The sequence below is a fragment of the Chelonia mydas genome, chromosome 23 (assembly GCF_015237465.2).
Source record: "Chelonia mydas isolate rCheMyd1 chromosome 23, rCheMyd1.pri.v2, whole genome shotgun sequence".
NCBI lineage: Eukaryota > Metazoa > Chordata > Testudines > Cheloniidae > Chelonia > Chelonia mydas.
In genome coordinates, this window is record NC_051263.2 from 2614882 (window position 1) to 2681951 (window position 67070).

Consider the following 67070-nt stretch of genomic DNA (forward strand, 5'->3'; position numbering starts at 1 on the left):
CCCCGTGTCCTTCGAGCACCGCCCCCTCACAGCCCCCCCTCGAGCCCCCTTCGAACCCCTCCGTCCTTCGAACCCCGTGCCCCCATAGCCCCCGCCCCCTCACAGCCCCCCCCGTGAGCCCTGACCCCTGCGAGCCCCCAGAGCCCCCTCCCGCTCACAGCCCCCCCACGAGCCCCTTTCGAACCCCCCGCCCCCTCACAGACCCCCCGCAAGCCCTCTTCGAACCCCTGCCCCCTCACAGCCCCGCCGCGAGCCCCTTTGAACCCCCGCGTCCTTCGAGCCCCGCCCCCTCACAGCCCCCCCGCGAGCCCCCTTCGAACCCCTCCGTCCTTCGAGCCCCATGCCCCCATAACCCCCGCCCCCTCACAGCCCCCCCCGTGAGCCCTGACCCCTGCGAGCCCCCAGAGCCCCCTCCCCCTCACAGCCCCCCCAGGAGCCCCACACGTCCTTCGAGCCCTGCCCACTCAGAATCTCTGTGAGCCCTGCAGTCCCCCCATGAACCCCCTTTGCCCCTCTGAACCCCTCCATCCTTTGAGCCCCGTCCCCTCACGGTCCCCGCAAGGCTCCCATAGAACCTCCCCTGTCCTGCAAGCTCCGCCCCCTCAGACCCCCATGTCCTTCCAGCCCCACCCCCTCTGAATCCCCGCAAGCCCCCTCCCCAGAGCCCTCCCACGACCACCCCCATCAGAACCCCTCTGCCCCCACAACCCCCCACCTCTATAGCCTCCCCACAAGCCCCCCACCAACCCTGCCGCTCACAGCCTCCCTGCCCCCTCAGAATCCCCTGTGCACCCCACAGGCTAGTGTCCCCCGTACATTCCCAGAGCCCCCCCTTCATGTGACCCACCTGAGCCAGAGCCCCTCCTATGGTCCTCCTGCTCCAGAGCCCCCCTCCATGCCACCCCCTCCCAGGCTAGAGTGTCCCCTTCCATGTAGCCCTCAGGGCACAGCCAGCCCCCCCTCCCCCACTGTGTATCCTCCCCACCCCTTGGGGGGCAGAGTTGCCCCTCATGTGACTCCTGCTCAGTTCCAATGTTCCCCACCCACAGCATCCTCTGGTGCACCCTCTCCCTGGGGGACAGGGCAATCCTACCCCCAGTATCTTCCTTCCTCGGGGCCAGTTACCATCTCCCAAGTATTTCCTCTCCCCAAAGCCAGAAGTTGCCCCCCTCCCCACCAGCACAGCGCATCTGTCTGTCCTTCCTGGAAGATGACTCCTGCCTTCCAGGTAGGTGCACTCCCTCTCGTTCCGCCACAGTACAGACCCCCCCATCCCAGGACCAGGTGCATTCCCCTATACAATGAGACTGACCCCCCCCTAAAGTCAAGTGCAGTCCCCCTGCACCTGCCCTTCCTTGGGCACCAGGGACAGGAGATCCCTCTCCCAGTGTAGAACCCCTTCCAGCCAACTACACCCTGCCTCCCCTCCCTTCCCCAGAACCATCCCCTCCCACTCCTCCGCATTACAGAGCCCCCAGGGGGCTGTGCATCCCCCATACAACGAGCCTGCTGCCGCTGCCCGCCCCCCCATCCCATGCAGCCCCCAAAGCACCATGGACAGAAGCTTTCCACCCCAGCCAAGAACAGAGCTTGCTCCTAAATCTGAGCAGGCACAGCTGCTAACTGAGGTGGAGGCGTTCGCTGTGTACTGGCTGGGCTGGGGTGTCACACCTGGGGCAGGAGGTCCACGACTTGGGAGGCTGGCCTTGGATTCCCTGCTCTGCTGTAGACCACCTGAACGACCTTGACCAGGTCCTTCTGGCCCAGATTTTTAAAGGTATTTGGGTGTTGCAAGGCCTAGAGGATTGGATGTAGGCTTCTAAGTGCCGACATGATAATGGGGCTCATGAATCTGCAAGGCGTTACGACACTGGGTGCCTAAACACCTTTTAAAATCTGGGCTGTAACTTTGTTGTGCCTCGGTTTCCTCATCTGTACAGTGGGGATAATAGTTCTGTCCTGCCTACCAGGGGCATTGTGGAGCTAACAAGATTAAAGATTGTGAGGTGTGCAGGTACTGTTGGGGGGAGGAGGAGGAACATGCAATAATCCCTAACCCTTATCAGTAGATGTTGATACCGATCTCCTTAGTGAAGTGCATTATTATTCCTATTTTACAGATGGGGAAACTGAGGCACAGAACGAGGAAGTGACTTGCCCAAGGTCACCCAGCAGGCCAGTGCTAGGAATAGAACCCCGGTCTCCTGCCTCCTCATATAACACTGCCTCCTCATATAAGCACTTTGGGTAGATAGCCAGATTGTCCTTGGCAGTGTTAAATGCCAGGCTAAATCCTTTGCCCCCTCTAAGCACACACCCATGAATCCATGTGGTTCCCCAGTAGGAACATCAAGTCCCACTCATTTATCCCTCTCCTGGGGCTTCAACCCTTGTCATGGCAATAACCAAACCTCCTGTTCTTGTGCATTTAAAAGGAAAGAGGGTTTGGGGGTTGGTTTTTTTAGAATTAAAATTGCCCTTAGGGGCTGAGAATCTGGGTTAATTTTTTTCAATTGATCAATTTGGTATTAACAGGAACTGGAGACCCAGGGTCCTAGGCACAAAGCTTGGATCTAGAACCAAACTTTCCCACCGCTGGGAAAACCAGTTTGGCTCATGAGTTGCAAAATTAGGATCAAGGTAGGTTCTTCTCTGGCATCACCATAGTAACCAAGCCTCAGAAACGCTGATGGGTTTATCCTCACACTCCCTCTCTGAAGGGACTTAGCTTCACTCTCCCGGTTTTATAGCTAGGGAACTGACGCACACAGAGAAGCCCAGACTCAGGAAGCTACTTAAGCACATGCCCGCTGTCCTTCAGCAAGTCTGTAGCAACACCTGGGCATTGAACCCAGAGCGCTGGTGTCCCAGTCAGTTCTTTACCCACAGGACTGTCCTTCCTCTTGCATGAGAAATTTAATTCCGATCTAACCCCCGATTCAGGCATGTTCTGGGCCCTGGTTCTGGCCTGCTAGAGCTGGAGATGACATACAAAATTTGGATCGGGACTTTGGTTTGCATTCCAATCCACTTCATCGTTTGGATCTAGTGCTTCGGTACCAGCCAGTTAGAGATAACGAGACGAGCTGTGAAATTCAGACTGGATCTGGGTGTGCAAGCTGATCCCTCCCATTGTTCAGACCTGGGATTCTGCTTTGGCATGTTGAGACGGGATATAGAATCATAGAAATGTGAGGCTGGAAGGGACCTTGAGAAGTCATCAAGTCCAGCCTCCTGCGCTGAGGCAGGACCTTGTAAACCCTAGACCATCCCTGACAGGTGTTTGTCCAACATGATCTTCGACATTAGAATTCGGATTGGCTCTGGGTTTGCGTGCGGATCCTCCCCAGAGTTCTGATCTCGGATTCTGCTTGGGCTCAGTGGGACGAGAGATGAGACTGGGATCGGATCTTGGTTTGCGTGCTGGTCCTCCCTCGATTTCAAACCTGGGATTCTGGTTCTGGCCCATTATAGAGACAAGGTGAGAAATTCAGCACTGGATCTGGGTTTGCTTGCCAATCTGCCCGAGGCTCTTCCGAGCCCGGTTCCGACCCACGTCCTCTTCCCTCCGTAACCATCGGCGGATGATTAATGTTCAGACGCTTTGATTTCCCCTCCCCTAATCCTATAGGGGCATTAGGACCAAGTGGAATCCACTTTTCTCTGTTCCTTTTCCCTTTTCCCAGCTCAGCTTTGGATTCTCTCTTCTCTCCCCAGCTCCTGGTTCTCCACTCCCGGTGTAAGAAATCAGTCCAGGCCCCCAGCTGTGGTCAGTATTAACCAAGGCAGGTGCAGTGGCGGGGAGGGAGGGTGGGTTGGGAATGGGGGGGATAGGAAAAAAGGGGGAGGAGGGATTAGAAATGTTACTTGCTGAAAAATGGCTGCTGGATCTTCATTCTCCTTATAATGATGAACAACTAAAAAGAAAAGAAATTTTTAAAAAATTGAAAATCCTACCAACATATAAAACACACACAAGCCACACACACAGAGCAGCTGCACCAGCCATGGAAGTAGAGTGAGTCGGTCTTCATTTTCCATCTGCCCCCCCATTAAAAAAATCCCCATAAAAGCAAGAAAAGGGGGGGATATTTTAACCCAATTTATGCCCCCCCTTTTTTGGCAAAACAATCGAGATTTTAAAATTTTGTTTTGCTGCCTAAAAAATAATAATTTTCATTTGAGAAGGAGGCAAAATAAAATGACATCTTTAAAAACATCTTGCATGCTTTCATTTCTCCATTCTCCTTCTTCCCAGCTGCTGCTGCTGCTGTTTTTAATTTAATTTCTTCTCTCCGTCCTCTTTTATTTTTAATGATGTTTTTAATGCCAAAACCATTTTATTATGAATTTTTTTTTATGAATGAAATTAGATGCCCCCCCTCCCTAAAAGGGTGGGGGGACGTGAAGGGTATTTGTTTGTGAATCAATCCTATTTGCATCTGGATTCATTCATAAAAAAAAAAAAGAAGACAGGGTTCACCTAGAGGATCCATCATGGTGGGTTTAATTTCCTTCCCTTCTTGGCATGTCAGTTTTTTGGTTGGGGAGGGGGATGTAGGGAGTGGGAGGGGGTCCTTTATATCTGGCACTGTCACACAGTGGGAATTGGTGACTGTTTAAAACTGAGATGTGGAGTGAAGCTGACACATCCTGTGACTATATTTCCCCTCCTATATATCTTGGATTCTTTTTTTTTTTCTTGTTCACCTGTTGTTTATTGAAGGGAGAGGGACAAAGAGCCTAGCTTGGGTCATGTGACCCTCCATTCACAAAAATCCCATGGTTTCCATTGAGATGGGCTGAAAGGATCAAGCAGTTGGGCCATAGATAAGCATTTTCAACATACCTTTTTGCATGCATGTTGTCCAATACCTACAGCATTGGCAGAGGGGAAGCCAGTGGTGCTTGGGGGTGGGGGGTGGGGGGGTTACAGATCACATCTGGGGTGTTTCTTTCTACAAAATAAATTCTACTGTTTTGATTCCATAAATATATGCACCAGCAGACAGCTTCTGCAAGAAGGTTCGCAACTGGACAGTATGTATCTGGGCATGATCTATAGCCATTGTATGTTTGTTTGGGTTGGATTTTAATTTGTGTGTGTTTGTTGCAGGAAAAGAGTGCTTAGAAGATGCTTTGATGGTGAATTTTAAAATATTGTGCTCTAGGAATATTTCATTTATTTGTTCGGAAGGATGTGGGATTTTTTTTTTTAAAATGTAGCTCCTGCAAATAGGGAGGCCAGGGTGTGAGTAAGAGAATCGAATTTCCAATGTGTATTATATAGATCTATAATTTTAAGCTTTGGTTGTGTTTGGGGGCAGTGGGGGTGGGGAATGAGACATGCATTTTAAGCCCTGGCAAAAGGTCTGTTTGATTTTTAGTCATAGTGGGTAATTATATATATATATAATATTTAAATTTAATTCATGGTTGTGTGAGCAGAAGGGTTTGGGTTTATTTATTTATTATTTTAAAATTTTCCTCCCCGTGTTAAATAAATAAAAACCCTGCAGTGAAAAACCCCAGATCTGATATTTTTTAATGATTATTTTTTTAAAGTGTTACGATGGTGGGGCTTGGAGAAAAATGCTTGGTTGTGTGGACTGGAAAATGGGGAATGGCTGACTTGGGGTGTTTGTAGGGATGTCTTATGTCTTTGAACAGTGTTGTCCTTTTCGCGTCTGTAGCCGCCCCATTTCTCCCTTATTTTCCTCCCCCCACCCTCCTAAAAACCAGGGATCTGTAGATCCACTTTGCTTCAGTATCTTTGATCTTGTAATACATAATGTCGTTTCCCATGGCAACGCGTTGTGATGTCATGTATATGCTTAAAACACTCTTAATTATTGTATTCTTATATTTTAGTGGGGGGCAATCTGGTGTTTGCTTCTGATTTTTGACTTTATTAAGGGGATTGTCTTAAAAGGGTCTTCATTCATATTCTGAATTATCGGAAATGCATTGCACTGTCTTCTGATTGGTGGAGAGAGCTTCTTTCATTACATACTGGTGGTCGGTTGATTTTATTTAAGCAGGAAAGTTTTCATTCTTGTTTTTTGTTGCAAAAGTTGACCATTTATTTCAGAGCAAAATTGAGAAGTAAATGTGTGTGCGTATGTGTGTAATGAGGCAAAATATCAGTAGCTGCAAAATATAACTTTTTCACAGAGGAGCGGGCTCTGGTGGGTAGAACAGGGTGAGGCTGTGAATCAGGACTCCTGAGTTCCATTCCCAGCTCTGCCACAACTATGCTGCATATCGTTCAGCGAGCCAGTTCCCCTGCTCCGTGCCTCAGTTCCTCCATCTGTAAAATGGAAATAATGAATCTGATCCATTTCTCAGAGGAACCAGGAGCCTAGATCCATCCATGCTTGAAAAGTGCTCTCAGCAACTCCGACGGGAGGCACGTTCACCACGCTTAGTGCATTCATGGCTGGCAAAGGGCACGCCTGCTTGGCTACAACTTGCAGCGCCTCCTGCTGGCTCTTCTGTCATCAAGGGCTCATGCTGTGCGAGGGCTGGGTCAGCCTTGCTATTTCCATTTTACAGATGGGGAAATGGGGACAGAGCTGGGGAGGTGACTTTCTCAACAATGCATAACAGTGGCAGACCTGGGAATAGAACCGAGGAGCCCTGACTCCGAGATTCCCTTGCTCAAAGCATTAGACCCCAGTGCTGGGACAGAACCCAGGAGGCCTGGCTCCCAGCCCCCCTGTTCTAACCACTAGACCCCACTCCCTGTCTCCCCACTTGTCTTGACTCCCTGTCTCCCCACTTGTTAACAGTAAACCCAGAAAAAGCATGCAGCATTTATCCTAGTAGTAGGCACCACACTTTTCCATTCTGGGAGCCCCCTCCTATACAGCAGAGCCCTCCCCTTCCCAAGTAACCATAAGAGACCCCCGAAAGCCTGCTTGCAATCTTATCTGGGTAACACCCATTGTAACATTTGCCCGACTGCAGGTGTTTTTATTTGATTGTTTTTGTAGGGCCTTTTGGTTTAGCATGAAATGATACAAAGCCATCCCAAACGTCATTCTAAACTTGACGCAGCAATCTCTTTTCTTTTAATATACACCCATGTTTTAATATGATTTTATTTTAAGTAAAACAGTCGTAGCTGGTGAATAAAGCAAAATGAGTAATCGCTCTTGGGTTTCAGCAGGGGGACTTGTGTCAGATGGATCATGTGAAATATTATTATTTATGCCTCCAGCTCCATTAATGTGTTCAAGGCAGAGTGGGCAATGGTTAGAATTCTGGATGGGAAGTCAGCAGGCCTGGGTTCTGTGCCTGGAAATGTCGGCTAGTGGTTAGAGCAGGGGGGCCTGGGAGTCAGGACTCCTGGATTCTGTTCCTGCCTCTGGGAAGGGAGTAGGGGGTCTGAGTTCCAGATCTGGCTCTGGGATGGGGGTGGGGAGTGGGGACTGGTGGGTTCTGTCCTGCTCTGGGAGGGGAGTGGATGTGTGGGGCTCTGGGTTCTGTTTCCAGTCCTGCCACTCACGTACTGTTTGGCTTCTGGGGAATCACTTCCCCTCAGCGTACCTTGGTTTCCCTGTCTTTAAAATGGGGATAATTACATGATCCTCCTTCATAAAAGCTTTGAGAGCCTCCGATGAAATTGGGCTGTGGAAGCCACGTGTAATTGTTGTTACCATCGTATTTATAGAGAAAAACGACGTGGCCCCTGGCCAGAGGAGTTTACCACCCAAGTTAAATAAGGGTCAGTGTGACAACAGAGGACTTACACAGCATGAGAACATGAGGTAGTGGATTTCTTACTCGGATGGCAGCAGGATCGAGTGGTTAGAGCAAGGCCCGGCGATGCTATTCTCTGTCCTGGGTGCTGTCCCTGGCTTTGCCCCTGATTCACTGTATGGCTTTGGGTAAATCACTCCCATTATGTGTGCCTTGGGAAGAGAGACTTTGTGATGTGCTTTGAGATCCTCGGCTGACAACCTCTGCGTAGATGTAGAGAATTATTATTGTTGCACTGTGTGAATTGTGAGAGAGCTCAGTAACAGCCTGACGTCTGCCTTAGTATTTATCCTTTGTTTTACAGTAGTGCGTGGGCACCCCCCAGCCATAGATAAGGACCGGGTTGCACTAGGTGCGGACCAAATGCAGAACAAAAAGATAGTCTCTGCCCCCAATGAGCTTCCCGTCTAAGTAACCCTTATTACTTCTGTCTAATCCGTGTAATATGGTCTCAAGGAGGAGTAATGGTCTCAAGTTGCAATGGGGGAGGTTTAGATTGGATATTAGGAAAAACTTTTTCACTAAGAGGGTGGTGAAACACTGGAATGCGTTACCTAGGGAGGTGGTAGAATCTCCTTCCTTACAGGTTTTTAAGGTCAGGCTTGACAAAGCCCTGGCTGGGATGATTTAACTGGGACTTGGTCCTGCTTTGAGCAGGGGGTTGGACTAGATGACCTTCTGGGGTCCCTTCCAACCCTGATATTCTATGATTCTATGATTCTATGATTCTAATATAACCTTTATCTATATAAACGTCTAACACTTTTTTTTTTTGCAATCCCACTAGGCACTTTGGCCTTTAGGATAATCTTGTGGCAAGGAGTTTCACAGGTGAACAGTCCATTGTATACAACAATGCCTTTCCCAAGTATCCGCTTTACATTTGTCGCCGTTTGGTGTCCCCTTGTTCTACTGTGCCAGGCAAAAAATCAGCAGGGTGAATGGGGGGGTTGATTTCCAGAGGAAGACACAAAGAGCTGCGTCTGCCTGGTTTTGGTAGGTGGCAGGTGGAGCAACAAAGAACCATCTTCCTGTATATGAAGATTTAAACCCCTGGGATGGGTGGGCGAAGGGGTTAGAACTAGGTGTCTGTGGATGAAATTGTGGAAGACCTGGAGAGTGCGCAGAGCAGGGGCACAGGAGGGCTGGGGAGTAAATGCCTTAGCAATGCCCGGAGCTTGTCTGGGTAGTTACCAAAAAGATGGTCGAGAGCAGGCTTGGTCAAGATGTCTGTATCCCTTCGTGGGGAGAAAACACTGGCTACCAAAGGGCTCTTTAATCTAACGGAGAAGAGCAGAACAAGAAGTTAAAGCCAGACAAATTCCAGCTAGAAACCAGGTGCTGGTTTTTAACAGTGCGGGTGACTGGTGAGTGAAGCAAGCTCCCAAGGGAAGTGGTGGATTCACTGACTGCCTTGCTGGAAGAGACGCTCAATGTACAGGGCCAAATGCAAAGGTAACTGGGTGCAGTTCTGTGTCCTGGCCAGTCTAGGTGATCCGATTGTCCCTTCTGGCCTTGAACGCCGTGAAATTAAAGAAAGGGTAAATCTTGACTGAACACAAGGACAGGCGTTCGATGGGGAGATCTTCTGTAGAATTGTCTTCTGGAGGGGAGGGACATTTTAAAACGAGGCTGGAGAAACCACTGGACGATGAGGAACAATATTGTGCTGACAGGCAGCTGGGCGAGGTACCTGAATGGTTGGATGGAGCTGTGCTAGCTACAGGCTTTGTTGAGAACCTATGGGCATAGTATCTGAGGATTTAAAGTTATGGCGAACAGCATACCTCATCCTCTAGCCTCTGTGTGGGGGAGTTGAGGTTACCAGGAGAGCCTTGACTTTTGGGTCTTGAAAACTCTGATTGTAGCTTCTTTTTTAATACCTTCCTGGTCCTGACTATCTTTTACACTGGAGTAAACTGGGAGTCCACAGAAAATCAGATTAGCTCTAAAGCAACCCCATCTAACCTACTCGCTTGGTAATGGATAGATCTTACAATTCTAGGTGCCATGTATGTTGTTGTTTTTGCAGTAGTCCCAAGAAGCCCTAGTTGAGGACTAGCACCCCATTGTGCTTGGAGCTGTACAAACATAGACCAAAAAGATGGTCCCTGCTACAGCTGGGTAATTGGAGAGGGCATATAGTAAATATGGGTGAAATTCAGCGGATAGTTTCATCCGGGGGGGAGGGGGAGCAAGGGCTCCATCAAAAAAGTTGAAATGGTTTGTTTGGCCGTTTCCGAACACAATGGTTTGAGTTCTCATTTCGAAACGGCGTTTTGTTTTGCAATGTAACTGGTTTTTTAAAGGTGAAAAACACCCAAAATGACCCCCCAAATGACCTTTTTTTCTTTTTTACTAGGAAAAAACAAACAAACAAAATCCCTTTGGGCTCAAACCAAACCAATCTCTTCATTTTTCAGTTCAGCTTATGAACTGAAAAATCAGTTCTTCATTTAGTTCTAGTCCTTGCCCAAAAGGCCTTCCGCTCTGTGCACAGCAGAAAGTACAGCACTTGAGGCCTGGTGTCGGCATAAAACTGATCCCAGCATAGCTATGTCAGCTCGGAATATGAAAAAAAAAAAAATCACATCTCAGCTGACGCAGCTCTGCCAGAAAATCCCCAGTGTAGACCCCGCTATGCTAACAGAAAAGGGCTTCTGCCCACGTGGCTAACGGTGGTGTTACAGTGCTGACCGAAAAATCCCTTCTATTGGCATAAGCTACACTAGGGGGCTATCCCAACACAGGCTCCGTCGCACAGACACAGCCTGAGTTTCATTCATAGATCCATAGAAATTAAGGCTAGAGGGAATCATTCAGTCATCTAGTCTGACCTCTTGTATAGCACAGGCCGGAGAATGTCACATAGTTATCCCTGTGTTGAGCCCGGATGCATGTGTGTGGCTGCAGCATCTCCTCCAGAAAGGCAGCCAGTCTGGAGCTGAAGACTTCAAGAGATGGAAAATCCACCTGGGATGGATTTGGTGGAAATTTTCCAGGAACGTTCCCCTGTCGGCTGGGGGTGAGCTTGGAAAACGCCAGGTGAAGAGCAGAGGAGTGCTGGAAATGCGGAGTGTGGGACCGTGGGCGGAGGTTACAGTAGAGAGCTTATTGGAACCCAGATTTTCATGGCTGCATCTGGCAATGGTCACCTTTCCCAGTCTGGTAGCGCCGAGAGCCCTGCCTGGGACTGAAGGGGTACCTGCTGCTTGGATCCTTGCTGATGTCAGGGGGTCTCCCGTTGAGCCAGGTGCAGCACAGCCCTGCCGACCCTGGAGGGCTCTCCGTCGTGCCAAGCACTGCACGGGCCCTGGCTGACGACGGGTGGTCAGAAGATGCCACTGCCCCAGGCGCTGCGTGCACCCGAGCAGAAATTGGGGGCAGGTGGGGGAGGCGGTGGCTGGTCTGTTAGCCACGGTCCAGTTGTGCTGGGCGTGGCACGGACACCTAGTGAGAACTGGTCCCTACCCAGGGTTTGGACCTACTCCCCCCCCTTCCATTGGGGGGGTGATGTTTGGTTTTTTAATTGAAATAGTTAAAGTGGACAGTTACACCAGGGCCTTTTATGTAGCTTGTACTGGGAAAAGCTCCTCTGTCCCGGGAAAACGGCCTCCGCGGGAGGGTGCATTTGTACCGCTTGCACTACAGGGTGATAGGCACAACTTCTGAGTGTGGCCACTGCGTGGGGGGCAGCCCCTGCCCCTGCCCAGCCGGTCTGAGATGAGAGGGAGGGTCATTCTCTCCAGGTCATAGAGGAGAGGCAAAGTGGGTCACCCAGGAGAGCCTGGGGCAGAGACGGGACTCAAACCCAGAGCCCCATCCCAGCGCCCTCACCCCTAACCAGTTTCCCTCCTTCAGCCTGGCCTTTAGGTTCTGCGCCCTGCTGCAAATTTTGCCCTCCTGGGTGCAGCTGGGCGTGCAACGGGCCCTGCCTGAACCAACACCGCCCGCCCAGCTGTAAACTGTCAATGATTAACGTCTGTAGATGGAAGCCAAATGCAGCCGCTTTTAAAGTCAGATTAGCACCATGTTTGCGTAACAGCTGGGCAGCTGAGGCTGCTGCTGGCTGCGGGGGGAGGCGTGGGAGGGAACGGTTAATCAGTTGCCAGTCCAGTTGGTTGGCATCATGGTGGGAGTGGGAGGACGGGGAGTGAGCAAAGAAAGGGGAGGCCTGGGACAGCAGGGGGCTGCGGTGGGATTGAGGGACACGAGAAGAGCGGTGGGGGAGGGAAGAGCCCGGGGGCTGGGACAGCAGGGTGCTGCAGGTCAGGATTGAGGGGCATGGGCAGAGCAGGTAGGAGTCATGGGGAAATGAAATAGGCACTGGGAGTCTTTGGCAGCATTCGAGGAAGAGAACTGGTGATTCCTCCAGGGCTGATGCTGGGGGTGGCCATCATCTGGTCGGTGCCAGCAGTTTTCAGAGTGAACGTGAGCTTTTCCGAGGCCGGGGCCCTCGGCTGTGGCAGGGATGGGCGTAAAATCCTTCCAGCCACTGGGTTCAGGCTTTGCTTTCCTTCCCCTTTGTGAGAATCGGATGCTGGAATGGCAGCCCGTGGGGCCACCCTGTCTTGGAGCATTTCTGTGACCCACACCACCCTGGGCTTCGACTCGGCAAAGCAGCCAGGTGGCTGGGTTGAATCCCTATCCAGACCGGGAAGCCACCACAATCGGCAGCATCCCACGGGCGTTCAGGGTCTCCCCGGACAGGCTGGGCCATGCAGACTGAAATCCCCTGGGAAAGAGGGTGTCCTCAAGGACAAGGGGGAGCAGTGTGTATGGGGAGGAGGGTCAGTTTCTTCCGTTTCAAAGTGACTTTTCTTTTTGAAATTTCAGCTCATTAGACCAAAACCAGTAAAAGGACAAAAAAGGTCAAAATCAAAACACGACATTTCAATGGACCCAAACTGACAGTTTTTCAGTTTGCAAAAAAAGTGAGATTTTGACTTTTTGTCCTGATTCAAGATGGGGGGGTGGGGGGGGAGGGAGGGGAGAATGTTGAACTCTTGAAAGTTTTCTTCTGCTAGAAAACTGTTTCCTACCCAACTCTCTTCTGTTGCCACTGGGGGCCCTGATCTTTGTCATGAGCTGTGCAGCACACTGATTTTGGGCCCGGTTGTGCGGGGCGCTGCACAGACCCCAGCCGAGATCCGGCCCCCATTGTGCTGGGTGCTTGACAGACGCAGAATGAGAGACAGTCCCTCCCACGAGGAGCTGACCGTCTAAAAAAGGTATCAGGGGAAACTGAGGCATGAGGAGGGGGTGCGACTTTCCCAAGGTAACGTGCAGGCCAGTGGCAGAGCTGGCAGTAGACCCCAGGTTTCCTGAGCCCCAGCCCAGTGCCGCCCCTGCTGGGCCATGCAGTCTCCCCCACACACGCAGTTGTTATTTCTCCATTTACCTCTTTCCTCTCTATGTTGCCGCATTTGCTTTTCGCTTCCTTGCCCCAATTCCACCATCCCTCCCCCGCTATCGCGCACATCCCCCCCCCATTCCATTTCCTCTCCATTCTCAGTAACTGGTGCTGCTCAGGCCCCCTCCCCGCACCCAGTGCCCTTCAGGACCAACCTCTGAACCCTGTGGCCTCAGAACGGAGCTGCCCATTCACACTGGGCATCGAGGAACATTGAGCAAAGGGGGCCAGCTGTAGGGGATTGGGGGATCAGATGGGAGATGGGTGGGGAAGGGGGTCAGAATTCAGCTGGGGTGGATTGGGATCAGCTGGGGGAGGGCAGGCAGGGTGGGAGGTCGAGGACTGGCTGGGGGGTGCAGACTGGGGAGGGGGGCGGAGATCAGCTGGGGGTGCAGATGGGAGAGAGGGGCTGGGGATCAGTTGTGGGGCACGTGGGAGAGTGGGGGATGGGGATCGGCTCGGGGGGGGGTAGGGGCAGGGAAAGGAGAACGGTCTCAGGCTGTGTGAGTGGGCTGCTTGAGGTGGGATGATGTCATGACATGCCCCAAAGCTACAAAACCATCAGCCTCCTCCCTCCGCTCAGAGCGGCATGGCGGGGGGCACAGTGGGATGATGGAGGCAGTCGTCCCTTGTGCACCCCGGAGGGGGGCGGGGGGGCGTGTGCAAGACGGGGCAAATGGCCTCAGGGGCAAGGTGTGCGTAGGACAGGCTGAAGGTGTGTGGCATGGGCAGCGAGTGGCACCTGAGGCAGGGACCCTGGGGTTCCATGCAGTGTGCGAGCGATGGGGAAGTGCAGGGCAGCGCAGAGGGCTGCACAGTGCCCTCTCAACAGGAGCCCAGGAGACAGGCTGTACTTCGGTGGGGTCTGCGGGGCCCCTGCAATTGGTACGTGCTAGACGGGAATGTCAGCAGAGCGTGCCGTGCCCATGCAGGCTGTAGATCGGTAGGGTCTGCAGCGCCCATGCAGTTGGTACACATCCGATATGAATGTCCGCAGAGCGTGCCGTGTGCGTGCAAGGGGCGAATGGGAGATGAGAAGCATTTGTAAGTGTTTGCAACATGCGTGCAACAGGTGCATGCAGTGTGCCTGTGAGGGGTGCACCTGAGATGTGCAGTGCCCATGCAGAGGGGATGTGCAGTGTGTGCGCAATGGGGGCATGTGACAACCGAGGCACTTCGGCACTGTGTGCCATGTGCCCGCAATGCGGGTGGTGGATGGATGTGAGCCAGGAGGAATGTGTGCAGTGCCCATGCTATGGGGGTGTGCACTGTGTGTGCAATGTGGGAGGCCTTTGCAGTGGTTGTGCAATGGATGGACAGCTGCAAAAGAGAAAGCTCCTTTTCCAGGGTGTGCAGTGCCCGTGCGATGGGTGCACATGAGACAGGCTGTACTTTAACGGGGCATGCAGGACACGTGCACGGGGGGCATGCAAGGCACATGCGGTGGATGGCTCCTGTGAAACAGAAGGATCTTTTAGCAGGGCACGCAGTGCGCGAGACAGGCTGTACATTGGAAGGGCATGCAGTGTCCGTGCGGCAGGGTGTACAGTGATCGTGCTATGAGGCATGCAGTACCTGTGCAATAGGTGCACAAGGGAGACACATTGTACTTGGCCAGGTCTGCCTTGCCCATGTGACGGGGCTGCGCAGTGACCATGTGATGGGCGTGTGCAGTGCCCAGGCGATGCATGGCGTGCAGTGCCTGTGCAATGGGTGCACATGAGACAGGCTGGGCATTGGTAGGGCCTGCAGTGCCTGTGCAATGGTTGGCGTGCGGCGCCCGTGCAATGGAGGCTTATGAGACAGACTGTACATTGGTCGGGGGTGCAGTGCCCCTGCTATGAGACATGCAGTGCCTCGTGAGCCAGGCGGTGCGACAGAAGGCATGCAGTGCCCCTGTGACGGATGGGGTGCAGCGCCCATGCCATGGGTGCTCGTGAGCCAGGCAGTGTGACGGATGGCATGCAGTGCCCGTGTGACGGATGGCGTGCAGTGCCCGTGCCATGGGTGCTCATGAGCTAGGCGGTGCGAGGAATGGCATGCAGTGCCCATGTGATGGATGATGTGCAGTACCCATGCAATGGGTGCTCGTGAGCCAGGCGGTGTGACGGATGATGTGCAGTGCCCCTGTGACGGATGGTGTGCAGTGCCCGTGCCATGGGTGCTCGTGAGACAGGCTGTGCGATAGATGGCGTGCAGTGCCCGTGTGACGGATGGTGTGCAGTACCCGTGCGATGGGTGCTCGTGAGCCAGGCGGTGTGACGGATGATGTGCAGTGCCCCTGTGACGGATGGTGTGCAGTGCCCGTGCCATGGGTGCTCGTGAGACGGACGGTGCGACGGATGGTGTGCAGTGCCCGTGCGATGGGTGCTCGTGAGACAAGCTGTGTGACGGATGGCATGCAGTGCCCGTGTGACGGATGGCATGCAGTGCCCGTGTGATGGATGGTGTGCAGTGCCCATGCCATGGGTGCTCGTGAGCCAGGAGGTGCGACGGATGGCATGCAGTGCCCGTGTGATGAATGGTGTGCAGTGCCCGTGCCATGGGTGCTCGTTAGCTAGGCGGTGTGACGGATGGCATGCAGTGCCCATGTGACGGATGGTGTACAGTACCCGTGCTATGGGTGCTCGTGAGACAGGCGGTGTGACGGATGGCGTGCAGTGCCCGTGTGACGGATGGGGTGCAGTGCCCGTGCGATGGGTGCTCGTGAGACGGGCGGTGCGACGGATGGCGTGCAGTGCCCGTGTGACGGATGGCGTGCAGTACCCGTGCGATGGGTGCTCGTGAGACGGGCGGTGCGACGGATGGCATGCAGTGCTCGTGTGACGGATGGCGTGCAGTGCCCGTGCCGTGGGTGCTCGTGAGACGGGCGGTGCGACGGATGGCGTGCAGTGCTCGTGTGACGGATGGCATGCAGTGCCCGTGCGATGGGTGCTCGTGAGACGGGCGGTGCGACGGATGGCGTGCAGTACCCGTGCGATGGGCGCTCGTGAGACGGGCGGTGGGACGGATGGGGTGCAGTGCCCGTGTGACGGATGGGGTGCAGTGCCCGTGCGACGGATGGCGTGCAGTGCCCGTGCGATGGGCGCTCGTGAGACGGGCGGTGCGACGGATGGCGTGCAGTGCCCGTGCGATGAATGGGGTGCAGTGCCCGTGCGATGGGCGCTCGTGAGACGGGCGGTGCGACGGATGGCATGCAGTGCCCGTGTGATGAATGGTGTGCAGTGCCCGTGCCATGGGTGCTCGTGAGATGGGCGGTGCGACGGATGGCGTGCAGTGCCCGTGCGATGGGCGCTCGTGAGACGGGCGGTGCGACGGATGGCATGCAGTGCCCGTGCGATGAATGGGGTGCAGTGCCCGTGCGATGGGCGCTCGTGAGACGGGCGGTGCGACGGATGGCGTGCAGTGCCCGTGCGATGAATGGGGTGCAGTGCCCGTGCGATGGGCGCTCGTGAGACGGGCGGTGCGACGGATGGCATGCAGTGCCCGTGTGATGAATGGTGTGCAGTGCCCGTGCCATGGGTGCTCGTGAGACGGGCGGTGCGACGGATGGCGTGCAGTGCCCGTGCGATGGGCGCTCGTGAGACGGGCGGTGCGACGGATGGCATGCAGTGCCCGTGTGATGAATGGTGTGCAGTGCCCGTGCCATGGGTGCTCGTGAGACGGGCGGTGCGACGGATGGCGTGCAGTGCCCGTGCGATGGGCGCTCGTGAGACGGGCGGTGCGACGAATGGCGTGCAGTGCCCGTGCGATGGGTGCTCGTGAGACGGGCGGTGCGACGGATGGCGTGCAGTGCCCGTGTGACGGATGGCGTGCAGTGCCCGTGCGATGGGTGCTCGTGAGACGGGCCGTGCGACGGATGGCGTGCAGTGCCCGTGCGATGAATGGGGTGCAGTGCTCGTGCGATGGGCGCTCGTGAGACGGGCGGTGCGACGGATGGCATGCAGTGCCCGTGTGATGAATGGTGTGCAGTGCCCGTGCCATGGGTGCTCGTGAGACGGGCGGTGCGACGGATGGCGTGCAGTGCCCGTGCGATGGGCGCTCGTGAGACGGGCGGTGCGACGGATGGCGTGCAGTGCCCGTGCGATGAATGGGGTGCAGTGCCCGTGCGATGGGCGCTCGTGAGACGGGCGGTGCGACGGATGGCGTGCAGTGCCCGTGCGATGGGTGCTCGTGAGACGGGCGGTGCGACGGATGGCGTGCAGTGCCCGTGTGACGGATGGCGTGCAGTGCCCGTGCGATGGGTGCTCGTGAGACGGGCCGTGCGACGGATGGCGTGCAGTGTCCGTGTGACGGATGGCGTGCAGTACCCGTGCGATGGGCGCTCGTGAGACGGGCGGTGGGACGGATGGCGTGCAGTGCCCGTGTGACGGATGGGGTGCAGTACCCGTGCGACGGATGGCGTGCAGTGCCCGTGCGATGGGCGCTCGTGAGACGGGCGGTGCGACGGATGGCGTGCAGTGCCCGTGCGATGAATGGTGTGCAGTGCCCGTGCCATGGGTGCTCGTGAGACGGGCGGTGCGACGGATGGCGTGCAGTGCCCGTGCGATGGGCGCTCGTGAGACGGGCGGTGCGACGGATGGCATGCAGTGCCCGTGTGATGAACGGTGTGCAGTGCCCGTGCCATGGTTGCTCGTGAGACGGGCGGTGCGACGGATGGCGTGCAGTGCCCGTGCGATGGGCGCTCGTGAGACGGGCGGTGCGACGGATGGCGTGCAGTGCCCGTGCGATGGGTGCTCGTGAGACGGGCGGTGCGACGGATGGCGTGCAGTGCCCGTGTGACGGATGGCGTGCAGTGCCCGTGCGATGGGTGCTCGTGAGACGGGCCGTGCGACGGATGGCGTGCAGTGCCCGTGCGATGAATGGGGTGCAGTGCTCGTGCGATGGGCGCTCGTGAGACGGGCGGTGCGACGGATGGCATGCAGTGCCCGTGTGATGAATGGTGTGCAGTGCCCGTGCCATGGGTGCTCGTGAGACGGGCGGTGCGACGGATGGCGTGCAGTGCCCGTGCGATGGGCGCTCGTGAGACGGGCGGTGCGACGGATGGCGTGCAGTGCCCGTGCGATGAATGGGGTGCAGTGCCCGTGCGATGGGCGCTCGTGAGACGGGCGGTGCGACGGATGGCGTGCAGTGCCCGTGCGATGGGTGCTCGTGAGACGGGCGGTGCGACGGATGGCGTGCAGTGCCCGTGTGACGGATGGCGTGCAGTGCCCGTGCGATGGGTGCTCGTGAGACGGGCCGTGCGACGGATGGCGTGCAGTGCCCGTGTGACGGATGGCGTGCAGTACCCGTGCGATGGGCGCTCGTGAGACGGGCGGTGGGACGGATGGCGTGCAGTGCCCGTGTGACGGATGGGGTGCAGTACCCGTGCGACGGATGTGGTGCAGTGCCCGTGCGATGGGTGCTCGTGAGACGGGCGGTGCGTCGAATGGCATGCAGTGCCCGTGTGACGAATGGGGTGCAGTGCCCGTGCGATGGGTGCTCGTGAGACGGGCCGTGCGACGGATGGCGTGCAGTGCTCGTGTGACGGATGGCGTGCAGTGCCCGTGCGATGGGTGCTCGTGAGACGGGCGGTGCGACGGATGGGGTGCAGTGCCCATGTGACGGATGGGGTGCAGTGCCCGTGTGACGGATGGGGTGCAGTGCCCGTGCGATGGGTGCTCGTGAGACGGGCGGTGCGACGGATGGCGTGCAGTGCCCGTGCGATGAATGGGGTGCAGTGCCCGTGCGATGGGTGCTCGTGAGACGGGCGGTGCGACGGATGGCGTGCAGTGCCCCTGTGACGGATGGGGTGCAGTGCCCGTGTGACGGATGGGGTGCAGTGCCCGTGCGATGGGTGCTCGTGAGACAGGCGGTGCGACGGATGGGGTGCAGTGCCCGTGCGATGGGTGCTCGTGAGACGGGCGGTGCGACGGATGGCGTGCAGTGCCCGTGTGACGGATGGGGTGCAGTGCCCGTGCGATGGGTGCTCGTGAGACGGGCGGTGCGACGGATGGCGTGCAGTGCCCGTGCGATGAATGGGGTGCAGTGCCCGTGCGATGGGTGCTCGTGAGACGGGCGGTGTGACGGATGGCGTGCAGTGCCCGTGTGACGGATGGCGTGCAGTGCCCGTGCGACGGATGGTGTGCAGTGCCCGTGCGATGGGCGCTCGTGAGACGGGCGGTGCGACGGATGGCGTGCAGTGCCCGTGTGACGGATGGGGTGCAGTGCCCGTGCGATGGGTGCTCGTGAGACGGGCGGTGCGACGGATGGGGTGCAGTGCCCGTGTGACGGATGGGGTGCAGTGCCCGTGCGATGGGTGCTCGTGAGACGGGCGGTGCGACGGATGGCGTGCAGTGCCCGTGTGACGGATGGGGTGCAGTGCCCGTGCGACGGATGTCGTGCAGTGCCCGTGCGATGGGTGCTCGTGAGACGGGCGGTGCGACGGATGGCGTGCAGTGCCCGTGCGATGAATGGGGTGCAGTGCCCGTGCGATGGGCGCTCGTGAGACGGGCGGTGCGACGGATGGCATGCAGTGCCCGTGTGACGGATGGGGTGCAGTGCCCGTGCGATGGGTGCTCGTGAGACGGGCGGTGCGACGGATGGCATGCAGTGCCCGTGTGACGGATGGGGTGCAGTGCCCGTGCGATGGGTGCTCGTGAGACGGGCGGTGCGACGGATGGCATGGACACACAGACTGCGTGTGGGGAGCCGGGCAGTGGGCGGCCGAGCCTCTAACTGAGTCTCCTTGTGCCCCCCGCAGTTACATGCTTCGGGTGCGAGCTGTGGTGATGACCCGAGACGACTCGAGCGGGGGATGGGTGCCCATGGGCGGGGGCGGCCTGAGCCACGTCATGATCGGCAAGGTGCGGCGCCCAGAGGAGGGCGGGCGGCGGCGCCAGTACCTGATCTGCGGGGAGCGCCTGCGCGACCAGACCGTAAGCCTGACTCCTGGGGAGGGGCTGGATGGGAGGGGCAGCTTGTGGGGCCCCCCCCCCGCCTCTAATCTCCCCCTCTCCATTGCAGACCATCCTGGAGTGCGTGCTGAAGAAGGACCTCGTCTACAACAAGGTGAACCCCATCTTCCACCACTGGAAAGTCGGCGACAGCAAGTTCGGCCTGACCTTCCAGAGCCCCGCCGACGCCGCAGCCTTCGAGCGGAGCGTGCAGGCCGCCCTGGAGGAGCTCGCCGAAGGTGGGGCGCCATCGTCCTGGGCCTGCAGAGGTTCAGCGGGCGAGGGTTTGGCTTGCTGCCCCTGGCGGGGTGCGGGGCCCAGGGACTGTGAGAGATGCAGGGGGCGTGAGGCTGGCTGGCAGCCCCATGGGTGTGCTGGCTGGGGTCCTGAGCCTGGCTGGCTCCCCCTTGGGGGTTCTGGTCTGGCTTGGGAAGGGACTGATGGGAGATGTGGGCACTGGTTGGTGGCATGGGTCCTGCCTGTTCCTCACCCGCCCCTTAGGGGCTGTTGGTCAGAACCAAGCGAACCCTGATGCTGGAAGCGACCTGAGTTCACCTTAGCACGGCCCTGCGGCCAAGACAGCCGGCTGCAGGGAAGCAGACGTGGGGTCAGTTCCTGGGTCAGCCACCAACCCTACCTGTGTGACCTCAGACATGTCTCGGCCTCGGTTTCCCGCACCTGTGCCATGGAGATATGAACCCTTTGCGGCCGGCCGGTGGGCGTGGGGAGGCTGTTGATATTCAGGAGGCCCCGATGCCCCAGTGCCGTTGCTGCACCTCGGTGGATGGCATTCCACATCAGCGCTGCCAGGGGAGGGAGGGAGCCCTGGATTCCCAGCTGGAGGTCCCAGCACTGTCTTCCCAACCCTCCCCGCCCAGGCCCTGCTGCCCACCCATCCCTCTCCCTCTCTCCCACCCCGCTGTCCCCCGCTGTTGGGTCAACTCCCTAGAGAGCTCCCAGGGATCTAAAGGCCTGGGCACTGCACCAGAGCCTGGCTCCTTATCTCCCCTCCCCAGCCCTCTCCACTTCCCCCCTCCCTCCATGGTCTGGGGGTTATTCTTAACTCCTCCCTCTCCTTTGCCCCCATAATCGATTCCTGCCTGTCTCCCGCCCTGTCATAAATACAAAGGGAAGGGTAACCACCTTTCTGTATACAGTGCTATAAAATCCCTCCTGGCCAGAGGCAACATCCTGTTACCTGTAAAGGGTTAAGAAGCTCAGCTAACCTGGCTGGCACCTGACCCAAAGGACCAATAAGGGGACAAGATACTTTCAAATCTTGGGGTGGGAGGGGGCGGCTTTTGTTTGTGCTCTTTGTTTACGTGGTTGTTCTCTCTTGGGACTGAGAGAGGCCAGACAGAAATCCATCTTCTCCAACCCATCCCAATCCAAGTCTCCAATATTGCAACCAGTCTAGGTAAGCCAGGCAAGGCGGATTAGTTTATCTCTTGTTTTATGTGAATTTTCCCTGTGTTAAGAGGGAGGTTTATTCCTGTTTTCTGTAACTTTAAGGTTTCCCGCAGAGGGGGATCCTCTGTGTTTTGAATTGGAATACCCTGGAAATTATTTTCCATCCTGATTTTTACGGAGATGATTGTTGCCTTTCTTTTCTTTTTTTTATAAAATCCTTCTTTGAAGAACCTGACTGATTTTTCATTGTTCCAAGACCCAGGGGGTTAGGTCTTTGATGATTTTGTAACCAATTGGTGAGGATATTATTCTCAGGCCTCCCCAGGAAAGGGGGTGTGTAGGGCTTGGGGGGATATTTTGGGGGAAGACGTGTCCAAGTGGTCTCTTTCCCTGGTCTTTGTTTAAAATGCTTGGTGGTGGCAGCATACTGTTCAAGGCCAAGGCAAAGTTTGTACCTTGGGGAACTTTTTAACCTAAGCTGGTAAGAATCAGCTTAGGGGGTCTTTCATGCAGGTCCCCACATCTGTACCCTAGAGTTCAGAGTGGGGAAGGAACCCTGACATACCCCGACCCTGACACGCCCAGTCTCTGCTCCCCATCCCCTCTCCTGGCTGGGGGGCTGCTTCGTTCTGCTCTCTGGCACGCTGCCCCCCTCCAATCCGTGCTGTCGGGCCTGGTCGTGTCCTTTTCCCCTGACCGTCCCCCCTTTCCCGTCCGCTAGCACATCAGATTTTAAATCTCCGGGCGCTGCAGCACTCCCCCTGTCTCTGCCAGTCCTTCCTTCATGTTGCCCCTCCACGGTGCCAGCATTCTCACCATTCACACTCAGCCCCCTCCCCGCCAGCCCCCTACACACAGTACAGCCTCCCCCCACTCTTCTGAAAGCACGCCTGCCCCCAAATCCCGTCTGGTTTCTGCAGCCTGGAACACATTGAGCGCTGCTACAGGGCTCACCGGCTTTAAAGGGACACTACCCTGCACTGGCCCGCTGCTGCTGTGCCCCCTCAAGCGAACTGATCCACGCAGAAGACCCCCTTTGCATTTCCCTCCTCCTCCTGCCTGCCTGCCCCTGGGATGGGAACCTTCCCTTCTGCTCTGTCTGGAACGTGCCCGGCATGCCACCCCCCCCCCCCCCCCCCGGGGATTGAACCCAGGAGCTCTGGCGCTAAAGGCACAAGGGGCAGCTGCCTGAGCGAACCATCCCCAACTTACCTTAGAGCTGATTCAGAAAGTGCTGCAGCCACTGGAGGGAGACAGAGAGTGCCTGTGTATGTTTATGTGTCACCCCCACACAGAGGGGTCCGGGCGGCCCCAGACATCCCCTTTTCTTTTGAGGTGTCGCTCCAGCTGCAAAGCTCTGGCACCCTCAGGTCCCTGCGGGGTGGGTGCACCAGGCGCTGGGCCTGCTTGAGGCAACGGGGGTGCCCTTATGTCCCTCCCCCTTGGGATCCCACCCCTGGGGTCCCACCTGGACAGACCCCAACACAGGTCCTTTGCATTCCCAGCATCGAATGCTTTTTCCCAGCTCCGCCCCCAGTAACCGGACGCCTTACTGGGCCCGCGTCCTTCCTGGGGGGACTGACTTTCATGTATCTTCCTCCGTTTTCCCTTCCCAGGTTCTCTCTCCTCCTCCTCCTCCTCCTCCTCGTCTCAGGATGACGCTGATGGGACAGATGACGCAGGGTTGGTAAGTTGAGCACTGGACAGAAGTACCTTCTGGGGGAAAACATCCCAGATCCTTGGTCTGGCGGAGAGAGGCAGAACCAACGGCTGGAAGTAAAAGCCAGGCCTGTTCCAGTTAGAAAGCACCCGTCAGAGTGCGGGTGATTACCCACTCGAACAAACTCCCAAAGGAAGCGGGAGATTCTCCATCTCTTGAGGTCTTCAGATCCAGGCTGGTCACCTTTCTGGGGGAGTCGCTTTCACCAAACACTAATTATGGGGCTCCATCCAGGGGTAACTGGGAGCAGTGCAGGTCAGACTAGACGATCTAATGATGCCTTATTATAATCCGCTGAGCATGAGCTGCTGGTGCGACACTGCGCCCAAAAAAGCGAACGCCATCCTGGGATGCATCAACGGGAATCTCCGATAGGAGCCGAGAGGTTCTTTCCCCTCTGTATCTGGCGCTGGTGCGACCGCTTCTGGGATCCTGCATCCAGTTTTGGTGCCCACAACACAAGGAGGATGTTGATAAATGGGAGGGGATCAGAGAAGAGCCAGGAGTGAGATCAAAGGGTTAGAAAACCAGCCTAGTAGTGAGAGACTCCAGGAGCGCAATCTGCTTAATTTATCAAAGAGAAGGTGGGGGTGACTTGATTTCAGTCCATCAATACCTCCATGGGGAACAAATATTTAATAATCAGCTTTTCAGTCTAGCAGAGGAAGGTCGAACACAGCCCAGTGATTGGAAGCTGAAGTTAGACAAATTCAGACTGGAAATAAGGTGTAAATTTATAAGGGTGAGAGCAATCAATCACTGGAACAATTCTCAAGGGTCGTGGTGGATACTCCATCACTGACCAATTTTAAATCAAGGTGGGATGTTTTTCTAAAAGATCTGTTCCGGGAATTATTTTGGGGCAGTTCTCTGGGTTGTGTTATCCAGGAGGTCAAACTAGATGATCTGGCCTTGAAATCCATGCATTATTTCTAGCAGCTTAAAGCCCTCGCCGTCAAAATGACTGAGAACTTCAAAATTAGATGGTAACAGACCCCGTGTCCCACGGATGATTGGACCAGGTGATCTTCTGAACAAAAACAGCTCTCAGCCAGGCTTGAGGCTGTTTCCATCACTTCACACTGACTCAACAGACACTTTAGTCTTGCATGAGGATCCTGTAATAAACATGATTAATAATCTATAGAATAAGATTCCAATAATCCGTAGAATAAGATTCCAATAGGGTCTTAGGGCCAGCCAGAAAAACAGCCCATTCGCCAGGTGATGTACAAGCACGGATTAGCACAGAGCCCACAATCTAAATAAGTGAGACAGGCCTTAAAATCTGTGAAAGGCCTTCGTGTTGCCATTCCGCTCTGGGAAACTTCCCGTCTGATTCCATGTTTACTCCCTAGCCAGGGTGGGGTGTAAGTACCAGCTGGGGTGGATTTCCATTGTCTCCATTCCCACAAGGAGGTGGGGGTCCCAGAGAGGGGAGGGGACATAGGGACCCAAGCTGGGGGACAACTGGCCCAAGAGGGAGATGTTGGCTGATAAAGGTCTGGACTAGTGCTAGGAAAAACAGACCCCTTCCCAGCTTGACCAGCGGTCTCCTTATACTGGGATCATGGCAGACCACGCATGCCAAGCAGCATGTGTCATGGTCGGTGTTTAGAAGGGAGACCTCTGAGGAACAACTGGCTGCTGCAGGCAGCAGGGTGGGGGCGCTCTCCCCTCCCGGTCTGTGCTTGACCCCAAGGGCCCCGATGCGGTGCTAAGGGGCACTGGGCTGCAGGGACCAGGGTGGGGGCTCAGTAGGGGGCGCTCTCCCTGCACAGTCAGTGCTGACCCCTGTGCAGCACTAGAGGGCGCTTCTTTCTTAGTACAGCCACCGCCTTTGTTCCCAGATGCACACGGACAGCGAATCTTCCTCGAACAGCCGGAAGGAAATGCTCCCCAAACACATCACCATCGTGACCAGCGAGTCCTCCTCCAGCTGCTACATCCGCTCACCTGCCTCTGAGGAGTTTGCCTTCAGCACGGCCCAGGGGTCGACGCCGACCAGCCAGGGCGGGCAGGTGGGTCTGGGCAGGGAGGGGCAGGGGTCCGTGGCCCTGGGCGCGATGGGGGAGGGCGCTGTGTAGCCCGAGGAAAGAGATGGGAGAGAGAATCTCTTCAGCGCCTTCTCAAGTTAAAGCTGTCCTGCATGGGGGCGGGGTGGGGCGGCACTGGGTTCGAAATCCCAGGCACGTCCGCTCCACCCACTAGTCTTGCTGGTGACTTTTTGCAGAACTTGAGAATACGTGTTGTGAGTTTTCCCAGCCCTGCATGGAAACTGGGGGGGCGGGGTGGGCGGGGGGCGGGGGGGGGGTAGTGATCTTTAACAGAGAGCACTTTTTTCCCACCTGTTTGTAGAGTGTCTGAGTTAAGCAGGGGTTAATAAAATCTCTTGTTTTCTTTGGTATCTGGGGGTCTTTGTTGTGCACAGGGAGGATGGGCTTGGGGTTAGTGCTCTGAGCTGGGGCTCTGCCACAGAATCACCTATGTGAGATGGGCTGTGTCATCTCTCCATGCCTCAGTTTCCCCATGGGAGTAATAATCCTTTCTCTCTCCAGCCCTTTGTCTATTAAGACTGGGAGTACTTCAGGGTAGAGAGAGTCTCTCACCCTGTGTGTCTGCGGTGCCCGGCACAACGGGGCCCCGATCTCGGTCGGGGTCTGGGCAGCACCCGGCACAACGGGGCCCCGATCTCGGTCGGGGTCTGGGCAGCACCCGGCACAACGGGGCCCCGATCTCGGTCGGGGTCTGGGCAGCACCCGGCACAACGGGGCCCCGATCTCGGTCGGGGTCTGGGCAGCACCCGGCACAACGGGGCCCCGATCTCGGTCGGGGTCTGGGCAGCACCCGGCACAACGGGGCCCCGATCTCGGTCGGGGTCTGGGCAGCACCCGGCACAACGGGGCCCTGATCTCGCTCGGGGTCTGGGCAGCACCCGGCACAAAGGGGCCCTGATCTCCGTCGGGGTCTGGGCAGCGCCCGGCACAACGGGGCCCCGATCTCGATCTGCTCCTCTGGGCTTTGATATTTGGTCTGCACCCTCTACGTGGTGCAGGGATCTGTTCCGTATGGACAGGGTCCCCCAAGTTCCAGGGCACAGGGAGGGGATGTGACGGGCAGCTGGGCTGTTGGCAACGCCCTTGCCTTGATGGACTGGGGCTGCAGCTGAGGGCTCCTGCCAGCTGGCCTGAGGACATGGTTCCTTTTCCCCTGCCAGCTCTCAGATTATGGGGGTGGGATCTTAGAGTTAGAGCATCTGGCCTCCTGGGTTCTGTTCCCAGCACTAGGAGAGCAGTGGGGTCTGGTGGCTAGAGCACATCGGGGAGCCAGGACTCCTGAGTTCTGTCTCCAAGAGCCCTGTACTGCTGGCTCCAGAATTGGTCCTTCTGTTCCCGGCCTCAGTGACGTCCTGCTGTGGCGAGTTCCACAGGTTAACGAGGCTGAAGTGGGAGAACAGTGCAGGATACACCTCTGTCTCCCCTGCCACAGGTGCAGACCCAGCCCCTGCAGCACCTGACCCTGCACGACGAGGAGGAGCTAGAGAGCATCAACCCATGCAAGGACCTGTGGGTGAGCAAGGGCTATGAGGACTACAGGCGGGCGGCAGTGCAGAAGCAGGAAGCCGACCCCGACAAGGTCGGCATGTGCGTGCACTTCGAGAAGGGCAGCAAGGAGCGCCGCTTCCCTGCAGCAGGGGGGGGCGGCGAGGGCCGCCTCAGAGACCCCAAGGGCTCCCCGTCCTGCCGGATCCACGCCGCCCCTTCGCCCCCCAAGCAGAAGCACGCCAAGGAGCCAGGGGCCGGCGGCGGGGCGGGCTCGGAGGAAGACACCGTGCCCTCCCGCTGCGTCTATTGCCGGGACGTCTTCAACCACGAGGAGAACGGGCGGGGCCAGTGCCAGGACGCGCCGGACCCCGTCGGACGCTGCGTCTACCAGCTCACCTGCATGTGGTGCGCCGAGAGCATGCTGTACCACTGTATGTCGGACTCGGAGGGCGAGTACTCGGACCCTTGCTCCTGCGACCTGGGGCACCCGCACTTCTGCATCCGCTGGATGGCGTTGGTGGCCCTCTCCCTCGTCGTGCCCTGCATGTGCTGTTACCTGCCCCTCCGCGCCTGCCACTGGTGTGGGGAGCACTGCGGCTGCTGCGGTGGGAAACACAAGGCTGTGCGGTGAAGCCGGCTGGGGCGCGGCGCTCTTCTTGGCTTGGCTGGGGGGGAGAGAGGCGAAGAGACGGAGGCAGTCTTAAACGGCGGCGGGGGGGCTGATTCCCCCTTCTCTTGCACGCCCCACCCCCCGTGTCCCGTGTTTGGAGGGGGAGGGGCTAGGCGGTTTTATTCCGAGTGTCAGGCGTGGCCGGTGAGTTTCATTTTTTTTTTCCTTTAAAATTTCAACATTTTGGGTCCGTTTTTATAAAAAAAATAAAAAAAAAAGAAATTAAAAAAAAAAAAAGAAAAAGCAATGAAAGAAAGAGAAAACAAACAAACAACAGTCTCAGGAGAGATGGGTAGATGGTCATGGGGGGGGCAGTTTTACCCCCTCCCTTCCTCCTAGCTATCGGCGGGAGGGAACAAATAAAATTTAACCCCTCCTTCACCCAATCCAGCTGTGTCCGCACACCTGTTTGTGTGTGTGTAGGGGTGGGGTGACCAGTAGACTATGTTACCCCCTCCTTCCTTTACCCAGCCTGGCTGGGTCCACAGGGATTTCTTTTCAATTTTAAAAAAGGGTTACAAAGAACAACAGAAGGAAAGAAAATATCCTAAATGGATATTCACTGGATTTTTAGTTTGTACTCAGGAGGGAGTCCAGGGAACAAGAGAAACTAATTTGTGCTGAAAAATGCCCCTATATAAAAAACAAAACGAAAAAACCTTCCCTGCAGCTTTATAACCGCACAATGCTGGGGCATCCTTTTCACAAGGACGACAGGCAGACAGGGTTCGATTTACAGGGTACACAAACTGCAGCACCCCTCCAAGTTCTGTCCCCCACCCTCCCCGCCCCAATACAGTTCCCGTGGTTTTTTTCTGGGTCCCAGGCTGGAACAATGGGGCTCCCCTTGAAGTGTTCGCTGGGCTACAATTTCCAGGGAAGTTAGGGAAGGGTTTTCTGCAGCTCCCCTTGTGACACCCCCTTCCCCATTGATGTCTGGCATCTACCTCTGTTTTACCCCAGTCACCACAGAGCAGAGAGCTTGTACAATTCAGTCTCGTTCCCCATGCTGTTCCCCTCTCTCCCAGCAGGACTGTGAGGCCAGCCTGGCCCTTGGGGGCAATGGATCGGGGAGGTCTCTGGACTCCATGGGAATCTCCTCCCCCGCCGAATGGGCAAAGGTGGGTTGGGTTTTGAGCCAGCCTGATACCACACAGAGGGAAATCGGCGCTGCGGGGTTGCCAGGCAGAATCTCTTGGGCAAAGCACCAGTTGCATCCATTCCCAGCAGGGCGGAGTTTACCTAGATCGTAGGTTCTTAAGCCCAGGGTCGTGCCCGGCCTCCCTGTCATTGGAGCAGGACGGGAAGGGGAGTTGGATCCCGAAACTGTTATTTTGGAGCTGTTGGAACCTGGGGTCATGGTGCTGAAAAAGCTCAAGCTGCTGGCCCAGGTCCAAAGCAAATGGGAGCCGTGCGGCCCCTGCTCGCTCTCTGTGTTAAACCCAGTTGGGAGGACTTTGAAAAGAAGAGCTGGATTCCGAAGGAATTTGGGGTCGAAGGAGTATTGGACTTGGGAATCAGGACTCCTGGGTTCTCTTCCCAAATCGGGGAGAGGGTAGGATCTAGTGTGTTAGAGCAGGGGGGCTGGAAACCAGGTCTCCTGAGTTCTGTTCCCAATTCTGGTAGTGTGGGGGTGGGATGATCTAGTGGATTAGATCCATGGGACTGGGAGTCTGGACTCCTGGATTCTCTTCTCTGTGTTGGGTGGGGAGTGGGGTCTAGTGGTTAGAGCAAAGGATTGGGAGTCAAAACTCCCGGGTTCTGTTCCCAGCTCTGCAACTGTCTTGCTGTATAACCTTGGGCAAGTCACTTAATCCCGATGTCCCTCTAGTCTCATACCATTCCTCCACCTCCTGCTTGCACTGCCTAGCAGTGAAGTATTACCAAGCCTCCCTGAGGGACAGGACGGGAGCCCTCTTGCGACATTTAAGACTAGACCGTGCAAAGCCACAGGATGTGGTACTCAGGGGCTGACCCTCCCTGGGACCCAGTGAGTGTGGAATAGAGGGACTGATCTCTCCAAATCCAGTGGGGGTGAAGCAGAGCTGCCTGAAAGCACTTTGATCTCTGTCCCTGGGCCCCACAATCAGTGGGCGGGGAGGGGAAAGCAAAGAAAATCCAGGACCAAAAACCAGTGGGACCCTCGGAGTTTTACCCCAGCTGAGTCATTACCCCCCATCCTGCCCCACGCTGGCTGTTTGGGGGCCCCTGTGTGACGTGAGTTTGATGGAGCTCAGCTCACTTCCCACTGGGACGAGGCATCAGCCTTCCCACTGGGCACAACAGGTCCCCCCTGCCACCCCTTGCTGCCAGATGTGAAACAAAGCCAGGGACCTCTGGCCAAGGGAAGCTCCTGGTCAGGTTTTTTTTTTAAAGCAGCTGCATCCAGCTGACTCTGGGGTTGTGGGAGGGGCAAGCCCCACCTCTTATTTATTTACTTCTCTCTTCTTCCCCTAAGTCGGGACAACTGATTTTTGTGGGGGTGGGGGGTGTCCCTGCAGCGCTCAGTGGGGCAAAAAACCAGAGTGATGCCGGGGCAGGTTGGGACCCTCCGCATCTGCTAGAGCAGATTCTCCTCTCGCTTAAATCGGGAGTCACACTAGTTCAAATCAGTGGAGTTACAGTGGTGTAAGTCAGGATTATCTGGATCAATAGCATTGCACTAGTGTAAACCAGGAGTGACTCCATGTAGATCAGTGGCAGTACGGTGGTATAAACGAGGGATAACTCTGGATCAGTGGTGTCTGCTGGTGTAAATCAGGAGTAACTTGGTTTAGATGAATGGAGTTACTCTGGTTTAGATCATTGTGGTATCATGGGTGTAAACCAGTTGTAATTCTGTTTGGATCAATAGCATTACACTGGTGTAAATCAGGAGTATCTTGGGTTAGATCAGTGGTGTCACACTGGTTTAGAACATTGAGGTTACATCAGTGTAAATCAGGAGTAACTTGATTGGAATCAGTGGTGTTACATTGGAGTAAATCAGGAGAAACTGGATCAATGGTGTAATTGCAAAGAGGGTGGGGTTTATGGGGCTAGAGTACGATCTCTTTACACTGGTGTAAATCTGGAGTAACCACAGAAAGCATATTGAGGCTGGGCTATTTCTAAGGGAATGGGGTGCCTGACCCAATGGGAGCCTGGCACCTAAATCGCTTCTGCTCCTTTGGAGATTCCCAACCTGAAAACCAATACGTGAACCTAGTTATTTTACCTGCTGCACAGTTAGCCTGGGGAACTCAATGCCACAAGTTCTCCTCTGAGGCCAAAAGTTTAACATCCTTCAGAAAAAGGACTGGATGTTTATACAGATAACTAAACCCAGAATTAGAATATTAAATATCTTTAAAATAACCAAGAGTTTTGGCAGGGCTATAAACCCTCATGCTATTGGGCATGACCCAACCTCTGATTATCAGGGGTCAGGAGGGAACTGACCCTATGGGCCAGCTATGCCATAATTACCCAGTAGGGGGCACCTCTTTCTGAACCAGCTATTTATTGGCCTCTACTGGAGACAAGAGAATGAACTAGAAAGACACTTGGTTTGATCTCACTGTCCATGTGAACCTAATAGAGTGACCCTAGTTTTACCCCAATGTAAACAAGATTAGGGCTTGGCCTGGCCAGATTTGAGTGTGTTCAGTAGTACACTGGGTCCCATTCCCATTTCTCCATCCTTGTTCTTTTTTTCAAAATCTTCCCAGAAAACAAAACAAGACAAATCGTAACTGTATAAAACCTGGCAAAGCTGTGTGTGCCAATGACCCTATGATAACCTTGGGGCCAATACAGCAGGGAGCCGACCGAAATACAGAAGGGTGCGGAGAGCGGGTCTTGTATATTACTGCAGGAATGAGATTCTTTTAATGCTATTTTATATATAAAAAAGTGCAGAGAGGGGCAGAGAGGGGAAAAAAAACCAAACAAACAAAGAGAAAAAGTTAATATTAAAATTTTTTTGTGGTTGCCAATCTAACTTTTTTTTCCTTGTTTAAGTATTTTATCAGATTTGTATATTCAATATTGTCATTTCTGTGTATTTAAAAAAAAATTAAAAAGGGGGGAATGGAATCAGAGGAGAATGTTCTATTTAAAAATGTATGTTGTATATTAAATCTTAGCAAAAGTGACTCTTAAATGTTTTCCCCTCCTTCTGTGGTGGGGTTTGGAGGTGCTGGTTCGAGCTTCCTAGATTTATAGGTCCAGAAAGGGATCATTCTGATCAGCTATGGCCAGATTCAAGAGATGCAAATAGTTTTCAGACACTGAAATGTGCCAGTCACACACAGACCAAAGTGTCAGATTGTTTTATTGCAACATCAACAAGAGATAAGATGTTTCAAGCAGCGCTAAATTGCAGCTGCTCTTAATGATTTTAAAACTAGAGTAAAAGAAAAATAATCCAATATTTCAGCTATCGTTATATATTATGATTATATCTATTAGGACACGTCAGAAGGAGATGGCATATTGTGACAAAGGCCCTTTGTTTTCAGGTTTTATTCTGTTTAAAATTTCCTGGGAATTTATAGGAGTTTTTATTACAGAAATTAAACGGTGCAAAAAATTGACTTCACAATTTTCTGGGTAAATATTGGAGTGAATGGTGGGATGGAGGACGGAGAAAAAGCAAGAAATAGAGAAGCATACTGAAAGTCAAAGCAGCTTAATACTGTGGTTTATTTCATGAACTGTACATTAACAAAAAGAACAGGAGGACTTGTGGCACCTTAGAGACTAACCAGTTTATTTGAGCATAAGCTTTCGTGAGCTACAGCTCACTTCATCGGATGCATGACTGAATGTAGCTCACGAAAGCTTATGCTCAGAATAAATTGGTTAGTCTCTAAGGTGCCACAAGTCCTCCTGTTCTTTTTGCGAATACAGACTAACCTGGCTGCCACTCTGAAACCTGTACATTAACAGTAAATACACATGTGTACGTGTGTGTATCTTCCACTCCACCGCCTTACTTTGACAGACGGCCTTGCATGTACGCTTCGACTAATTTGTCTTAAACATCAATATATTACCGGATGTAATGGGTTGGATTTGCTTAACAGAATCAGTATTTTCATGTACTTGAGCGGTCTAAACTTTGGGTGAAAATCAGTAAAAACTGCATGATAGCTTTTGTAAAAGCTAAGGATTTGTTGGTTAAAAACCAAAAACGAAGGGCCTTAATTATGATATATTGTAATAATAAAAATAATCTTGAAATGGAAAAAAAAATTCAAAATGAAATTTAAAGGGGCCCAATGAAAATTCCCAAACTGTTTTGTTTTTTTTTTGTTTCCTAGAGGTCTGTGAAAATGCTTGTTTCTCTAACTTGGAATGAAACCAAAGTTTGAAGTGTAAACGTTTCCCGTCTAATGGAAATTCTGAGTTCCAGTCAGCTCTCGTTGGGAGAATGTGCTGCAACTTTATACCCGTAGCAACTTCCTCTCGATGTAGTGGGTAGAGCAGTGGACACCAGGAGACATGGGCTCTGTTCCCAAGTCTGCAGCTGGCCTGCTGGGTAACCTTGGGAAAGCTACTTGCCTCACTGTGCCTCAGTTTCCCCCTCTATAAAATGGGGATAATGGTACTGCCCTCTTTTTGTAAAGTGCTGGGAGATCTCCAGATGACAAGAACTAGAGATTATCAGGGAGAAGAAATCCAGGGGCTCGACTGCTGTAGCCAAAGAGCTGGTGTTTTTCAAGTCCCAGCTCCTGGAGTCATGGCACTCTCCTGAAATACTGGCTTTCATTTTAATGGGAAGACCTTTCCAGGCCTGGTGGTGGTGGGAAGAAACTGCAATACATGTCCCAAATGTACCCCTACTGGACTGGAAAACAGGTAGCCCAAAGTGCAATAAAACAACCCAAAAACTAGTTGGGGGGGGGGTGAGGGTTAGGAGGTTTTCTGGGTGGGGGTCTTTGGGTTTTTTAAATCTCCCGATTGGCTGTCGGGATCCGGCTTGTAGGTTCCGAGCCCGTGGTGCTGGCAGGCAGTTTCACCAGCGTGGCAAGTAGGTTGCTGCCCCTGGCACTGGGGCCCAGCCTGCGGTGATGGTGGACGCTGCGGGGAGGTGGAAGGAGCCGCGTCACCAGCACCAAACCAGCAGCGTCTCTGGCAACGATGAAGGAGGAAGAGGCTCTCGGCTTGGCCCAGAGGCAGGTGGGGGGGGGAAATGAAAGACTCTAGTTGAGAGGCAGGTTATATGGGGGAAAAGAGGCTGTGATTGGCTGGGAGGCAGGTTATATGGGGGAAAAGAGGCTGTGATTGGCTGGGAGGCAGGTTATATGGGGGAAAAGCAGCTGTGATTGGCTGGGAGGCAGGTTATATGGGAAGAGGAGGCTCTGGTTGGCTGGCAGGCAGGTTATATGGGGGGGAAGAGGCTGTGATTGGCTGGGAGGCGGGTTATATGGGAAGAGGAGGCTCTGGTGGGCTGGGAGGCGGGTTATATGGGAAGAGGAGGCTCTGGTTGGCTGGCAGGCAGGTTATATGGGGGAAAGAGGCTGTGATTGGCTGGGAGGCGGGTTATATGGGAAGAGGAGGCTCTGGTTGGCTGGCAGGCGGGTTATATGGGGGGAAAGAGGCTGTGATTGGCTGGCAGGCAGGTTATATGGGAAGAGGAGGCTCTGATTGGCTGGGAGGCGGGTTATATGGGAAGAGAAGGCTCTCATTGGCTGGGCAGTGGGTGACGGGTGGGGAGGCTGTGGTTGGTTGGGTGGTGGGAGATTGGCTGGGAGGCGGGTGAGAGCGAAAGGGGAGGCTCTCATTGGCTGGGAGTCGTTATTCTACCTTCAGCCAATCCGCTTCTTAGCCTCCCGAGCCCCGCCCAAGCCGTCCCCATAGCCAATCGGGGTGCAGAGGGGGCGGGGCCCGTGCGTGGCTGCTCTGCGCCCTGCTGGGAGACTTTGAACTTGGGGCCGGGCCGTGGCGCGCGGCGCTGACCCCGGGCCATGGAGCGGCGGCCGGCTGGGTAGGGGCGGCTCGGCGCGGGGAGCTGGGGGTAGCGTGGGGGGCGTGCCCGGGGGGCGTGGGGTGCAGGGGGCTGTGGGGATGGAGTGGGGGGCGTGAGGTGCAGGGGGTTGGGGGGGTGGAATGGGGCGTGTGCCCGGGGGGGCGTGGGGTGCTGGGGGGGTGGAGTGGGGGGCGTGCACAGGGTGCGTGGGGCTGGGGGAGTGGAGTGGGGTCGGGGCGTGCAGGGGGTTGGGGGAGTGGAGTGGGAGGCGTGCCCGGGGGGGTGGGGTTGGGGGAGTGGAGTGGGGGGCGTGCATGGGGGGCGTGGGGTGCAGGGGGTTGGGGGAGTGGAGTGGGTGTATGCCTGGGGAGGGTAGAGTGGGGTGCGTGGGGCAGGGGGTTGAGGGGTTGCAGGGGGGGGTGTGGGGCTCGGGGGGGTGGAGTGGGATGCATGGGATGGGGTGGGCGTGCCTGGGGGGCTGGGGGAGTGGAGTGGGGGGCATGCACAGGGTGCGTGGGGCTGGGGGAGTGGAGTGGGGTTGGGGCGTGCAGGGGGTTGGGGGAGTGGAGTGGGGGGCGTGCACAGGGGGCATGGAGTGGGGGGCGTGCATGGGGGGCGTGGTGTGCAGGGGGTTGGGGGAGTGGAGTGGGTGCATGCTTGGGGAGGGTAGAGTGGGGTGCGTGGGGCAAGGGGTTGGGGGGGTGTGGGGCTGGGGGGGTGGAGTGGGGGGCGTGCATGGGGGTGTGGGGTTCAGGGGGTTGGGGGAGTGGAGTGGGTGCATGCCTGGGGAGGGTAGAGTGGGGTGCGTGGGGCAGGGGGTTGAGGGGTTGGAGGGGGGGTTTTGGGCTGGGGGGCTGGAGTGGGGTGCGTGCATGGGGATGTGGGAGGAGGGGGCAGGGCAGCGGGTGTGGACGGTACATAGTTGGGGGGATGTAGGAGCAGGGGGCTGGGTTCTGGGGTTGCGGGGGCTGGAAATCAGTGGGTGTGGAGGGTGTAGAGGCTCTGGGGGTGTGTGGGCGGAGGGTGGGGGAGCAGGGCTCTGGGGGTACTGGGGGGGATGGATGTGGGGGGGACGACAGGGAGAGCTAAATGTTCCAGGGTGAACAGGGAGGTGGGTGCAGTGGGGGGAATAGGTGCAACTTTGGGGAAGAGTTGGGGGGTAGGGTGCAGTGGGGGGCCTGGCACACTGGCAGGGGGAGCTGGTGGTCGGATCTGGGCTCGGCGGCCAGGTCTGTGGGGCGCTGACCCCTGCCCCGTGTGCCCAGGTCCCTGGGGCCACTCTCCGAGGAAACCTTTCTCGGCCTGGCCGAGGCCGGGGTGCGGAGCCCCGAGTTCACCGCGCTTTGCGTCCAGCTGGTGGGGGAGCTCCGAGCCCTCTGCCCCCTGGAGGAGGACGTCAGTCCCACCAGCCGTGAGTTACCTGCCGGGAAATGAGGAGGGAGGGGGCTGGCGCGCCGGGGGTGGGGAGCGGGACACGGGGCCTTTCCTCCAGCGGCCCTGGTGATGCTGTGACCTGCCTGACACCAACCCCGGAGTGACGGGGAGCTCCACTCCCAGCCGGGTCCCCTGGGTTCGTTATCACAGATAATCATATTGGCAGCGTAATTACACCCTGGGGAGGAAGTGTATCCCAGTGGTTAGAGACCTGGGATAAGTTTCCCGCCCTGCCACAGTCTCCCTGTGTGACCTTGGCCAAGGCACCTAGCTTCTCCGTGCCTCAGTTTCCCCATATGTGTAATAGGGATAATAGCTCTGCCCTGCCGCCCCAGCAGGGTGGTGAGAATAGATACACTCTGGGGTGCTCAGATGCTATGGTTATGGGGCACACAGATCTGCCAGAGAGAGAGATAGAGAGTGTGTGTCGTTAATCTGCGGAACTGGCTGCAGCAGGATGTCATGGAGGCAGATACACCCCAGTTAGTGATCCAACGGTTTATCACAAGAGTAATCCCATTTCCACACACACATCCCGCGCTCAAGCCAGCCAGTCCCCTGCCCTGGGGCTGGATGGGAGCCAATGCCCCCTGGGGGAAAGGCCCCGTGCCCCATTCCCCACCCCCTGTCCTGGGGCGTTCCCTCCCTAAGAGGCAGGGGTTGCTCCAGCAGCGGGGTGTTGGCTGTGCAGCCTGCCCACTCCGTGGGGTCGGGGTGGGGGGGCAGAAGCATGCCAGGGGCGCGGGGCCCAGGGATTCATCGGTCTCTCCTGTTCTGGTGCAGGCCCTGAAGACGCCGAGACTTTCCAGATTGAGCTGAGCGGGCTGCTGCAAGAACTGCACTGCCCCTACGCCGCGCTCACCACGGGGGATGTGACCGCCCGGCTGGGCAGCGCCCACAGCTGCCTCCAGCTGCTGTGTAAGTGACAGCGGGAAGGGCCCTCGCTAGTCGGTAGCCAGGACTCCAGGGTCCTATTCCCGACTCTCCCAGAGGAGTGGGGTCTAGTGGTTGGGGGAGAGCCAGGACTCCTGGGTTCTATCCCAGCTCTGGGAGGGGAGTGGGGTCTAAGCAGATGGTCTGGAAGTGGGGAATTGAATGCAGGAGTCCTAGTAGCCCTGGGCCAGATAAAGATCCCCGCCCCAGAGGGCTGGCGCATGTCTGACACCCGGTGCCCAGAGCACCCCCTCTGCCCTGCCAGCCGCAGCCAGAAGAGCCCCGTGTCTCTCTCACCCCGTGTTCTCTCCCAAGACTTCCTGAGCTCAGAGCTGCAGGCCGCCCGGCTCCTGAGCTGGAAACGCCCCCCTTCGCCGCGGCAGGGAGAGGGGGCCGACGCTGCCCGGCGGGAGCTGCGGCTCATCAGCCAGGCGCTGGGCAGGCCGGAGCCGGCCCCGACCTGCCCCGTTCCCCAGCTCCTGGAGGACATAAAATCCAAGGTGAGGAGTCAGATGCATCGATTGTTGGGAGAGCTTCAGGGCGCCTGGGGCTCGGGGACCTTTCCCCTCTGGGGACGCCAGCTCCGATCCGGCTGGCTCGGGGGGGCAGGGAATAGGACACGGGGCCTTTCCCCTCTAGGGGGCGCCAGCCCCGATCTGACTGGCTCGGGGGTCAGGGAATGGGACATGGGGCCTTTCCCCTCTAGGGGGTGCCAGCCCCGATCCGTCCTCGGGGCAGGGGCTTGGCTGCAGCTCCGAGGCACCGTGCCGTACAATGAATAAACAGGGCACCCCAGCTGCAGGACGACAAGCCCCTGTTGCTGTCTCGGGCTGCTGGAGCCTCCCGGCAGGTGCCGCCTTTCCCTCGCCAGCTGCGGTGCCCGCGCCATGTCTCCCTGCTTAATTCGCGTTCTCCCTCCTAGGTAGCGGAGGCCCTGTCCGCGCTGCCCCCCGGCCACCAGGAGATGGCGCCACTGCTGAGGGCGCCGCTGACGGCTCAGCAGTGGGTACGGAGGGGCCCGGGGGGGGCGCGTGGGCCAGCGCAGAACCCGCGGCTTTGCTCCTGGCTCAGGGCTGGCCCTGGGTCAGCTCCCGGCTGCTGCGGAGCCTGGCCTGGGCTGCAGGGTTCAAAAGCAGCCGAAGGGAGTTAGGCCCTTGATTGAATCCCAGCGCCTGGCTCCCCTGTTCCTGCCAGAGAATCCCGGTGCCTAACCACCCTGCACAGACCCACCCCATTGCATAGGGCTCTTAACAGACCTTCATTAAAGGATCATAACTGGGTTCGATCCCTGGCAGGGGACTGGGGTCTCGTGGGTGTGGGGAGGGGGGCTGGGAGTCAGGATTCCTGGGTTCCGCCCCTGCCTCCCTCTTTGGCTTGGAACAGGTAGCACCCCTCCCTGTTCCTCAGTGTCTCCCCTGAAGGGGGCCAGTGCAGTGGGAGGAAAAGGGGGGGCTGGCTTTTTGGCAGCCTGCAGCTGAGCGGCTGTCTCTGTCCCTCCCGGCTAGGAGGCGCTGGAGGGGATCCGGCGAGCCCTGTGCGCCGAGTACGAATGTCGCAAGCGCATGATGATCACGCGCTTCAGCGTCACCCTGCAGTCCTTCCACTGGTCCGAGAGGGCGAAGGTGAGGGGCCGGGGGGATTCCAGTGAGGGGAGAGGCCTGGCTGGGGCCGAGGAATGAGACACGGGGCCTTTCCCCTCTGGGGGGCGCCAGCTCCCGTCTGGCCCCAGGGCAGGGACTGGCTGGCTGGGGGGGCAGGGACTGGAACGTGGGGCCTTTCCCCTCTAGGGGGCTCTGGCTCCCATCTGGCCCCAGGGTGGGGACTGGAACGTGGGGCCTTTCCCCTCCGGGGGGCGCCGGCTCCTGTCTGGAGTTGCTGAGGCTGCGGAGGGGCCGGGTCCCAGGGACCCTGGGCCGGGGGTGTCTGACCTGGGCTGACGCTGTCTCACCGGGAAGGATTTTTCCTCCCACAGGCCCACGGCGCCGCCCTGCTGGCTGCCCTCTCCCCGCTGCGGCAGGCTGAGTCGGTCGCCTCCGGCGTCACCCTGGCCCGGCTGCTGGCCGCCCGCGAGGACGCCTCGCGCATTGTCAGTGCCAGCAGCGGGCAGTGCCGCCACCGGACCAGCTGCGCCATCAACAAGGTACGTGCAGCGCCCGGCCCGGGGGGGGAGGAACACGCTGCACTGCCCGGGCCGGGGGGGGGAACACGCAGCACTGCCCCGCAGCCCCACCCCCATGCAGAGCAGCTTGCTGCCGGCGCACGAGACCCCCCTCCCCCTCCTCGTGCGTCGCACCAGGACCAGAGCTCCGGCCGGGCCAGGCGCTGGGCCCTTCCCACCCCGCCGTTAGCTCCCTTTCGGGGTGGGTGCAGCGGGGGGGGCTGGGTGTCTCTCTTGCCTTTTACCTCTGCTCCTGTTTTTCCCCACCCCCCTGGCAGGTGCTGATGGGCGGCGTCCCGGACCGAGGGGGCCGCCCCAATGAGATCGAGCCCCCCATGCCCACGTGGGAGAAGAGGCGCGAAGGCGGGGGAGGCCAGCCGCGCTGGGGCCGCCGGGGCAAGAAGAAGAAATGAAGCCCGCTCCGTCTGTGCAGGGAGCTCCCCCCCCCGCATACACACTGCAGGGGGGACGGGCAGAACATCCGGGGGGCAAAGACTCAAGGACTCTAGAGCCCCCCTATGCAGAGTGGGCGGTGGAGGGGAGTTGGGGCTCAGAGGGGCTGCTGCCCCCTACAGCCACGGGGTGATAGAGCAGCTACTGATCAGAGGTCAGGATGCCTGGGTTCTGATCCCAGGTTTGGGAGGGGAGTGGGGTCTGGGGCTTAGAGCAGGGTGGGCTGGGAGCCAGGACTCCTGGGTTCCATCCCCAGCTCTGGGAGGGGAGTGGGGTCTGGTGGCTAGAGCAGGGGGGCTGGGAGCATAATAAGTCAGGCTTGGAAACTCTTGGGAGTGTACCATGTTGCACTTAACACATCGCCCAGCAGGGGGTGCTGCAGCTTTTGCCTTGGCAAGCGGAGCGGATTGCTTTGGAAGAGGGGGCGGGGGGGAGGATGATTCTCGTTTGTAAACTGAGGCACGAGGAGGTTGCCTTGCTGGCAGGTAGCGGGAGGGTCCTGCTCTGGGGACCCCGGCGGGCTGCGTTAGGGGGCTGGCAGGTGGGTCTGTGCTGTAAATTTCAGGCTCTGGCCTCAGTCAAGGGGTGGGTTTGTACTGTGATCGTTCCCGCCCACACGTTCTTTAAATGGATCCGGAGGGACCTTCCGAGGGGATTAAAGTGTCGAAGCAAACGGCTGCTCCAGCAAAAGCGCCGGGGCGTGGGGAGGGGGGCTGGGGTTTGTCCGCAGCCGGGGAATGTGAGGCGGGTTTGGGCCAAGCAGAGAGGGGCCGTGTGATAGTTTCCTGGGCCCCGATCCTGGAGTGCTGCACCCCCCACTCCCCAGCCCGGGGCTCCCCTCCCCCCCCAGCTCTGCCAATGCCCAGGCCTGGGAGGGGGTGGGTTAGGGTGGAGGAGCTGGGCTGAAGCTCTGAGCTGGCCTCACCCTGGCCCCTTGATCCCCTTCCCCCTAACTGCAGGGGGTGGGCCCCGGGCCCTGTTCACCTCTCCCCATGGTCGATGGGCAGTAACTCCGTCGGCATCACGTGACCCGAATCCTGGGGTTCAGGGCTCTGAATTTCAGGGGGTTGCGATGCTTGTGTGGGGATCCCCCGTCACACCTGTTGTTGCCCTGGGTGACGCTGATGAACGCTCTTGCCCGTACCCCCCCCCCCATCTCCATAATTATCTTCACATCCTAACAAAGGCCAGGAGGGGAAACTGAGGCAAGGCTGGTGGCGGAGTGGTCGACAGGCGCCCCGCAACTCGGTGGCATGGAGCAGAGGGGGCAGCTGTTGGCCTAGCCCAGGCCCGGCTCGACAAAGACGCATTCCCTTTATTGGGGCCGTGCCCAGGTACAGTCCGGGAGCCAGGCCGCCCAGCCTGGCTTGCTGGGGCCCGAGGGCGTGGGGTCGCGCCGCCGGCTTTGAGTCCCTCGGCGGCGCCGGGAGACGCGGGCGAGTCCGGCCGGCTCAGGCCTTGGAGTCGTGCCGCAGGTGCAGGGAGTCCATCCCTTCCAGGAGCAGGGTGAGCGAAGCCTGGCCGTGGCCCCCCTCCTCCGCCTTGCCCAGGCGCCCCTCGGCCTCGCCCGTCAGCAGCCGCCCGTTCTCCGCCTCCAGCTGGGCGTTGCGGCAATGCAGGCCGATGTTCTCCAGCAGCAGCCGGTTCCGCTCCTGCGGGGGGGGGGGAGCAGAGCTGTTGGGCGGGGGGGGGGCCCTGCACAGCTGTGCAAGGGAAGCCCCCTTTAGTCCCAGCCAACTCCACCCGTGGGTGGCCCCATTTGCATCCCCAGCCGCTGGGGGAGGGGGGTCTCCAAAGCCCCCCCCCCCGCATGGTACCCCTGTTTTGGGGGTCTCACCTTCTCCAGCTCCTGCAGGTGCTCCAGGAGCTTCTGGTCCCTGCTGCAGCCGCCCACCCCGCCGTGGGGCTCGGAGCCCTCCGCTGTGGGGCTGGCGTCGTCCGTCTGCGTCCAGGCGTCCCGAGTGCGCCGCCGGCCAGCTGGCACCCCGGCCAGCACCACGGCCTGCTCCTCCGCCGGCTCGCCCACCGGGGGAAAGGGGAAGGCCTCTTCCTCCGAGCCTGCCGTGGGGAGAGGGGGCCCTTTAAATGGGGCAGGCCACAGGCTGTGCCACTGCCAGGAGTGGGGGGAGATGTGGACAGCAATGGGGTGTTCCACTGACCCAGCCACGGGGGAGAACAGGTGGAGAGGGGGCCCTTTAAATGGGGCTGGCCATGGACTGTGCCACTCTCTGGAAGTGGGGGGGGGGGAGAGTTAACATGCTTGTGGCCATTTAAAATGGTTCATGCCACGGGCCAGTCCACGGCCTTGGGGGGAAGAGGGGAGGCCCACAGGTTGTTCCACTGTCCTGGTGAGGGCAGGGGGGATAGACTGCTCCATTGTTGGGGGGGGGGGGTAGCGGTACCTGAGCTGGGGTGCTGTGTGGCAGCAGGTGTGGCGGCGCGGGGCGTGCCCCCCTCTGGGGCTCTGGCGTGGAACCTCTTCTTGCACTCCAGCTCCACCAGGTCCTTGCACTGCTTGTGACAGATCATGCCACAGTCTGGGGGGGGGACACACACGATACGTGACCTAAGCTGGGGGGCCTGGCATTACCCCCCCCACCCCCTGTAGTGCCAGGAGAATCCCCCTCCGCCGTGAGCAGTGCAGGGCTCAGGACACACAGCTGTGCAGTTCTATCTCCAGCCAGCAGGGGGCAGCGCTGAGTAGACAGATGGACATGCACGCTCCACCCTGGGGGCTGCTTAGTCCCATGGGCCCTTTGCTTCTCCCTAGCCCTATTACCAACATTCTCCCCACACGTTGCCCCATCGGGGCCGCACTTACCCCGACATCTGTACCCCTGCTTGGAGACACCCCAGAGCTAGAGGAGAGAGAGAGCGGAGCCTGTTAGCTGGGCCTTTTTGGGGGGCGGGGGGGAGTGTTGCATTGTCCCTGTGAAGGGGGGAGGGGATTTTGCAATTGGGGGATTGTTGGGTCTGGACCCCCCACACACACACTGGCAGTGTCCACAAATATAGGGGATGACTAGGGGGAGTTGGGGGGGGTTAACCTCCCCCAGTGCTGCCCCCTGGGAGAGTGACGTGGGGCAGGATTCTTAGTGGGGGTGGGGGGGTGGCTGTGGAGCAGCAGATATTTGGTGCACCCCCTTTCCTGGCCACCTGGGGGGGCACTGTGGGGGCAGGGTCTTTGGCCCAGCCGGGGTTTAAAGTACCCCCCACCCTTTCCTGGCTGCCAGGGGGCACTGTGGGGCAGGGTCTCTGGCAGCCCTGGGATTTGGGGCACCCCTGTCCCGGCTGCTGGGGGGCAGGGTCACTTACGAAGCCGTTGCAGCTATGGCAGAAGGTGGGTTTCTTGAAGGTGGCCTCCTGGAAGTCGTGCAGGAAGCCGAGGCCCAGCTTGGAGAAGACGGCGCAGGCCCGCATGAAGTAGTCGGTGAGCTCCTGGCGGCTGTAGGGCCCCTCGCTGCCGGGACGGGAACGGGACAGTGAGGGGGCTGCCTTGGAAGTGGGGCGGGGGGGGGAGTGATACTGACAAAGGGGCCTTGCGGGGGAAACTGAGGCATGGAGCCAAGGAGCAACTTGCAGTGAGTCAGAGCTGGGGATAGAACCCAGGAGTCCTGGCTCCCAGGCCCCCCCTGCGGTAACCACTAGACCCCACTTCCCTCCCAGAGCCAGGGATAGAACCCAGGAGTCCTGGCTCCCAGCCCCCCTCCCGGCACATACTCACCGGTCTTTCCCCAGGCCGTAGAAGGAGAAGGGGAAACTGGCCACAATCTTTTCAAAGTCCTCTTGGGAGATGCAGCCGCGCTGGTCCTGGTCGTAATTCTTAAATACAGACTGTGCGGGAGGGGGGACATTAACCAGCAGCAGCGTAAGCCCACCCCCACGCCTTTCCCCAATACCCACTGGGAGCCCTTCTCCCCCCGCCCGCCCCGATCCAGGGTGGCACCCCGTTCTGACCTTTCAGCCCTTCGGGGTGGGGTGTGGCTGGGGGGAATTGCTTTGTATCTCGGCATCAAATGGACGGATACCCCCCCTTTGCCCGCCGGGGGGGGGCAGATCCTATATGGTCCTGAGTGCGCCCCCCTCCCCTGAGACAGGCTGCCGGTGGCTGTGCCTGGGCACCGACTCCCCCAGGGGCTGGTCCATATAAAGGGATAACAGGGGAGCTGCTCCCCTGAAGATCCCAGGTGTGAGTCCTGCCCCTTCTAGGCCCTGGGGCAGCATTGACTGCCCGGGGGCTGGGCCCAGCACACAGGGCAGTAAGAGGAGCTGCGTCCGGGCAGGCGCCACCCCCGGCCCGTGTGGGGCTCGGCCCTGGTGGGTCTGGCTACAGCCAATTGATGCCTTTGGCCTTCTGCCCTGGGAGGGGAATGGGTGTCGTGCCGAGCGGGGTGGCACTGCGCCCCCCGCCCGGCCACTGCACAGCGTGACACACGCCCCCCGGCCACTGCACAGCGTGACACACGCCCCCCGGCCACTGCACAGCGTGACCCGCCCTTGGCCACTGCACGGAGGGACACACACCCTGGGCATCTACACACCTGCCCAACACACATGGCAAACAAACCCCGCACCCAGCTGGGGCCTTGGCGCAGGGCAGATGCCCCCCGGCTGGCTTGGGGGCAGGTAGCTACCGGCCGTGTTAGGCTGCCCGAGGCCCAGGGGGCTGCGCTGAGGGGTGGGCACCTGGCTCACCTCCACCATCTGCTGGACGTGTTTGCTGATGGTGAGCCGGTCCGGCTTCGGGGCCACGCCCGGCGCCCACTCCACCACCACGGGGGGTTTGAAGGGAGTGGCCAGCTGCGGGAGGGCAGAAGAAAGGGTCAGACACGAGTGCCTCGAAACAGGGAGAGGAGGGTTGGGGGGGTCCCAGTTCAGCTCCCCCCACAGCTTACCAGGGACTTGGGGCAGCGGGGTTCCCGGGCATAGGACAGCTGGTAGATTTCATCGTCTGTGTAGTACAGGTCAAGGGAGAGCTGCGGGGAGGGGCAGAGAAGGGGGTTAGAGGCTTGGGGGGCAGGGTCCCACTGGGAACAACCTTCCCGTACCTACCGGAGAGGGGGTAACGGGCTGAGATCGCTGCCCCCTGCTGGCCGGGGGCAGAGCCATTTGCACGGGGTGCAGTCATGCCATGGCACCGGGGGGGGGTGGGGGGGAGTTGTGCAATTGCACCACTGTTCCCTGCTGGCAGGTGTGCGTGTGTCACCACGCTCAGCTCGCTGGGCACAGCGTGTGTGTGCGCGTTTGCACGTGGGGTGGTGGAAGCTAGCCTGTGCCCCTGTGCACCAGACCCCCTGCTCTCTGCAGGGCAGCCCTGCGACTGGCAGGCTGGGCCCAGGGTCTCAGTGGTTTGAGCATTGGCCTGCTGAACCCAGGGTTGTGAGTTCAATCCTTGAGGGGGCCATTTAGGGATCTGGGGCAAAAACTGGGGAATGGTCCTGCTTTGAGCAGGGGGTTGGACTAGATGATCTCCTGAGGTCCCTTCCAACCCTGATATTCTATGATTTGTTTCTAAGGGGAGATCTGGGGCATTCCCCCAAGCCCCACCCCACCTGCACCCCCCTGCACCACCTGCCTCTTGCACTCCCACCCTTGCACGCTTCTGCCCATTGAACACCCAGCCCCGGCCTCCTGCACATTTGATCCTGGCCTTGCACCACCACCCCTCGCCCAGCCAGCCCCACCCACTTCCACACCTCACCCCCATTCTTCTGCACACCTGACCCAGATATCTCGCACGCCAGACCGTGCCCCCTTGCGCACCAGCCCCCACCCTCGCGCACCTGGCCCTAGCCCCGTTCACCCCACGCCCGCGCTCTCGCACGGCTGGCAGGGGGCTCACCGTGAGCAGGTGCACCAGGTCCTTGTTGGCCTTGAAGGGCGGCGCGGCCTGCTGCAGGGCCCGCAGCTCCAGCGCCTGCTGGTAGAGGCCCTGCAGCTTGCTGAGGTTCAGCTGGCCCCCCAGGCGGTCGGGCAGCGCCTCGTGCAGGGACACCAGGTCCTTGAGGTGCACGCCCACGATGGGGACCTTGAACCCGGCGCACTCGCCGTAGGCCCGCCGGTAGGCGCTGTAGTTGCAGCAGGAGGAGAGCAGCTCGGTCATCTCCGCCAGCGCCTGGGGGGCAGGGGAGAGGCCAGAGGGTCAGACATCAGGCAGCCTGCCCTGGCCCCCAGCTCTGCGGAGGCGGGGCAGGGGGAGCCCAGCGTGGCGGGGGAGGAGAAATGGCCCTGGGGGGGCGAGCGATGGCCTGGTGGGGGCAGCGGGGAGACACCCACCGCCCTCCCCCCCCGGGCAGAGCCCCCCCGCTCGCAGGCCGAGGGGCCCACAGCCAGTGGCAGGGGGAGGGCTGGGAGGCCAAGCAGGGCGGGGGGTGCGAGGGGCGGCCGGGGCCCACCTTGGTGACCTCCTGCGGCAGCTGGGCGTGGGTGTCCTTGAGGCGGGAGATGGCGCTGTGGCAAAGCCCGCCCAGCACCGCCATCAGCGTGTTGAAATTCTGCAGCTGGCGCAGCTTCTGGGGGGCAGAGAGTTGGGGGGCGTCAGGCGTCTGGCCCGGTGGCCCCCCCGTCGGGCTGAGGCTTCCCCCCGCTCCGACTCCCCAGGCCCCTGCGGTCTCACGTGCCTGCTCACATGTGCACGCTTGCACGCACACTTGCTCGCACACATGCACTCCCTTGCACACACACACGAGTATTTTCTTGCACACGTGCACCCTTGCATGGTCGCACGCATGCATAGATGGGCACGTGCACGTGCACACACTCATGCGTGTGCACACACCTGTACCCTCCTGTGTGCAGCCCATGCACACTCGCGTGCACTTTCACACACTTGTGCGTGTACACCCACACGTGCTCACACCAGTGCATTTTCATGCACACACCCACATCCACCAGCACTGTCACCCACACCTCCGTGCATTCACACGCACGCCCCTGCGTGCACGCGCACACATTCACATGCGCGTGCTCACGCGCCCCCTGGCACACCCCGATTCCCCCACCCCTCCTGGACCTGCTTTGGGAAAGAGTCTTGGACCCTGCGCTCCCCCCTTCAGCCCCCATCCCCGTGCCGCAGCGCCCCTGGTGGCAGCTAGCGGGAGGGCACCCTCACCTGAGTGACGCGGATGAACTTGGTGAAGACCTCGGCTCGCTGCTGCGGCGTGGGCCGGTTGAGGATCATGACCTGCACCCACTGGGAGATGCTGTTGCAAAGGGCCACGGAGCGTTCCAGGGCCAGGTTTTCCTGCACGGAGCCCTGCAGCACGTAGCTCCTGTAATCCAGGTACTGCCCGGGGCGGTGGGGAGAGTGGGAGAGACAGAGGAGAACTCAGCAACCAAGGCAGCCGCTGCACTGAGCCACTCTCCGACCCAGGGAGCCAGAGCTGGCCGAGGCCCAGGGGCTGGTGTCAGCAGTGGGATCTATTGAGCTGCTCTCCAGGAGCTGGGGTGAGTGGTGGGAGCTACTCTGCCGCTCTCGGAGCTGGGGAGGCAGAGCCGGCCGAGGCCCAGGGGCTGGTGTCAGCAGTGGGATCTATTGAGCTGCTCTCCAGGAGCTGGGGTGAGTGGTGGGAGCTACTCTGCCGCTCTCGGAGCTGGGGAGGCAGAGCCGGCCGAGGCCCAGGGGCTGGTGTCAGCAGTGGGATCTATTGAGCTGCTCTCCAGGAGCTGGGGTGAGTGGTGGGAGCTACTCTGCCGCTCTCGGAGCTGGGGAGGCAGAGCCGGCCGAGGCCCAGGGGCTGGCGTGAAAGGTGGGATCTCTCCTGACTCTCTTCCTCTTTCCAGCGCTGCTAAATGCCTCCAGCAGGAGCTTAGAGCGCCCGCAGCTCGGTACAGCTATTTGCCCCAAAGAGGCGGGCCAGGGGAGGCTGCAGAGGAAGGGGGGTGGCAGGAGGCAGGCGAGGCGCAGGGCCCGGGGGAAGGGCGCTCACCGAGATGCGGCAGAAGGCTTTGAACTCCAGGTAGCTGAGGTGCTCGGCCAGCTCCGCCGCGTCCAGGTGGTCGAACAGCAGGGACACTTTCCGCTTCTTGTTGCAGCCGGGGCTGCTCTGGTAGCTGACCTTGCGGGGCCAGCTGGGGTGGGGGGAGGGAGGGGAGCAGGTTAGACGGGCAGGGGCATTGGTGCCTGCACAATCACCCCCTGTCTGTGGACACCCCTGCAGGTGCCCGTGCACACCCACACCCCGTGCACAAACACACTCACTTGTGCACACCCTGCACACCATGCACAAACTCACTCGTGTACACCATGCACAAACACACTTGTGCCTACCCCACAAACCGGTGCACACCCCCCCATGGGCCCATGCACACCTACACCCCGTGCACACACTCACTTGTGTACACCCTGCACACCATGCACAAACACACTTGTGCATGCCCCACAAACTGGTGCAGACACCCCCAAGTGCCCATGCACACTCACACCCCGTGCACAAACACACTCACCTGTGCACACCCATGTACACTCCCCCATGTGAACAAACACACCCATCCATGCCCAGCCCCAGCCACCTATGCACTCCTACCATCTCCAGACACCTGGGCACACACGCCCTGTGGGCAGCGCAGCGATGCGGGGAAAGGGGAGGCAGGGAGCAGGGGTGGCTGGGCAGGGCCCATCCTTACATGTGGGTCGTGTCCGCTGGCTGGCAGTGCCCGTGACCCTCGGCCTGCACGGCTTGCCAGAGCTCGCCCATGGCCTCCTCCAGCTGGGGCTCCAGGCGAAAGGCCTCAGGGTGATGCGTGATCCAGTACCTGGGGGGGGGGGGCGGGAAACGTGGGGCAGGGTTAGGGCATCGGCTGCAGGCCACCCCCACACAGGCACTCCCGGGGAGGGGCAAGGAGCGTTGGGGGAGCGCTGCGGGAACGGGGTGCATTGGAGGGATGGGGAATGTTGGTGGGTGGGGTCAGGGGAGTAGTGCGGGGGTGGGCTGAGCAATGGGGGGATGGGGGCACGGGCGGAACAGTGCAGGGGCAGGGGAGCAGTGGGGGGAGCAGTGCGGGGGCGGGGGGAGCAGTGGGGGCGATTAAGGGTTGGAGGTGCAGGGGAAGCAGTGGGTGGATGGGGGGCACGTGGGGGGCAGGGGGGAGCTTTGCAGGGGCACGGGAGCAGTGAGGGGATGGGAGGCATGGGGGGAGCAGTGGGGGGATGGGGGGCGCGGGGGGCTCTCACCTGACGAAGTTGCAGATCCGTTGGCGTCTTTCCATCTGATCCTCCCCAGACGCCTCCCGGTAGGTGGCTCCGAGTTAAGGCTCCATCCCCCTTGGAATCCCCGGGAATAGAACCCAGGAGTCCTGAGAGCTCCCCTGCCACCCCCGCCTTGCTGCTCTCCACACAGCCCCCCCTGCTGGGAGTCATCCGCCCTTCCCACGTCCCTCCCCCCACCCCCGTCAGGGCAGCTCCCAGCCCAGCCAGAGGGGGGCACCACTGAGCACCCAGAGTCCCATCCCTGCCCCCGTCTGACCTCAGCCCCCCTCCCGCCCGCTGCACCGGGAGCTCCCGGCCTGGCCTGGGGACCCCAGGGGGGAGGGCCGGGCCGCAGGGGGAGGATATAGCGCCAGGAGGTGGCGGGCGAGGTCAGCCGAGGGCACCACCCAGCTGTGGACGGTCAGGGTCATGTTCACCGTGTAGTCGCTACGGCACAGGGTTCCGTCCGGGGCTGGGGAGGCAACGGCAGGGGAAGGGTTAACGGCACCGGGGGGAGGGCAGGGGGCCGTGAGGAACGTTAACGGGGGCAGGGGGGACATTTGCTGCATGGAACGGGGCAGCTGGATTCCACCCCATTGGGAGTCACGAGTTGGCCGCTCTCAGCCCTTCTCCTCCGTGGGGGGTGGGTGTACCTGTCAGGGCAGGGGGCTGCGGGTCGGGAGTGAGGGGCACCGGCAGAGCTGCGGGGGGGGAGCCCAGGGCTGTGGGTCGGGAGTGAGGGGCACCGGCAGAGCTGGGTGTGTGGGGAGCCCAGGGCTGCGGGTCGGGAGTGAGGGGCACCGGCAGAGCTGGGGGCGGGGGGAGCCCAGGGCTGCGGGTCGGGAGTGAGGGGCTCCGGCAGAGCTGGGGGCGGGGGGAGCCCAGGGCTGCGGGTCGGGAGTGAGGGGTACCGGCAGAGCTGGGGGCGGGGGGAGCCCAGGGCTGCGGGTCGGGAGTGAGGGGCACCGGCAGAGCTGGGGCGGGGGGAGCCCAGGGCTGCGGGTCGGGAGTGAGGGGCACCGGCAGAGCTGGGGCAGGGGGAGCCCAGGGCTGCGGGTCGGGAGTGAGGGGCACCGGCAGAGTTGGGGCGGGGGGAGCCCAGGGCTGCGGGTCGGGAGTGAGGGGCACCGGCAGAGCTGCGGGGGGGGAGCCCAGGGCTGCGGGTCGGGAGTGAGGGGCACCAGCAGAGCTGGGGGGGGGCAGCCCCCTTACCGAAGGAGTTGAGACATTTCTCGATGAGCTGCTCCAGGCTGCAGGTCTTGGTGAGCTCCCCCAGCGCCAGGCTGGCCATAACCGTGTTGATCTCCCTGGGGGTGGGGCAGGTCATTCGACGCCGATTCTGCCGCTGGCGGATCTTGCCGGAGCCGGGGCTGGTGGGGCAGGGACATTCCGCCCGCGACTTCCTGAGAGGGAGGGGGCCAGTCGGGGGGTCACTTCTCACTTGCTGCCCAGGTCCTGCGACCGCTGAGGCCCCGGGACCAAACTAGCGTTCTGCCTCCCAGGCACCCCGGCTCTAACCACTAAGCCCCACTCCCCTCCCAGAGCCAGGCAGAGAACCCAGGAGTCCTGGCTCCCAGCTCCCCCGCTCTAACCACTCGACCCCACTCCCCTTCCAGAGCTTGGATAGAACCCAGGAGTCCTGGCTCCCAGCTCCCCCGCTCTAACCACTCGACCCCACTCCCCTTCCAGAGCTAGGATAGAACCCAGGAGTCCTGGCTCCCAGCTCCCCCACTCTAACCACTCGACCCCACTCCCCTTCCAGAGCTTGGATGGAACCCAGGAGTCCTGGGTCCTGGCCCCCTCCCCTCTTGGGCTCCTTGCGGTGCGAAAGCCAAATTAAAAGAAAAACAGAAAAAGGGAAACTGAGCCCAGGAAAGGGGAAGTGCGAAGCTGGCTCTGTCGGAGGCAGGAGAATAGGCCCCACAGCCCCTTCCCCTGGCATGGCAGGCCTGGGGCCCCCGCATGTGGGCCCCACGCCTGCTGGGTCTTCCCCAGAGCCCCCTGCCCCGCTATGGGATTCGGTAGCTGGGCAGCCCGGTGTTCGCCCTGGCCCGTGGCGAGGACCAGAGACAACCAGGGCGACGGAGCCAGACCCAGGGTGGGAGGAGGGACTTGTGGGACCCAAAGCAATGCACATGCCAGGCTGGGGGTGCACGGCTGATGCCAGGGAGGGGGCTGAGGAGGGTTTGCCAGGCCAGAGCCGGGGGCGGGGGCTGGCCTTAATGTAACGAGTAATCAGTAGCGCAGGTAGCATGACATAAGGCATGTGGAGCGGACGGGCACCGCTGTCGTGGGTGCTTTACAACCACTAGACCCCACTCCCCTCCCAGAGCTGGGGATAGAACCCAGGAGTCCTGGCTCCCAGCCCCCCCCCCGCTCTAACCACTAGACCCCACTCCCCTCCCAGAGCTGGGGATAGAACCCAGGCGTCCTGGCTCCAAGCCCCCCCCCCCCGCTCTAACCACTAGACCCCACTCCCCTCCCAGAGCTGGGGATAGAACCCAGGAGTCCTGGCTCCCAGCCCCCCCCACTCTAACCACTAGACCCCACTCCCCTCCCAGAGCTGGGCGTAGAACCCAGGCGTCCTGGCTCCCAGCCCCTGCTTTAAGCATGTTTCTACGTGTTAACCCCACAAGTGGATCCGATGGATTTGGCTCCACATTGGCACTGTTTGGCTCAGCGTTTGCCCCGCCCCCACGGGCCGCTCTCAACTCCAAACTCGGGGTGCCCAGAGGGGGGAGCAGCTCTGGTTCCAATTCACCCCCTGCAGCCTTCCCGCGCCTGCAAAGCTGGGCAGCTTCCTGCCCCTTTCCCGGCAGGGGCATCAGCCCTGCTTCTGCATTTCCAGCAGCCGCATTGCGCCATGGCCCACAGCACCGGGCCCCCACCTCCCCCCGTGGGCAGGCTGCTGGCTGAGTGGGGAGGACCTGGGGGATGCCCAGAACAATTCCCTTCCCCCTCCATCGCCTCTTGCCCAATGCCCTTCCATGGCACAGGGCTGCACTGCGGGGAAGGCTCACACCACCTGCTGGTTTGGGGGGCTTTTGTCTGTGCTGCCAAGCCCTCCTGCTCTAACCCCTGGACCCCACTCCCATCCCAGCGCTGTGGATAGAACCCAGGAGTCCTGGCTCCCAGCCCCCCCTGCTCTAAGCACTGGAGCCCACTCCCCTCCCAGAGCCAGGGATAGAACCCAGGAGTCCTGGCTCCCAGCCTCCTGCTCTCACCTCGAGGCCCCCTAGATCCCAGATGCTGCAGGAGCTGGAAGGTAACGGACCTTTTCTCTCTCCGGGTTCTAGCTGAGGTTCTAGGTCACCCTAAGAGTCACCATCTTCTACCATCAGTTCAGTGATCTTCAGCCAGCCGGTCCCCCGGCCCACGGAGCCACCTCTACGGCCGGTCCCCTGCCCCACCCAGCCCACTCTATGGCCGGTCCCCTGCCCCACGGAGCCACCTCTACGGCCTGTCCCCTGCCCCACCCAGCCACCTCTACGGCCTGTCCCCTGCCCCACCCAGCCACCTCTACGGCCTGTCCCCAGCCCCACGCAGCCACCTCTACGGCCGGTCCCCCGGCCCACCCAGCCACCTCTACGGCCTGTCCCCTGCCCCACCCAGCCACCTCTACGGCCTGTCCCCAGCCCCACCCAGCCACCTCTACGGCCTGTCCCCAGCCCCACGCAGCCCACTCTATGGCCAGTCCCCCGCCCCATCCAGCCACCTCTACGGCCTGTCCCCCGGCCCACCCAGCCACCTCTACGGCCTGTCCCCTGCCCCACCCAGCCACCTCTACGGCCTGTCCCCTGCCCCACCCAGCCACCTCTACGGCCGGTCCCCCGGCCCACCCAGCCACCTCTAAGGCCTGTCCCCAGCCCCACCCAGCCCACTCTATGGCCGGTCCCCTGCCCCACCCAGCCACCTCTACGGCCTGTCCCCTGCCCCACCCAGCCACCTCTACGGCCGGTCCCCCGCCCACGGAGCCACCTCTACGGCCGGTCCCCTGCCCCACCCAGCCCACTCTATGGCCGGTCCCCTGCCCCACCCAGCCACCTCTACGGCCTGTCCCCAGCCCCACGCAGCCCACTCTATGGCCAGTCCCCCGGCCCACCCAGCCACCTCTACGGCCTGTCCCCAGCCCCACGCAGCCCACTCTATGGCCAGTCCCCCGCCCCATCCAGCCACCTCTACGGCCTGTCCCCTGCCCCACCCAGCCACCTCTACGGCCTGTCCCCCGGCCCACCCAGCCACCTCTACGGCCGGTCCCCCGGCCCACCCAGCCCACTCTACGGCCGGTCTCCTGGCCCACCCAGCCACCTCTACGGCCTGTCCCCTGCCCCACCCAGCCACCTCTACGGCCTGTCCCCTGCCCCACCCAGCCCACTCTACGGCCGGTCCCCTGCCCCACCCAGCCACCTCTACGGCCGGTCCCCTGCCACACCCAGCCACCTCTACGGCCTGTCCCCTGCCCCACCCAGCCACCTCTACGGCCGGTCCCCTGCCCCACCCAGCCACCTCTACGGCCGGTCCCCTGCCCCACCCAGCCACCTCTACGGCCTGTCCCCTGCCCCACCCAGCCACCTCTACGGCCTGTCCCCAGCCCCACGCAGCCACCTCTACGGCCTGTCCCCAGCCCCACCCAGCCACCTCTACGGCCTGTCCCCTGCCCCACCCAGCCACCTCTACGGCCTGTCCCCCGGCCCACCCAGCCCACTCTACGGCCGGTCCCCTGCCCCACCCAGCCACCTCTACGGCCGGTCCCCTGCCCCACCCAGCCACCTCTACGGCCTGTCCCCTGCCCCACCCAGCCACCTCTACGGCCGGTCCCCTGCCCCACCCAGCCACCTCTACGGCCTGTCCCCAGCCCCACGCAGCCACCTCTACGGCCTGTCCCCAGCCCCACCCAGCCACCTCTACGGCCTGTCCCCTGCCCCACCCAGCCACCTCTACGGCCTGTCCCCCGGCCCACCCAGCCCACTCTACGGCCGGTCCCCTGCCCCACCCAGCCACCTCTACGGCCGGTCCCCCGGCCCACCCAGCCACCTCTACGGCCGGTCCCCCGGCCCACCCAGCCACCTCTACGGCCTGTCCCCTGCCCCACCCAGCCCACTCTACGGCCGGTCCCCTGCCCCACCCAGCCACCTCTACGGCCTGTCCCCAGCCCCACGCAGCCACCTCTACAGCCGGTCCCCCGGCCCACCCAGCCACCTCTACGGCCTGTCCCCAGCCCCACGCAGCCCACTCTACGGCCGGTCCCCCGGCCCACGCAGCCACCTCTACGGCCTGTCCCCTGCCCCACCCAGCCACCTCTACGGCCTGTCCCCTGCCCCACCCAGCCACCTCTACGGCCTGTCCCCCGGCCCACCCAGCCACCTCTACGGCCGGTCCCCTGCCCCACCCAGCCACCTCTACGGCCGGTCCCCCGCCCCACCCGGCCGGTCCCCCGCCCCACCCAGCCACCTCTACGGCCTGTCCCCTGCCCCACCCAGCCACCTCTACGGCCTGTCCCCTGCCCCACCCAGCCCACTCTATGGCCGGTCCCCTACCCCACCCAGCCACCTCTACGGCCTGTCCCCAGCCCCACGCAGCCACCTCTACGGCCTGTCCCCAGCCCCACGCAGCCACCTCTACGGCCTGTCCCCAGCCCCACGCAGCCCACTCTACGGCCGGTCCCCCGGCCCACGCAGCCACCTCTACGGCCTGTCCCCTGCCCCACGCAGCCCACTCTATGGCCGGTCCCCTGCCCCACCCAGCCACCTCTACGGCCTGTCCCCTGCCCCACCCAGCCCACTCTATGGCCGGTCCCCTGCCCCACCCAGCCACCTCTACGGCCTGTCACCCGGCCCTCCCGGCCCACGCAGCCACTTCTATGGCCGGTCCCCTGCCCCACCCAGCCCACTCTATGGCCGGTCCCCTGCCCACGGAGCCACCTCTACGGCCGGTCCCCTGCCCCACCCAGCCACCTCTACGGCCTGTCCCCAGCCCCACGCAGCCCACTCTATGGCCAGTCTCCTGGCCCACCCAGCCACCTCTACGGCCGGTCCCCCGGCCCACGCAGCCCACTCTACGGCCGGTCCCCCGGCCCATGCGCCCCACTGTACAGCCTGTCCCCCGGCCCATCCAGCCACTTCTACGGCCGGTCCCCCGGCCCATCCAGCCCACTCTATGGCCTGTCCCCTGCCCCACCCAGCCACCTCTACGGCCTGTCCCCCGGCCCACGGAGCCACCTCTACAGCCGGTCCCCCGCCCCACGCAGCCACCTCTACGGCCGGTCCCCCGCCCCACGCAGCCACCTCTACGGCCGGTCCCCCGGCCCATGCGCCCCACTGTACAGCCTGTCCCCCGGCCCATCCAGCCACTTCTACGGCCGGTCCCCCGGCCCATCCAGCCCACTCTATGGCCGGTCCCCCGGTCCACGCAGCCCACTCTACTGCCGGTCCCCCGGCCCACGGAGCCACCTCTACGGCCGGTCCCCCGGCCCACGCAGCCCACTCTACGGCCGGTCCCCCGGCCCACGCAGCCACCTCTACAGCCGGTCCCCTGCCCCACCCAGCCACCTCTATGGCCGGTCCCCCGGCCCACCCAGCCACCTCTATGGCCGGTCCCCCGGCCCACCCAGCCACCTCTACGGCCTGTCCCACGGCCCACCCAGCCACCTCTACGGCCGGTCCCACGGCCCACCCAGCCACCTCTACGGCCTGTCCCCAGCCCCACCCAGCCACCTCTACGGCCGGTCCCACGGCCCATCCAGCCACCTCTACGGCCGGTCCCACGGCCCACGCAGCCCACTGTATGGCTAGTCTGATGACCCACCCAGCCAACCCCACAGCCACTGCAATCAACCAATCCACTGTCTGCCCGGTGCCCACAAGCAACCACCCTCCGAACTGTGGGACAGCTGCACCCACCCACGCACCCAGCTCTCTGAGCAGCCAGCATCGCGACGCTCTGGCCATGGTGGTTCTCCCTCCACTCACGCCTCACTCAAGTGACTTACCTGTGGACTCTACATTTCCCCCAGCTGTGCCCACGGCCGCCCCCTGCAGCTCTGCGCCCCCGTCCCTGGGGGCATCGGGCTCTTTAAGGGTGGGTGCTAACGAGGCAGGAGCCCTGCACAGGCCCTGGGCACGGGCAAATGGGGGGCAGTTTCCTTCCCTTACATCCAGGATTGCCCAGGAATCTGCAAGCCCTGAGATGCTAAGCAACATCAGGCCACTAAATCCACTGCCGAGAACACGACTGGGGGGGGGACCAGCTGGCTCGTGGGGTGCAGGGAATGGGACATGAGGCCTTTCCCCTCTAGGCCCCAGGGCGGGGACTGTCTGGCGCTGGGGGGTAGAAATGGGGACCCCCTTTCCTCTCTAGGGGACACTGCTCATCCGGCCCCAGGGTGGGGGGCTGGCTGGCTCGGGGGGACCGGGAATGGGGCATGGTGCCTTTCGCCTCTAGGGGGCGCTGGCTCTGATCTAGCCCCAGGGCAGGGACTGACTGACTCTGGAGGGGGTAGGAATGGGACCCCCTTTCCCCTATAGGGGGCGCTGGTTGCAATCCACCCTCAAGTCGGGTCCTCTGGCATAAGCCGACCGTAACCTCCCTGAGCAACATCCCCGGAAGACGCTCACCCACCTCCCCGGCCCCGCAGGCGCTGAGATCCTTACGAAGCGGGTGGCTTGGCCGGCCAAGTGTCAGGCCGCTCCCTCTCTTCTCACTAGCCCTTCTGTGACAGGCCAGCCGATCTCTGAGTGGCCCCCGGCAAGCGCTGGCCCTCCTGAGCCATGGGCTGCTCCATGAACATGGCAGAGCCTTTCCCGTGCCCGACCCCAGAGGTGGCTGCATTCCTCCATGGGGCCAGGCGCGACTTTCGCCGCCCGCTCGCTGTGGACGCGGCCAGCCATTGGCAGCGCCATCTCGGGAAGTGAAAAGACGATGTTTTGAGGGGGTGGGGGGAATTGCTACTGAAATGACTGAAAAGGAGAAGCCACGCAGACTGAAACGGCCACCCAGGGCCACAAGGAAAGCCCCAGCCGATGACAGGAGCCAGCATCTTTCAACGCAGACGAACTCAGCCTCCTGCTTACCTTTTACTCTCTTTTCTGTTCATGGCCGAGCTAAGCTGGGGTTAGCTAGGGTGTGTAAACACTCCCCCACTTCGCTCCCACGACATGCAGCTGCTAGATCCGCCGGCTTGGCTTCCCCACGGTCATTTGCGTCCTTGTGCACGAGAGAAAGAAAAGAAAACTCATGAACAAGCTCTCGGCTGTGGGCTCCGGGGCGGGACCTGAATCTGCGGCCAAGCTGAGTCAAAAGGAACTGGTAACGTTTGTGCTGATGGGTGATAAAAAAGGAACTGGCTTATATGTGTGATGTCAGGACAGTGGGCTGTGTGTGTGAGAGACAGAGAGCCAATTTATGTGTGTCCGCAACAGGGGAAAGAACCCAGGAGTCCTGCCTCTCTTTCCCCCTTTAACCACCCAATCATGCTCCACTTCCAAATCCAGGAAGAGAACCCAGAAGCCCTGACTCACAATCGCCTCCTCTAACCACTAGACCCCACTCCCCTCCCCTCCCAGAGCTGGGGAGAGAACCCAGGAGTCCTGACTCTGGGTCACCTGCTCCAACCACTAGACCTCCCTTCCTTGTGAGAGCTGGGAACAGAACCCAGGAGTCCTGACTCCCGGTCACCGGCTCCAACCACTAGACCTCCCTTCCTTGTGAGAGCTGGGAACAGAACCCAGGAGTCCTGACTCCCGGTCACCGGCTCCAACCACTAGACCTCCCTCCCTTCTGAGAGCTGGGAACAGAACCCAGGAGTCCTGACTCCCGGTCACCTGCTCCAACCACTAGACCTGCCTCCCTTCTGAGAGCTGGGAACAGAACCCAGGAGTCCTGACTCCCGGTCACCGGCTCCAACCACTAGACCTCCCTCCCTTCTGAGAGCTGGGAACAGAACCCAGGAGTCCTGACTCCCGGTCACTGGCTCCAACCACTAGACCTGCCTCCCTTCTGAGAGCTGGGAACAGAACCCAGGAGTCCTGACTCCCGGTCACCTGCTCCAACCACTAGACCTCCCTCCCTTCTGAGAGCTGGGAACAGAACCCAGGAGTCCTGACTCCCGGTCACCTGCTCCAACCACTAGACCTCCCTCCCTTCTGAGAGCTGGGAACAGAACCCAGGAGTCCTGACTCCCGGTCACCGGCTCCAACCACTAGACCTGCCTCCCTTCTGAGAGCTGGGAACAGAACCCAGGAGTCCTGACTCCCGGTCACCGGCTCCAACCACTAGACCTCCCTCCCTTCTGAGAGCTGGGAACAGAACCCAGGAGTCCTGACTCCCGGTCACCTGCTCCAACCACTAGACCTCCCTCCCTTCTGAGAGCTGGGAACAGAACCCAGGAGTCCTGACTCCCGGTCACCGGCTCCAACCACTAGACCTCCCTCCCTTCTGAGAGCTGGGAACAGAACCCAGGAGTCCTGACTCCCGGTCACTGGCTCCAACCACTAGACCTGCCTCCCTTCTGAGAGCTGGGAACAGAACCCAGGAGTCCTGACTCCCGGTCACCTGCTCCAACCACTAGACCTCCCTCCCTTCTGAGAGCTGGGAACAGAACCCAGGAGTCCTGACTCCCGGTCACCTGCTCCAACCACTAGACCTCCCTCCCTTCTGAGAGCTGGGAACAGAACCCAGGAGTCCTGACTCCCGGTCACCGGCTCCAACCACTAGACCTGCCTCCCTTCTGAGAGCTGGGAACAGAACCCAGGAGTCCTGACTCCCGGTCACCGGCTCCAACCACTAGACCTCCCTCCCTTCTGAGAGCTGGGAACAGAACCCAGGAGTCCTGACTCCCGGTCACCTGCTCCAACCACTAGACCTCCCTCCCTTCTGAGAGCTGGGAACAGAACCCAGGAGTCCTGACTCCCGGTCACCGGCTCCAACCACTAGACCTCCCTCCCTTCTGAGAGCTGGGAACAGAACCCAGGAGTCTGTGTTCTCCCGGAGTCACTGACCATTCCCGGTAGTTTTTAGCAGGCTAGTGGCTTCAGTAAATTTTTCCAAACCGGTGTCCACGGCCGTTGGCTTATCAGTACGAAACATATTTCAGTACCACTGACACGCTGATCTAAAACCAGTCGTTGTCAGCTAAGTCCCACTGGGGCTGAGCCTAGGAAAAGCTTATTCTGCTTCAGCGCTTCGGGTCTAATAAGATAATAATAATAATGACTGGGAAGATGATCAGCCAGTGTCTTTCATCATAAAGGAGCCAAAAGCTCATTATAAACTATTCATAAATATCACTCAAATGCAGCCACTTCTGGGCCTTGGGGAGGGAGCTGTTTATTCAGAGATCCCTCACCCAGGACAGAGGTGCAGCCATCTCGGGAGTGGGGCAGGCAGCTGTTTATACAGGGATCCCTCATCCAGCGGTAAGATGCAGCTGCCTCTGGGGTGAGGCACCATGGCAGTTTAACACTGCACAACAGCTTAGAGGAGATGATGAACCCCCCCCCCCCCCGGCCCCAGATCTGATTGAGAGTTGAAGAGCACCTCCTGCTGCCCCCCCTCACCCCAATCCCTGCAGCACAGCATTGCCATGGGGTTTTGGGGTCAGCCCTGATTGTGGAGGGAGCACACCCCCTACTGAACCCCCACCCTATTCCCTGTCCTTGGAGGACGCCCGTCTGGGCCCGGGTGAGATCCAGCCCGGCTTGCGGGACCTCGGGTTCTGCATCTGCAGAAGTGAAAAAAACAGGCCTTTTCTTCAGCTGAGGGAGGAAGGAAGGAAGGAAGGAAGGAAGAATATATAAAAATGCCATGGTGAGCGAGAGCGACCGTTCCCCTAGGGCACAAGGGCCAGGGAATGGTGCTGGAGCCTTAGGCCCTGCGCTAGGGGGTGTCTGAGAGCGATCAATCAATACATAGGTAGGTAGATAGATAGATAGAGGGGTTGTCTGGGGATAGATAGATAGCTCGGGTGTATGGGGATGGATGGATGGATGGATGGATGGACAGGGTGTATTGGGATGGAGGGATAGATAGATCGATCCGAGGGCCACAGACAGGCAGAGGGTTTCTGGTGTCGTTTTCCTTCAGGGACCCTGGTGGAGAATCAGCTCCCGGTGCAAGGCTGCCTCCAAAAGCGCGAACCCCATCCCGAGCTGCATAAACAGGGCAATCTCCCGTCGGAGCAGAGAGGGTATTTCCCCTCTGTGTCTGGCCCTGGCGCGACCGCGGCTGGGACCCTGTGTCCAGTTCGGGTGCCCACCAGTCAGGAAGGAGGTGGATTGATGGGAGAGGGGTCAGAGAAGAGCCCCAAGAATGATCAAAGGGTTAGAAAACCTGCCGCATGCTGAGAGACTCACTCGGCTCGGGCTATTGAGCTGAGCAAAGGGAGGCTCGGGGTGGCTTGGGCACTGTCGGTAAGTAGCTGCTTGGGGAGCAATTATTTAATAACAGGCTCGTCGGTCCCGCAGCGGAAGGTCAACGCCCGCTAGCCACATTCATATAGGTGGCCAGGCCAGGCCAGCTCCTGCCCCACCGGGCTAAGCCCAGACCCTTGAAGATATTGAGGTGCCTATGGGAGTTAGGTGCCTCGCTACCTTAGGATCTAACCGCAGCGTTGTCAGCTCTTGTGAGATCCGGGGCTTTTCCTAAAGCCCCAGCTCCCGGACTCCTGTGATGAGGGGATCTCAGCTGGCTGTCCAGGAAGTATTTTCTGAACCTCCTAGTGGCAAAGGGACGTTTGAAAACATGAGCCCCCTCTCCCCCAGGACATCAGAAGGCTGATAGAAAGGCCCCCGATTGTATTGCTTTAAAACAAATCCCAGGACTGTAAACTGGTGGGGTCTGACTCGGGCGTTGGGAGCAACACTCGGGTCCGGTTTGTCCCCGCCTGGCCCTTTGGCCGCTACAATCCCCAGCGAACCAGGGACGTGGCTCCCAAGCACTTCTAACTCATCCGTCCCAAGGCAGGAGAGAGACTACCACACCCCAAACCCTTCCTCGCCCCAAACCCAGCAGCTCTGGCTGGGAAAAAGCCACACGCCCCCTGGGTGCCTTCCCCGGGGGGCCAAAAGCCCCCACCCCAGCCGCAAGCACGGCCCAGATCCTCACAGCTACGCCGGTGCCAAATCCCTGTGAGACTGCGCCCAGGCTCCAGCCACCGACATGGCGGAGAAGGGGCCAGTCAGGGCTAGAGCGGGCACCCCTGAATCCCACAGCAATTTAACCCCAGTTCGGGGGATGTACCCAATCCACCCCCCCAATTACCAGTACCATCGCTGGACAGCTGGAGGGGAAGGGGGTGCAGATTGTGGTTTGGAAACCCCCCCCAGAGATGGGACAATACAAACAGGGGAGTCTGTTTCCTACAGAGACCCTCAGAGCTGGGGCCCGTAATTGGTTAATTCCAATCCTCTGCTCTTAATTAGCCCTGACGTGAGGGGGATGGGGCAGGTTGTTCCATGGCAGGACTGTGACTTGTCTAGATTCGGACCCGCCCTGGATTCAGCTTTAACGACCAAAGCACCTCGAAAGGGTTAATTGCAGGCTGGGCGGGGGGGAGGGGGAAGGAGATTGATCTGTCTCTGGGGAGGTGGGGAGAATATTTTGGGGGGCTGCTGCACATTCGAAAGGGGAAAGGTCCACAGACAAATTGACTCGTTAGCACATCAGCCAGTGCCTGGGAAAGGTGGGGCTAACAAGCATCATCCCGCACCCCCCCCCCCAACAGGGGAATTTATAAATAGGTCAAAGGGTGGCTCCTTTCCTCTCTTCAGTGGGTCCCCCATGGGCTGCAGGTGGGGGGACCAGCTGGGCCTAGCAGGGGTTTTCCTGGCTTCTTTGGGAAGGGGGGGGATGAAAGGTTAGAGGGGGTTGATAGGGTAGGATTGGGGGCACCCAAGACTGGGGGGGTCTTGGAGGAGACGAATGGCCAGGATGCGGGGTGGGGACAGGCTGAGATCGAGGGGCAGAGTCAAGGGGATTGTGGCATCTTGCAAAGCTGTAGCTGGCTGAACTCAAGGGGGGGGGTGTCCCCATTTAATAATGAAACAGGGGGGCTGCATTGGGGGCTGGGACACAGCCAGCCACCCCCAGGCTAAGTGGTTCCCTCTCCTCCTTGCCCAGTTGCACCGCGTCCCTTGGGCCCGTGCTGGGGGCAGCTGGGGCCGCGTGATGTGACGGCCTTGGCCGGGAGCCCGGAGCCATGCCCAGCCCGGAGAGAAAGGAGCTGGCGGAGGCTGTTCTCCGCCACCTGCGGACCGCCGGCGTGAGGCTCAAGCACTGGAAACCCACCCTGAGCGACTCGCCCGTAAGTGGGGGAGGAGTGGGCCCCGACGGGCCTCCAGGCAGCTGCGGGCGGGGTGCAGCCCGTCGTCGATGGGGGCATGGCACGGCCGGCCCTGCGGTGCCTCTGCGGGAGCTGGAGACGGCAGGTTAATTAACGGGGGTGGGGGGGGAGGGGTGATCTGACTGTTGGGACTCCTGGTTTCCCCTCCCAGCCTGGGAAGAGGGAGTTGGGCCTCGTGGCTGGAACCAGAGGGGAGGGGGAGCCAGGACTCCTGGGTTCCATTCCCAGCTCCGCTTGGGCAAAGTGGGTGCCCCTCTCTGCCTCGGTTTCCCCACCTGCCATGGAAATGGGGGGGGCCCCCCTTTTGCGAAGTTCTTTGCCAAGCTGCCCCACCCCCCTGAACCAGACCGGTTCTGCCTTGGGGCATCCTGGGAGTCCCACCCCCCCATAACCGGGTCACGCTGCCAGCGGTTCCCTTGTTGTGGGCGCCGAGTGCACGAACAGGATGTGCTCCTTTGCGCTTCAAAGCAGCAGCTCCGGTGACCCTATTTCTCCCCCCTGTAAGCCCTGCCCCACTGCCTAGGCCCACAGGCATAGATCTCCTGCCTCGATAGCGCCCCCACCCCCCGGGGGAGAGGCCTTTGAGAGCTCTGCCCTGGGGGCTGCACTGGCTTTCCCCGGAGAGGGCAGATATTGGCGGGGGGACCAGGAGTGAGGGGACCCCCTTTTATCTTCAGCCCTGTGTGAGGTTTCACTGCGGGGCGTTGGGATGAACCGAGCTGCCTGCTGCTGACTCCAGTCAGACCTGCTCCTCTGTGTCTCATACGCCCTCTACTGCCCACAGCTTGGGGGGAGTCTTCTTTAGGCCAGGGGGCAATGGGTCAGCTGGCAGGGAGGCCGCCTGCTCTTGGCCACAGCTCTCCCACGCTGGCCACATGGGCGCAGACCCCATCCTCTGCCCTCCAGTCTGATGCCCAGAGGCCGTGGTGATAGGCACCAGGTGGAGGCCCCAAGCTGGACAGCTCAGAGCAGCGGCCCAATGGCAAGTCCTGTCTCCTCTCTCTCTCTCTCTCTCTCCTCTCTCAGTGCCAGGAGAAACCTCCCCTGGCGTCGCCCGCCGGCCCGTTCGGGACCCCGCTGCACGCGCTGCCCCTCTCGGAGAACGTGGCGGGAGTACCGCGGTGAGTGGGGGGGGGGGGGGGCGGGGGGCGGCAGGAGGGCACGAAAGGAGAGCTCGCCACCAGCCGGGACCGGTGTTGGATCCGGATCTTAGGAAACATGCCTCCAGTAACTTCATGGCTGGGCTGGAGGGAATAGGGGTGGGAGGAGAGAGAGAACAGACCCCCCCCTCCCCCCGGCCCAGCTCAGGGTCTGGCAGGGACTCAGTGGCCCCACCCCTGTCTTTGGTAGCCCTGCCCCCACTTCATTTGAGGCATCGGGGACAGCTACCCAGGGTGTGGGTTGGTTGGGGGGTGGGGGGCTCCTTCTCAGACCACCCCCGTCTCGTGAAGGGGTGACACCGCTCCCTGGAGCAGAGCTGTGGTGGGGTCCAGCCCCTTGCTCAGAGAGAGACCCCTGCTGGGGGGAGGTGTCGGTAGAGAGCCCCCCTGGAGCAGTGGGTTTCAGAGAGGGGTAAATGGGGTGGGGGGAACGGCCCCCAGGGCAATTGTCTCGGGCTCTCTGCACGCTCAAGCCGACGTGGTGTGGGACGCTGTCTAGGAGAGGTTCGGCCACAAGACCCCCAAAGGGTTAAGGGGGGAGGGGCTGATGCGGACTGAGAACCACCCCCCCCCCCAGCCCGCAGGGTCTTACTACTGCCTCCATAGCGCCCCCCTGTGTCTGCCCCCAGGTTCCTGGTGCAGATCTGTGAGGCCCTGCGCCCGCATCTGCACACAGAGGGGCTCTTCCGGAAATCCGGCTCCATGACCCGCATCAAGGCCTTGAAGGTACGTGACCCCCTCCCCGGCTCGGGATCAGGACCTTGGTGCTGTGGGGGCAGCCCCCCCCCCCCGCCCCGCCCCATTCGTGATAACGAACCTCCTCCCCCGCCCTGTCGCAGGCTGCTCTGCACGTACATCTCGGCCAGCAATAAGGCCCCGGCACGTGGCTGATGGTGGTTAGTGATTGAGCACCAGGCAGGGTGAGATCCGGTGCCTGTGGGGGGGGGGGATGGGGGGGGAGGGGAGCCCTCCCCATGAAACCTTCGCTCCTGGAGCGCGAGGAGACGCTCTCGGCCAGCAGCAGTAGTGGGCTGTTCAGCTCGGTCTGGGCCAGACGCACGAGGATGCGCTTTGAAAGCATCTTGAACTTGCAGTGGATGGGATTACATCTCCCCCCCGCCCCGTGTGTCGTCCCCCCCTACAGACATGCGCCCTGCTCTAACCACTAGGCCCCACTCCCCTCCCAGAGCTGGGGATTGAACCCAGGAGTCCTGGCTCCCCCCCAACCCCAAGTTGACCCCTCCCTTCTTCAATTTCACTTCCAAAGCGCTCTTCACTCCCAGCATCTGCTCTCTGCAGGGCGGGGTCTGTACGGTGGGGGGTGGGGATGTGGCTGTACATTGGGGGTTGGCAGACTCTATTTGGGGCTGGGGGCCAGCGGTGTCCCTGTGCTCTGGGCTTCCCGCTGCTGCAGGCTGACGAAATCCAAGGGATGTTGCCACAGACCCAGGCTGGAGTCTTGGGTAACACCCCTGCTCCAAGCCTATCCCCCTCCCGCAGCCTGGTGGGAGCCTGGGGTCTTTGCTCAGCCCCTCCCCGGCCTCCATCCCCCAGGGGGCAGGCAGGAGAGAGCCGAAGGGGAATCCACCCTCATGCTCCAGGGCTGGAGGGGTCAGGCAGAGGGATTTGGTCCATGCCCAGTGAGGCCTGGCTGGCTGATCCATGGGCTCCCTGTGGGCTGCTCAGCGAGGAGGGGTGACAGCTGGCTGGGGGAGCAGGCTGGGCAGGTCCGGGCTCTGTCTCTGAGCGGGGTGGCAGGATCCTTGTTCAGAGCCTTGCACCAGTCAGCCCTGGAACGACACTGGCTGGGTGGGTGGCGTTCAACCCCGCTTGGGGAAACTGAGGCACAGGGTGGGGCGTGACCTCCCTGAGGTGTCGGTGGCGGAGCTGCGTCCCTCCCCATGCTCCTCGGGGCCCTGTCGTTCCAGGCCCAGCTGGAGGCCGGGGAGAGCTGCCTGGACGCGGCCGCCCCCTGCGACCTGGCCGCGCTGCTCAAGCAATTCCTGCGGCACCTGCCCGAGCCCCTCATCCCGGCCGAGCTGCAGGAGCCCTTGTGCCGCGCCCAGCAGCACCCAGCCGAGGGCGAGCGGGGCCCCCTCACCCTGCTGCTGAGCTGCCTGCTGCCCCGTCACAGCGCCCGCGCCCTCCGCTACTTCTGCACCTTCCTGCGGGACGTGGCAGCCAGGTGGGTGTGCGCCGGTGCCCCTCACTCCCGACCCGCAGCCCCTGCTACCCCGGCCCTGGGCTCCCCCCTCAGCCCTGCCGGTGCCCCTCACTCCCGACCCGCAGCCCCTGCTACCCCGGCCCTGGGCTCCCCCCCCGCCCCCCACAGCTCTGCCGGTGCCCCTCACTCCCGACCCGCAGCCCTGGGCTCCCCCCCCCAGCTCTGCCGGTGCTCCTCACTCCCGACCCGCAGCCCCTGCTACCCCGGCCCTGGGCTTCCCCCCAGCTCTGCCGGTGCCCATCACTCCCGACCCGCAGCCCTTGCTACCCCGGCCCTGGGCTCCCCCCCCGGCCACAGCTCTGCCGGTGCCCCTCACTCCCGACCCGCAGCCCTTGCTACCCCGGCCCTGGGCTCCCCCCCCGGCCACAGCTCTGCCGGTGACCCTCACTCCCGACCCGCAGCCCCTGCTACCCCGACCCTGGGCTCCCCCCCAGCTCTGCCGGTGCCCCTCACTCCCAGCCCTGGGCCTCTCCAGAGACTGCTATCCCTGTCGGGCTGTGCAGTGATATTCAGATGGGGCTGGGACTGGAGGAACTGGGGACCCGGCTGGGTTTGAACCCCCAGCAGCATGGGCCGCCTCCTGGTGTCCGGCTCAGCTCACCTACCCCACCACCCCGCCCGCAGGTGCCAGGAGAACAAGATGGACGAGGCCAACCTGGCCGTGATCTTCGCCCCCAACCTCTTCCCCAGCTGCGTGCTGAGCGATGCGCCGGGCGCCGAGCGACGGCTACCACTCCAGGCGGGTGCCGTGCAGGCCCTGATCAGCCACGCGCCCCACATCGGTGAGCAGGGCCCCTGTCTGGGGGGACCGGGACTGTGCATGGCTGACCCTTCCGAGTGAGACAGACAGCAAGTCTGTGTCCTATGCCCTATACTGCTAATGGGGATTCCCCCCAGAGCCTTTGGGGGGCTGTGAAATAGTTTGAATCCCAGCTGACATTTTTCTAGCGCTTTGCATCCAGAAGTATGTTGCAAACGGTTTACACAGGGGTCAATGCAGCCACTTCTTGGGTGGGGCGCGTGGACTGTTTACACAGGGACTCCTCACCCAGCGCTGGGATGCAGCCACCTCTGGGGCGAGGCATGGGGGCTGCTGACTGGTGGCAGGACACCGCTCCGGGACAGGTCCCAGAGTCAGTGCAGGGGGTGTCCGGAGGGGGCAGGAGACAGCAGCCCTGGACATGGGGTCAGGGCCTCCTGGCTGTGTCCTATCCCATAATCCCCAGCTCTGCTGAATGCCCCATGTCCAGTGGGCTGGTCTGCCCCTCCCCCCAGCCCTTCAGTGCATGGCTGGGGTTGCAGGGGGCTCTGCCCCCCTGATATGCTGGTTCCTCCCCCCCCCCCCCGCCCAGCTTTAGGGGCTGGGTAGCAGCAAAGAGGCACCAGACGGATGGGGGTGTCCGGAGGCTGCAGGCAGGTGCCTCTGGGGTGACAGGAAGGAGATTCTTAGTCCCGGGGTGTCTTGGCTCTAAACCCCTCCCCCCATGTCTCCCCTCTAGGCAGAGTCCCCCAGTTCCTCCTGGACAAACTCCCAGCTCCTGCCCCTGAGCTGGACAGTGGCCGCCAGAGCCAGGCGGGGCCCAGGGATGCCGGAGATGGGCTGGCAGAGCGGCACCAGAGGCTTCGTCGGAGGAGCGTTGGTGGTGAGGGTCTGGGTCCCAGCTCGCTGCTGGGCACAGGCAGAGAACCCAGGAGTCCTGGCTCCCAGCCCCCTGTTCTGACCACTAGTCCCCATTCCCCTGCCAGGGCCGGGGAGAGAACCCAGGAGTCCTG

The 67070-nt window shown here is 60.4% G+C and overlaps 4 protein-coding genes across 8 annotated transcripts in view; 3 read left to right on the top strand and 1 right to left on the bottom strand.

The window, feature by feature from the left end:
• The first annotated feature begins 752 nt into the window (after positions 1-752).
• On the top strand, positions 753-31166 carry SPRED3 (sprouty related EVH1 domain containing 3). 2 transcript variants are annotated; one of them, XM_043534532.1, is made up of 7 exons: positions 753-1228; positions 3718-3769; positions 19920-20094; positions 20183-20351; positions 23139-23209; positions 25093-25263; positions 26732-31166. In XM_043534532.1, exons 3-7 carry the CDS (start codon positions 19924-19926, stop codon positions 27416-27418), a joined length of 1269 nt encoding a protein of 422 aa, XP_043390467.1. In that variant the 5' UTR covers positions 753-1228; positions 3718-3769; positions 19920-19923; the 3' UTR covers positions 27419-31166. The 2 variants fall into 2 exon arrangements, with proteins under 2 accessions (XP_043390467.1, XP_027673475.3); XM_027817674.3 differs by lacking the exons at positions 753-1228; positions 3718-3769 and adding an exon at positions 4944-5040.
• Positions 31167-34135: 2969 nt separating this feature from the next.
• On the top strand, positions 34136-40063 carry FAM98C (family with sequence similarity 98 member C). The gene is made up of 8 exons (XM_037884571.2): positions 34136-34430; positions 35678-35823; positions 36630-36764; positions 37095-37279; positions 37702-37785; positions 38285-38401; positions 38752-38919; positions 39216-40063. Exons 1-8 carry the CDS (start codon positions 34411-34413, stop codon positions 39348-39350), a joined length of 990 nt encoding a protein of 329 aa, XP_037740499.1. The 5' UTR covers positions 34136-34410; the 3' UTR covers positions 39351-40063.
• Positions 40064-40685: 622 nt separating this feature from the next.
• On the bottom strand, positions 40686-56783 carry RASGRP4 (RAS guanyl releasing protein 4). The gene is made up of 17 exons (XM_037884570.1): positions 56647-56783; positions 49790-49980; positions 48944-49049; positions 48563-48625; positions 48016-48144; positions 47319-47460; positions 46502-46675; positions 45786-45902; positions 45233-45505; positions 44286-44366; positions 44086-44190; positions 43115-43224; positions 42706-42850; positions 42212-42248; positions 41793-41927; positions 41228-41448; positions 40686-41042 (listed from the first exon to the last, which is right to left on the bottom strand). The coding sequence occupies exons 1-17, from the start codon at positions 56667-56669 to the stop codon at positions 40842-40844; spliced, it is 2253 nt and encodes a 750-aa protein (XP_037740498.1). The 5' UTR covers positions 56670-56783; the 3' UTR covers positions 40686-40841.
• Positions 56776-67070, top strand: part of LOC119564382 (rho GTPase-activating protein 11A) — a 17194-nt gene continuing 6899 nt past the window's right edge. Inside the window, exons 1-8 of one of the 4 annotated variants that reach the window (XM_037884569.2) lie at positions 56776-56881; positions 59657-59982; positions 61691-61874; positions 62940-63034; positions 63703-63799; positions 65002-65258; positions 65922-66079; positions 66797-66940. In XM_037884569.2, the coding sequence (XP_037740497.1) occupies positions 61770-61874; positions 62940-63034; positions 63703-63799; positions 65002-65258; positions 65922-66079; positions 66797-66940 (856 nt within the window). In that variant the 5' untranslated portion in view covers positions 56776-56881; positions 59657-59982; positions 61691-61769. Of the gene's footprint in view, positions 56882-59656; positions 59983-61139; positions 61254-61326; positions 61389-61690; positions 61875-62939; positions 63035-63702; positions 63800-65001; positions 65259-65921; positions 66080-66796; positions 66941-67070 lie in introns of those variants that run through there. The other 3 variants (XM_043534531.1, XM_043534529.1, XM_043534530.1) reach the window with 3 other exon arrangements.

What these genes read in the sequence shown, in the direction of transcription:
- SPRED3 (XM_027817674.3), top strand. Translation starts at nt 4,997, where the DNA reads ATGCACCAGCAGACAGCTTCTGCAAGAAGGTTCGCAACTGGACA. An exon ending in AGCGCCTGCGCGACCAGACC is followed by an intron (nt 20,095 to 20,182) that starts GTAAGCCTGACT and finishes TCTCCATTGCAG; the next exon opens with ACCATCCTGGAGTGCGTGCT. An exon ending in CCTGGAGGAGCTCGCCGAAG is followed by an intron (nt 20,352 to 23,138) that starts GTGGGGCGCCAT and finishes TTCCCTTCCCAG; the next exon opens with GTTCTCTCTCCTCCTCCTCC.
- FAM98C (XM_037884571.2), top strand. Translation starts at nt 34,411, where the DNA reads ATGGAGCGGCGGCCGGCTGG. An exon ending in ATGGAGCGGCGGCCGGCTGG is followed by an intron (nt 34,431 to 35,677) that starts GTAGGGGCGGCT and finishes CCGTGTGCCCAG; the next exon opens with GTCCCTGGGGCCACTCTCCG. An exon ending in CCAGCTGCGCCATCAACAAG is followed by an intron (nt 38,920 to 39,215) that starts GTACGTGCAGCG and finishes CCCCCCTGGCAG; the next exon opens with GTGCTGATGGGCGGCGTCCC.
- RASGRP4 (XM_037884570.1), bottom strand. Translation starts at nt 56,669, where the DNA reads ATGAACAGAAAAGAGAGTAAAAG. An exon ending in AACAGAAAAGAGAGTAAAAG is followed by an intron (nt 49,981 to 56,646) that starts GTAAGCAGGAGG and finishes CCTCCCTCTCAG; the next exon opens with GAAGTCGCGGGCGGAATGTC. An exon ending in GCCCGCCACCTCCTGGCGCT is followed by an intron (nt 48,626 to 48,943) that starts ATATCCTCCCCC and finishes ACTCGGAGCCAC; the next exon opens with CTACCGGGAGGCGTCTGGGG.